Source organism: Zonotrichia leucophrys, chromosome 2 (assembly GCF_028769735.1).
Source record: "Zonotrichia leucophrys gambelii isolate GWCS_2022_RI chromosome 2, RI_Zleu_2.0, whole genome shotgun sequence".
Lineage (NCBI taxonomy): Eukaryota > Metazoa > Chordata > Aves > Passeriformes > Passerellidae > Zonotrichia > Zonotrichia leucophrys.
Genome location: NC_088171.1, coordinates 48,790,300 through 48,862,388, shown reverse-complemented (window position 1 = coordinate 48,862,388; position 72,089 = coordinate 48,790,300). Strand labels below are relative to the sequence as shown.

General features: G+C 41.3%; 2 protein-coding genes across 2 annotated transcripts; one reads left to right on the top strand and one right to left on the bottom strand.

The window, feature by feature from the left end:
• Window positions 1-26,557: 26,557 nt before the first annotated feature.
• Window positions 26,558-56,528, bottom strand: EPDR1 (ependymin related 1). Its single transcript, XM_064704905.1, has 3 exons — window positions 56,199-56,528; window positions 30,662-30,870; window positions 26,558-28,589 (listed from the first exon to the last, which is right to left on the bottom strand). The coding sequence occupies exons 1-3, from the start codon at window positions 56,465-56,467 to the stop codon at window positions 28,399-28,401; spliced, it is 669 nt and encodes a 222-aa protein (XP_064560975.1). The 5' UTR covers window positions 56,468-56,528; the 3' UTR covers window positions 26,558-28,398.
• A 128-nt stretch (window positions 56,529-56,656) lies between these two features.
• On the top strand, window positions 56,657-68,115 carry SFRP4 (secreted frizzled related protein 4). Its single transcript, XM_064704904.1, has 6 exons — window positions 56,657-58,614; window positions 58,774-58,854; window positions 58,945-59,010; window positions 61,571-61,769; window positions 64,473-64,536; window positions 67,010-68,115. Exons 1-6 carry the CDS (start codon window positions 58,173-58,175, stop codon window positions 67,196-67,198), a joined length of 1,041 nt encoding a protein of 346 aa, XP_064560974.1. The 5' UTR covers window positions 56,657-58,172; the 3' UTR covers window positions 67,199-68,115.
• The last annotated feature ends 3,974 nt before the right edge of the window (window positions 68,116-72,089 follow it).

The window sequence follows — 72,089 nt, the reverse complement described above, 5'->3', positions numbered from 1 at the left end:
TGCTACAACAGAGATGAAAGAGATTTCCTGAGTGGTATTAGCTTCATGTCAGCAAAATCATCAAATTACATCCTGCAGGGGAAGGTACTGCTGAAGTGGTCAAGATATTAAAGATCTAACAGATTTACAGAGCTGCATAAGCAGGTTTTTACATAAGATTTCTAGACTGAGATGTGCAAATCCCTGGAATGGTTTCATTGCAACCAGATGGTACACAAGACGGGAAATATCAAGTGTGAAACCATTAAGAGAAAGAGGTCAAATATCAGCCATCGAGATGGTAACATCTGGATGTTCACTAAGCCTATGTGGGAAGAAATTCAGAAGTCTGTTTGAGGCAGTATTTAATTTTCAGTTTAAAGAAGTTCATTGATGATAGAAAAAACCCATTCACTTCTTGCACTAGCAAAATCAAGCAAGTTTTTTGTTTTCTGAACAACAGTTTCTTTAATGAATAGCACCTTCTATATTCCAGTGTTGAAATTTTCCATCTCTTTGATGACTAACAGAATGAGGCTGATAAATCCATCTTTCAGCTCCATAATGCACTCTGTTTCCTAAACCTTAGCATGGTGGCCTCTTTTTCCCTCAGATCTTTCAGAACAGTGAAACCATAAAATAATGCTCACTGTCATGTCAGCACAAAGTTAAAACTGCTAATGGAAAGAAACCTTATTTCACAGGGTTCTGTAAGAAGAAGTTTGAGGTGATGTGAATAATTTTGCTTGGTCATTTATGCCAGTTTACATTGCTGCTAACATTAATAATCCCTTGACTGCCCTCACTCAATGCTTGCAACTTGAGAACATTTTCATGTATTACACGACAATTTCTGTTGACTTTGTTCTCCAAACATCAAGGCATGATGAAAATTGTTTCATCAGCTTGAAGTCTGACAGTCATTAGTCTGAGTTTCAGACCAACAAAAACTGGAAAAGTGATGATCAGAAGTGCACGGTCTTCCAGGCACATCTGGCACACTTCTATTTCATGTAACTTTTTGAACTTGCTGCAAAGCAGTTCCTTTGGGGAGCTCCTTATGTATGAAAGGCTTATTTTCTCTTTCTTTTCTTTTATTTTGGAATAATAACAAAAAAATATTTGCAGGGAGTATTGTCTGGTTTACAAATGGGATGCTAAAACAGCAATCATTCACGTAATCTGCCACTGTAGATTTGGGAAGCCAAAAAAGAGTCTGAGTCAGCCAGGTCTCTGAGGTCCCAAATTGCATTTATTTTCCTAAAGTCTTGCTGAGCTCAAAAGGAGTTTAGCTGCCTAAATATTTTTTCTTAGTTTTATTGGTAAAATCTCCAGACTTTTTAAAACTCCTGTTCTAGATAATAAAAGAACTATAAACCCATATTTTTATATTAGTACATAAACTGATCTGCAGATAACATGCTAGTAATTGTTTCGATAGCGGCAACGCTATCAAACAATAAATCCCTCGTTGCAATTTCAGTTTAAAAAATCCCATTCTCCTAACCAATGCAAATGGAATTTTAAAAATAAATAAAACTCTCTGAGGGAGAGTTTTAATGCCTTGCTTGGATATGCTACGTTTCTCAATAGGAATCGGAAGGTAAAGCCCTTCCCTGTAATGGATGGAAACAGACACAACGAACAGAACGACAGAAAGAGACAAACTTGTCTAAGCAACTGGGAAGAAAAGGGTGCAGGGAGGAAATATTTTGTTGTCTTAAAGTCGGTTTGAAGCAGTTTTTGAAAACGTTTTATGCTTTAATAATATGGCTGGGGGAGTGGGGAGTTTTTGCCTAGAATAAAACTGGAAGAATGATTCACCGCATGTCTGCAACTGTTCCTTGATCCCAGTTAAGTTTGACACCACTAACACCTATGAGTCAGCAGAGGCTCTTTGGGATGTGCTTTGCCTGCCCTGTTTTGAGACTGTTGCAGTAGGATCTTTACCCAAGGCTGGAAACTGGCTCCCAGCATTGCCTGTGTCAGTTTTTCCTACCCACTATCAAATACCACCAGCCTCCACCAAGAGAAGGGATCTATTACTACATCCCATGATCTCTGCACTGCAGCTGTACTAGTCTATACTTTACTGTCTATGTCCAGGACCTCAATATTGTTTATCATCTCTCTGTAGTCAAGATAACACATGTTCCCATAGGGCCTTCGGGCACAATGTTGAAGATGAACATCTGGAGTGGTCAACATAGCCTAAAAAAGGACAGCTGGCATAACCAGCAGTCATGCCATGGGAAGGTTTTGTGTGTCATGCTTGGAGGCTCCTTTACTCTCCTTGAGTATTCTTATGCTGTGTGCTTAAGTTTAAAAAACTGTTCTGCTTCTAAAATTATATTATGTAATTTGGGGATTTGAGAAAGTAGAAAATAAAGGAGCTCTTCCATGTGTGATGCCATGTTACAACCACATCTTATATATCTTTGTCTTGTTTGGTTCCAAGATTGCTCAATCTCTGAACTGCTTCAGCTTTCTATCTGGACTTGGCCTACAACTCCTTAGACAACTGATACCACATTTAAATTTTTGGCTAATGGTCAGGCATCTATTTTCTGGAGCCATTTTCCAAAAAAATGTCATGAACAAATGGTAATGGCAATACTTGGAAGCACATTGGATTGTTGTGCTGGCTACATTTATGCAGAATTATAATATTTTACAGTAGTTCTTGTGACTTCCTTCAACTGTATACCTACACCTAGTTGCTTGTTGATTTTGGTTTTTTTTGGAGGGTGAGACAGAGAATGTACTAGTGGCTGCTCAAAAAAAAAAAATCTCAGAGCCACCTACACTCAAAAATATTTTTTACATATGGCACATGATCTTCTTCTTGGAAGAGAGATGTTAGAGAATATTACCAAATAATTCGATATATGTAGAAGCACGATTTACCAACAGGAACAGCAAGTCAGCAACAGATCTGGAACAGAGGGCATGGTTTTTATGAGAAAGTAAGTATGGATTAATCTTCCAGATTTTCTCTTCAAAGTACTAATTTCAATGTGAACTGATGGACAGTGTTAATGAGTAGTCCAGATAGGAAAGTTTTCAAATAAATCCTCATGTCTGTAGTGCTTGCTGTGTAGGTATTGATTGTAAGAAGTTGACACTTAAAGTAAGATCAGCTGTGGAAAATACAGAGTAAGCTGTTTAGGAGACATTTGGCAGATGCTTAAAGAACTCACCAAAACTCTTCAAAGGAAAGATTATCTCCTAAAATTTTCACTTTGCAAAACCTTGTGAGTAGTTTTTCCATGCCAGTTGGTCTGAGTAAGCAATATCTGGCAGTGATATCACCTGGAAAAGCAATAATTGAGGGGTTAGTTAACATCCATGTCAATCACATAAAACCATTGCTGTTGGTGATCACAAGTTTCTAGTGCAGAGGAATGGTTTTGTTTCTCTGCTGTTTACTTTGGACTGATTTTCTGTGATGCACCTCATCCACACCTGATGCTTTTCCTAAGTGGGAGATAGCACAGGATTCAGGTCCTAGCTGGGTACAGAAGGCAAGATCTTTCCATGGTACATCACATGCATCTGCTGGGAACCAAAACACTCATCTGATGAAAGTTCTGTACAGTTTTTCCCCATTGGGCTTTGTTTGTGAAGCCTGCAGCAGGGCTGTAATTATTTATCTTGGTCCCTGGCTCTTCCTGTGGCTCTTCATTTTACAGTCATGGTCAGAACTGCGTTCCTGTTCACTGATAGAGGATACAGTTTTCTTGTGGAGACGGGAAAAATCCACTGGCATTTGGCTTTCTGGCTTTCCTGAAGGTACAGAGTAATTGTTGCATCTGACTTCAGGCTATCCTGAAATGCTTTAGCTGGTGTTTCTTTGAGTTATTATTGACTGAACAAAAACAATATCTCTAGAACAGATTATTTATTTTTAAAAAATCAGCACAAAACACCCATGTTTTTGAAAAGCTTATGTAAAGGATTTTTATTTTTCTTTTTTGTTTTAATTGACTACAAAATTTACAATCCTGAAGGCTGACATTGAGCACATCCTGCCCTGCCTGAGTTTACACTGCCCTTGAAATTCCATCCTGTCTTAAAAAATGAGGGAAAGGTACATCAGTTCCTATAGTCATGCTCTCTTTCAGTCACCAACTCAAAAAAAATTCTAAAAATGACAAATGCATTGTTATTTAAAAAACAGGTATAAGAATGAATTCCATTTTGTCTGCTCACCACTTGCAGATTTAACACTCTTAACTTAAATTCTCTCCTGGAATTCTTACTTTAAAAGGTTAAATCTTTACAAAAGCATGGTCTTACAAGAAAAATTGAGGTAAAAAAAAAAAAAAAAAAATTGTTCCTGTACTGCAGTCTGGGATTCTTGTACTTCTTCAAGCCCACCCTCCCATTTCTCTACTCTTCTAGAGCTTTGAGAGAAAAAGATTGGAGCACACTAACTAGAACTTTGGGAAAAGTTATTTTAACCTTTAAGGTAGCTTTGTCAGTGTTGTAATTGATGTTCTCTCAGGTTTTACTATGTGATAATTAATTTGCAGGAAATTTTGGATGTGTCAGTATTAAAATATTGGTTTTGTTAAAGCAGGAGATCTCATATGATTGCTAAATTTGCAGAACAAAAAGATTCAACAAACTGGTTTCTTTTCAAAGAGTATGTAAAAACAAAGTTTAAATATTATCAAAAGGTTATTTGAGAGGAATTTAAAAATACTCCTGCCAAAAAAATACATTTAGAAGTGATGGCAAGGTCAATATTTAAAGTTCTTATTCATTAACTTTCTTAACAGAGTCTTTTCAGTACTACAAACAAAGATACCCTATAATTAGCCAATCGCTTGGACTGTCCTGTTGGATTTTCCCTCTTGTAATTCTTAAGAACGATCATAAGCCTTCAAAAAGGAGGGCAATATTTTAATATGCCAAAACTTTTATAAGAATGATGAAGGTGAAACACTTATTCCATTAGAGGGTCTTATATTATAAAAATAAATGGCCTTTTAAATGACGCACAAGAATTTCCTTTCAGACTGGTCTTGTGAAATGTAGTGGCTTTGTCTCTGTCGTGGTTTGGGTTGGAGGCCTTTTGGTAAATACGTTTTTTTAGTTCTTGTCCAATTATTCCTTCAGATGCAATCTAATCTAGGGATCCTTCTGGGGCAACAATAATATTGCAGTAAATGCTCCGTCTTCAGCGCAGAAGGAAATGGATTTTAGGAAAAGACATTCAGCTACACCTAACTTTTGCTGTCAGCTGACCTGCAGCTATTTTTCCATCCAAGTGGGCCATTAAAAGAACTTCTAATTCAGTATTTTATCAGTCCATAAATCTCGTTATAATCCTGCTGACAGGTGCAGTGCTTGGAGGCATCCCCAGCCATGGGGATACGCATGTCATCGCCAGCCCTTTGTGGCCAGGTTACAGACCATCAGAGGAGAAGAAAAAGCAGCCATTCACAGGGTCATCAGAAAGTGCATGTTGTCAGGGATGCTCAGCACTTAGCTTTTATTTTAAAGGTGTATTAGTGGTGGTGCTGACACAGGAGACACTTCCTGCAAGGACCTGTATCATTCTTCCCATCTGGTACAGACTTTCTGAATCTGGGATGATAAACACCCAAAGGCTTCATTGCAATTCTTTTAATGCTGTCTGCACCCCTAGCCCAAAGCTGCAAAAATATTGTTGCTGCACTGAAGAGTTGAAAAACAAAATGTTAGAAATGTGTGTTAGAAAATGTATCTGTTTTGTACACAGGAACAAGAATTTACAGACATGAGACTAAAGTTTCTCTTGGTTTCTTGCCTGCCTGGGGATGACTGATCTACCCTGGCCAGAAAAGTTAGGGCTAGAGTTTATTGCCTTGTATTGCACAGTATGGCAACTTGCACATGGAAACTTCTTAGGTTGTTGGAGGAAATGTAAATTAAATCTGAAGAGAATTCTTGATTTACCTAATTATATATACAGGTGCTTTATTTAGTTCAGAGGTAGGTGAACGCTTTACTTCAGGGAGAGGAAAATATTTCCATTGTAATTATTAGTGATGAATTCAGAATGGGAATTCACATCAGCCACTGAGGTTATGTTTGGAAAAGCCAAAACTAAGGTTTAAAACTTTAAGTTTAAAATTAGCCAAACCTAAAGTTAAAACTTTAAGTTTAGGTTTAAAACTTTAGGTTTAAAATTAAAATTTGCCTGACTTTTCTGCGCTTCTGTTCTCCATACTCCCAAGATTTATATCACTTTTTTTTCTTTTTAAAGTTATCCATCAATTTTGAGTATTTTAATAAAAAACTAATTGCAGCTTTTACAGCTTTGACTTAGCCAGCACTCTCAGGTGATTGAGGAAAATCTGTAGAGACATTGAGAAGTGATGCAGTTCACACCTGTATACCAACCTTGGTGTTGTGTTTCTGTGTCTGTCACTTTAGAAGTAAAAGCCTAAACCATAAACTTTTCTGCCTTACTGCATCCAAAATTGGAGTATTTCCTGCAGAAAGTTGAAAATTCAGTTCCAGAGGATGTTGCTCAGTCTAAATGACAGTGAAAACAAGTAAATTGAAATTATTTCCTCTGTTTTCTGAAGGTGATCAACTCTGATGACTGCATTTGTGTTTTGTGATATTTTGAAAATGTCATTTGAATTTAAAAGACCTGACTTTTTACCAAGGTTTCTAAAAATGTAGCTGGTGCTGTTTAAGTTGTTTCCAGGATAGAATTATTCATAAAGATCCTCCAATAAGAGACCATAAATTACTCCTCATTTCACAAACTCTGTCTATTGGTTTACCACACTATGTCTGGGGACTTCATCTATTGCAGATGCCTCTTCATTCTTTTATGTGACAAAATAAGGTTCCCTTCTGTAATAGGTCAACATTTCATTCCCAAATTCGCTTGAAAATTAGACAGCTTTGTTTCAAAGGGAAATGTCAAATATTGTAAAATTCTGATGAAAATATAAAAAAGTCTTCAAACCTTCAGGTTATTTGGTAATTAATTTACCATATTCTCCATTCTTTCTACTACTTCTTTGAACATATTTGAGGGACACTTAGAAAGGGACTAAGGTGTAGGAGTCAATAGCCCAGACTTTGTAAACATCTGCAGGTGAGACAGCAAGGATGGCAGAGATACTTTGATATCCAGATACAGAGACACTTTGATATCCAAATACCCTTGGAGTCAGGAAGAGGAAGGTGCTTCCCAGGATTTTGAGCTGTAGGAGCTTTTGGTGCACACCAGAACCAGGAGTCTCCCTGAGTGTCTGTCTGAGACTGAGGGCAACTGGCATCACTGACCCACCAAGTGGTGATATCCTGTCTGAGCTGGCACATACACAGGCAAAGAAGGATGGTGGCTGTCCTTCCCTCCATGAGATTTGGTTATAGATCACATTTCAGCCAGGATCTCCAAAGCACTCAGGGAAAAGTCAGAAAGCAACAGCTGAGATTTGCAGCAAGGCAGATGCTAGCTGGACATAAGGGGGAAAAAATCCACTGGGTGAGTGGTGCAGCCCTGAGAGAGAGAAAACTTCATCCTTGGAGATGCTTTCTTTGGAGAAGCTCAAGACACAGCTGGACATGGCCCTGTGCACCTTGAATTCCTTTTGGAGTTAGCCCTGAGCTGAGCAAAGCTTGACTTGGGGGGTACCAGCAGTCACTTCTAGCCTCAGCTATCCCGTGGGAAAATGACTTTCTGTAAGACACCCAGGGAGGGCAAAGACTGAAAAAACATTCTAACACTTCAGAGAGATAAGGTGAAAGAAGAGAAATGGCTTCAGAAGAAGGGTTTAGAGTAGAAATCTTGTTCAGATACTCTGGTTATAGAAAACAGTCTGTAAAGTTCCCTCAAGGATGCACTTTTTGCAACATACAATGAAAAATCAGTTGTCTTCTGAAAGGATTTAGTTCAAATCCTTAAGTCAGCAGCTAACTGACAACAGTTAGTACTGAGCAGCTGAAAACTGTTGGCTATTTTGGAAGGTTATCCTCTTCCAGTTCATTATTATTTTGTGGGTTTCATTTTCATTTAAGAGAAAAGTTCTTGTTAGAAAACATTCACTGTGTCTGTAACAATGATACTGTAATAAGTTCAAATGAGTGCCATTTCTTTTAAATCCTCAAAAATGTACTACCTTTTTTTCTCTGAATTTTTTTTCCAAAAGTAGGTTTGCTGTTACTTGTACTTTGGATGTTGTCTCACAGAGAAAAAAAAAAAAGTCATTGTAGTTAAATAGGAAGACATAAATTTATTTTTAACTCCAGTGATTAACATTTTAAGGCTGAAAATATTTTGAAAAGACAGGCAATCCTCTACCAAACTATAGTATAAACAAGGCTGCCACAGTCTTCAAATCTAACACAAGGCTAGGCTTTATGAACATCAGTGGAAGTTTTCTAGTCCTCTACTAGATCTGGAAACATAAATTATCAGTTTTATCAGTTTTCTGAATTTAAAGTCCCTCCTAGAAAGAAAGAAAATGTTTGGTAAAATCATGGCTTAAATGCAAACTAAAAACTTGACTCTATGGAAGTGTCCATGAGTAATGATTTTTTATACTGCTTAGGTTTAAAATTCCTCAGAAACAGTGGTTAAAATGTTTTAAGTGCTAAATTACAAGTTAGCTTTCCAAACTAAATCAACTGGATGGTACAGGAGATTGCAAATCAAAGTTTGCATCTTTTCCTTGAGACACTGATCCAAAGTTGAAGTTAACTGGAATCTTTCAAGTGAATTCACTTTGGGCCTTGGAAGAGAAACATTATGTAAACACTTTTGCCTTTGTAATCACCTTCTACTCCCATGCAGGACTGGCAAACAAAGGGGAAACTAAGAATTGGATAAAAGCTTCTGAGTGCTGTGTCTGAGAGGCAGTGGTAAATATTCCATTTCAAGGCTCTGGCAAACAAAGTTCACAAAATCAGCAGACAAGCTTATGGCCAGCCACCTCTGCTGCTGTATGCACAGTCCACCCTTTCAGGCTGGAGATCTTACAGGGCCATTGGGTCATCCTTGCAAGGGCAAAGGCCTTCCTTGGGTCTGCCCCAACCCTCCTGCAGCCCCCTCACTCCACAATTATCATACCTGTAGGAGATACCTGTGATGTGGCCAGGACTGACTTTCTCTTACTGACACCTCTAGGTATCTGTGTGCTGAGTTTCACCCCTTTGCTTGGCATATTTGCACTGCTAAGCCTGATCCAAACATTTCCAAGTCATTGAAGTATAGTCCTACATCTTACCATGGAGCATAACAGTCTTAGCTCCACCTCATTCAGCCATCTGCAATGTGCTTTGAAGAAAAAAGGCTACCTGAAATTAAGAATTTTGGCGCTCACCGGTCTTGTAGGTGCTCGTGTCATATGACTATGAGCCAGATTTCCAATTATTTTCTTTTTGGATCAACACAGATCAGTTTTACTTAGGCAAAATCCCAAAGCATAAAGCCAGATGCTGCTGCTGGGAGCAGGAAAGACAGGCAGTTATAGGGTTTATTCCTCTTGAGAGATGTCCTCTCCATCCACAGCCCAGGCACTGCAATCCTCCCCTCTTGGTCAGCACTTTGCCTTTCCATAGCATTTCACATCAGGGTGGAGTAGGATTGAGTGTACTTTGGGTGGCAGGGTCAGAATTTGGTGAAGGATTTGCATCAAGTCCTGCCAAAACTTCTGGATTTTCTGATCACTACAACTTCATAGTGTTGAAAAGTGCATTAAATAGTTAAATAATTTTGCAGGACTGGAGGGTACCAGACCCCATGCCAGGCATGTGAATCCTTTAATAGCAAAATTGAAAGTTTAAGACTGTGCTCCTGTCTGCTCCTGGAACAATGACAGTTTCCCTATAGATTTCCCTATGGATTTCCGGGGATTGTGATCAAATTTGATGGCAGCTTTGGTAAGAGATGCTCTAATGTAGTTCAATGATTTTTGAAAACCTCTGCTGTGAAACGACTAGCTAAGGCACTGAAACACACTCCTGATCTGCTTCTTTCATAAGAAATGCTCGTGCAGCAAGGCCTGAGCCCTCCCTGCCACCTGCTGCTGAGCTACCTGCTTCTTGGCCCCTCTGAAAAACCTCTCCCCTCTTTCTTAATACAAAATTGATGGTTTGGCTCCTTTTGTCCACTTTACTCTGAAGTTTAAACCAAGGGTTGTGTAATGGCACAAGGGTCCCTCAGAGAAAAATTTTGGTATGGTGCCATTTGATTGTTATGATGATCTCTAAATATTGAATACAATTCTTAGCTCAATCTAAGGCTTATTGTTTTGTTTTGGCAGTTAACATTTTACTGTAGGAAACCTGAGCTTGGTACCTCAGCTGCAATGAAAGGATGTTTATGGCAAACTTCCCTTCCCCAGTTTCCTAATTTACCCACTCCTAAAAAGCCCAGACCTCTACAGACTAATGCTTTTGTGCAGACCTGGACAAAAACTATCAGTGTAAAGCAACCCATACAATGAAAAATACGTAATTTACAGCCTGAAACTAAATTTATGTTGCTTAAAACAACTATTTTCTGTTGGAGAGGTGGAGGTGCTAAAACTAATTACAGCCTAGTTTTGCCCCTTGTAAGAGGTCAAGACATGAGACAGACACAAGACTAATGTGGAAAAGTGGGGCTGTAACTTTACTGGAACTAGAAAGCTGGCCATAGTCAAGATGCTCCCTTGGCTATACCTCATATGAGTTTCCTATCCTTGGATAAAACACCAAATCTAGATAAAAGCTCCCCCTTGCTTCAGGAAGACAGCCAGAGAGATTAGGCTGGGTGTCAGGACCTACGTCCAGCTGCTCACTTTGCTCGAGGGAGCCACGTGGCAAAGGCTCTTCTGCTGCAGGGCAGGATCCAGACCTCTATGTGTACAGATCAGCCCTTGGCACTGAGTCCTGGATTAAATATTAGCTTCAATTTTAGCTACTTGCCAGTCATACTCTTAGAAGCTGGCTTTTCAGGAAGATAAAAGCACCCAAAGCACCGAAGAATAATCTACAGTCATTGACAGCGGGCACATGGTCAGAGGAATGCTGTCTGGGCAAAATACAAAAGGCAGCAATAAAATGTCGTGCTGCTGTGAAGCTTTCCCATCCAGCCTCATGGAAACCAGCCTAAAGCCAGAGAACCCTGTCTGTGAGGGAGGTGGAAAATTTCACAAAGTGAGAAAAACCTGAACCTGTGTGAAGAATCTGGGTTCACCCTCCCAAGTTCTGCAGTAGGTGATAGCCCTGAGCATGGCATGAGACCTCGTCTCGTCCCACTGGTGTGACCATGGGGTGTCTTGCAGCACCTTCATCACCCCACTTCCCTAGGCAAGCCTAAAGAAAGGAAAATCCCTTTGGGAAACTTGTCCTCTTTGGCATGCAGGAGTGTCTGACCATGAGTTGCAAAGAAACAACTGTACATCTACTGACGATCTAACACACTAATTTTAGGGCTTTAACCCATTCTAATTATATTTGGGAGCATTTTTTCTTGACATTTGGATGCTTGGGGCTGGCGAACCAGCCTCAGTGGATGATATCTGGCGCTTCCTGGATTTTCCACACAAGGTAAGCCAACAAGCCTGAAGCAGCTGGGGCTGGCCAACTCCTCTTCCCTGTTGTACAGATTCATGATGAGCCAAGGAACCTCCACAAGCGGAGGCTCAAAGGTGAGAAGACAGTGGGGGGAGACGCAACTTTGGCTACCAATTATTTCACATCACTTCAAATGACTCTGAACATCCAGAGGAGAAAATACAGTGAAAATCTCTCCCTGAATGTGCAGGACAGTAAACATGAGACCTTCCTACTGAAGCCCCAACACATGGTGGTCCTTTATTTGGATGAAACTTGTCTCCCACACCCTCACCGCTGGTGATGAATACCCCCAAATTTGTCCCAGAAGTGTTGTACCTGGCCATGTGGAAAAGGACAACTGTCTGCTGTGGAAAGAGCAGTAGATTGGGTTGTGGTTACTGATCCTGTCTGCGGCTGAGGGCTCGCTGATGGAGGAGCCTACATCCAGCCCTTAGCGATGCTCCTGCCTTCCAGAGGCGGCTGGCAGAAGTTGCTGATGTCTTTGGCTGCCCTGAGTGCCCCTCGTTCAAGGTCCTGCATGGAATTCCTTTCTCTGCCAAGTGGTTAAAAAAAAAAAAAAAGGGAAAAAAGAAGGAAAAAAAATAATTAGACTTACACTTAAAAAAACAGTTTGGAAAATATGTTGCTTAAAATCAACCCCCATTTAAAAAAATTAGTTCAAGATGTTGTCACTTCCCGAGCCAGGAGACATTGGGAGCACAATGCAGGAAGCCTGTCCAGCCCCTGCACTGCTGTCCGACAGGGACAAGTTATTATAGTGTGGGTGAGATTAAAAAAAGGTTCTGAGCACCCAGACAAAATTTTCCTTTGTCTCTGTGCAGTGTGCATGTAACCCAGTCTGTGACCTGCACTGACCAGGGGATGGAAAAGAGGTTCAAGAGTTTTACCTCTATGAAGTCATTTGTTTCAGACAAATTGCAAACAGCAACACAGATCCATCTGTGGTAAAGACTATTTCTGCCATGTTGTCAGTGGGATGTTGCTAAACAGGGCTGCCACAGACTCTCTTCACCCCACAGGCCGCCCTCAGGACACCAAACTGTCAGGGAGAGATGCAGTAGGATGCTGGTGCCAAGCAATCACAGAATCGCAGAATGGCTTTAGGTTGAAGGGGACATAAAAGATCATCTCATTCCAACTCCCCTACCTTGGGCAGGGACACCTTCCATTAGACCAGGTTGCTCAAAGTCCCATCCAACCTGGCCTTGAGCACTTCGAGCGTCCACAGGTTCTCTGGCAACAGGTTCCAGTGTCCCACCACCCTCACAGTAAAGAATTTCTTCCAAATATCTGCTCTAAATCTATCCTTACCCTAATGCAGGAGGACAATGAGTCAGCTATGAGAGACATAGGAATAATGAAATCATTTAAGTGAGCAAGAACTGTGCTCTGTGTGTCTGTTTGTTAGGGTATGATACACACACCAAAGGCACTGAGGCATAAAGATGCCTTCTATCTGTTATTCTGTTATCACAATATCTGTGTTCCAGCATGACCATGCAATCACATTCACAATTTATTTTAGAATTGGGAAAGGAGAGGAGGAATAGCTTTCTTTTTTCTTTAGCACTTCAGGACCAGATCCAAATCTCTTCAAAATCAATGGGCACATTTCCAGTGCTTTCATTAGGTTTCAGCACATACCCTAGCTGCAGTAGAACAAATGGGGATCATTATTTAGGCAGATAAACCTTCCATCACCTTTGACTACCAATAAGTTTCAGTGTGACAAAGACATAACTCATATTTGGGAGTCAAAACTTCGCTTGCTAACTCTAACAACACTGGGAGATAACGTGGTTTTGGAACATTTCAAGGAGATACGAACTGAAATCTGCAGTGCATAAGCTGTTGCTTTTAGGAGCCCCTACATTTTCTTTCTTTTTTTGTTGCTCATTTCCTTAGCTTCAGCTTCCCCTTTCTTTGATTTATCCTACAGTCTTCACTTCAGTGCCTACAGTCTTCACTTCAGTGAGGCAATACTCAGTGTACAGAACATGAACTCCAAGTTGAGTTTCTTCATTTTAAGGCAACTCTGATTTGAGCTTTCTCCATTTTCTTAGCTTTGTAGCTCTTTTCAGCATCTTGTAAGTTAAAATATTGTAGTGTGAAATGAAGGTTTATAAGACACAATAAAAAATTGAAAATTTCATTTTCAAGGTGTACTAAAGTAGACAAAACCAGTGACGGTGGTATGCTAATGGCTGGATGCAATAATCTAAAAGGTTTTTCCAGACTAAACAATTCTCTGAGTCTATTAATAAGTTTAGTAAGTGTATCCTTTAACATGATTTTATAATTGTTTCTATCTGCAATTACAACTTAGAGATTTTTTTCTCAGTATCATCTGTATACATTTCTGAAGAGTAACAAAAATGAAGTTTAAAGGGTCCAAAACATACTCTAAAGTAACTTTCACATATAGAAAGCATATATACCATTGGATCTGGATCTCCCCAGATTGTCTGTAGAAAGCAATTTATTTCCTTTAATTAATGTTATCAAAGTCTTGACTCTAATTATTGAAAGTGAATGTCAGAAGTTATGTTTCAAGATAATTTACAGGCGATTGAAATATTAATTTTTTTTCCCAGAGGTTGAACGAGTTGAATAAACCAGTCTTTGATAATATCTTTAAAGTGCTTGAATGTGAATTTAAGAAACTGAATTGTGAAAGCTGAGTTGCTTTCATTTATCAATTTTTAAAAAAGATTGTTTCCTGTACATTGACAAGGTTCAATTTCATGAAGTGGTTTGAACAAAGAGAAGCGTGTTATTTGTTTCCTCAGATTTTGGAAGTAGAGAAAATATTTGTTCTCTCATCAAAGTAATAGATGTCCCATTTTATCATCTGCTGTGGGAGCATTCGATCCATATTTAAGTAAATGAAAAGCATGGCTACAGACTTACAGGTCTGAATTTCAGATCAGTTGATAACAATAATATTACTCCAAGAAATCAGTTATGTGATAAAGGAGGATAAATAAAATCTAGGAAATTAATCACTTCATGATATTTCTATCTACAGGAAAATTCATAGCAACTTTTGTTAAAATTTGCAATAATACTTGCAACAACAACAACAAAACTTTACAAACCTGAGTCTATGACTTTTGGGGGTTTTTTTTGTTTTACAGATACTGAGCTTAAAAATTCCTGATAAACTGAAATATTTTGTTTATTTCCATTAGAGAGATATGAAATGAGTCACTAATTCTTTGACCTAAATGCCTGCTTGCTTGCGTATGTTATCTCCAAAAGACAGAAAAAAATGTTATTGGGCTACAGGTTATTTTTCAATCTGTGAGTTACTTTCAAAATTAAATTTAAAAAATATTATATTTAAAAAATATTATATATGTTCATTACCTAGTGCCACTTTGCCCTCTTTCATATGTCCATTTTTCACATCAAAATAAGATTCACACCTGTCCAAAGTTTCTTCCTAAATTCAAAATATAAGAAAAGAAGGTCAGAAAATAAGAGGTTAACCATAACTTCTAACTCTATAAATCCACCCAAGCATAAATAGCAAGGTGAATTGGTCTCTGAATGTTTACTGTGACTTAAAAAGGAGTAGTAAGGAATCTCCAGTGCTGGAAAATTGAAGATTATTAAGGGTAATGAGTATCAAACAGAAGTTAGAAATTGGGGCATAAAGCAGGCCAAAGCTGTGCTGGCTCTGAAGAAGTAAGGGTTAACGGTCAAGACTCATTGAGTTTATGCCAGAGAAATTCTCATTTGAACAAAACATTCCACGAAATCCACTGTACCTTGTCTGTATTCCAGCAGCTTTCACAAAGGCCAGGCATCACAGTGGGACATTTTCCTGCTCACTCATGCAGTCTGGTGCGGAGCATTTCAGACTGAGATGTTGGGTGTTGGGTGCCACAATGGCAAAAAAAATGGACAGTCATTGCCTGGGAAGGTAAAGCTTGATAAGGAGTTACCTTGATGCCTTGGGTTAACCTTTGGGCTTGACTTTGAGAATGCTCATTTGCAGTCCTCTAGTGAGGGTTTGGGTCTTGTTTTGAGTTCATTTGCCTTGAATAGATGAGGAACTTGGTGTCATAATGTCCTAGAGGTCGTACAGCATTAAATCCCAGAATTTCAAGTAGATTATCTCAGTTTTGCCCAGCTGTGCTCACATCTCCTCTTGTAATCCTTGCAAAACTCTGTGTGGCCTAAATTTGAGTCCTCTCAAAGAATTTCATCCAAATGGAACTGGCTAGCAGAGGGTGCCACCATCTACACTGTATGGAAACCTCAAGCAACAGGGACCTTTTGGAGTTTCACACATGCCTCTATATGCATTACAGCTTGGGAGGCCAAAGCTTTTCTGTTCATCGTGTCAGGATGACCTTTTGTGGTGCTCCAGGTGCACTGAGGTTTGACCCACAGGCCCTGTGCACCAAACAGGACACCCAGGCAACATCACAGAGCCCGTGAGCAATGCTGACAAACACTGAGCAGAGCAGGAGTAAAGAAAATCCAATTTGTGCTGAGCACCAACACTGAGCCTTGGCCTTACGAAATGCACTTACTGGCAGAAGGCTGCCGTTTGCTTCCGCTTTCTTTTTCGCTGGGGCCAAGTCTTTAATCTCAGCCAGTGCCAGCCCTGAGCAGTCTGGCCTGTGCTCTTTGGGGGCTGCTGAGATCCCAGCAGCCTCCTGCCAGGAGTTCATTAATTACAAGAGCAGGAGCGCTGCCTGTGCGCCGTGCCAGCGTGTGACTTCCAGGCCTTTGACGGTATGTGTTTATGCAAGTGCAGACCGCGCTGGCTGGCGTCCGCTGCGCCTTGCAGGGTGACAGAGAAATGACAGTCAATTCAGGGGTGTGCTCGTGCATCGCTGACGTGAAAATATCCTGCCGTCATCATGCCAGAGAGGAGCCAGTGTCACACTCAGAACCGTGAGGTCACTTCCCTCATATCATGTCACATGTCTCCTGGGGGACTTGCATGGACAGAGCAGCAAAGCTGACGGATTCATATTTTGTTTCACAGGTAGTTCACCATCACTCTGCTGCTGAGGTCAGTGGAAATGGAAACAAGACTGAGCCAGGCTGAGCCATGGAGCTCTCTGATATGGCCCTTGGAGCTGCCCAGCTCTAGGAGGGTTGCTTTCCTGGATTTCACATACAGAAAGTAGCATGCAAGAGTCACTGACTTGCTTGATGCCAGCCAGAGTAGCTCCAGGCTACTGCAGGACGCTGCAGGCTGACACAGTTTTGCACTGCACAAAGATCTGGAGCAAGGTCTTTTGAACCTCCTGATTGCTATGAGCCACCCAGATTCCAATTCAAGCGTAAACCTATTCTAAGACAGTTTAAAAATATAAAATTAGTACTTAGTTTCTTGACTGCTAGCATCAAATCTGGCCAGGACAGCTATCTGTAATTTTAGAATATATCAAGTAGATTTATAGACCTCATGAAAACACTCTTTTCCATCTCCCTGGAGATTTAGCCTTCCACTTGCTTTTTAACTTCAGCCCATCTTTAGATCCTGTGGAAATAACACTAAAGCTAAACGCAGAACAAAAATGAGCTCACACCATCTGGAAAAGCTTCTTTCTTGGAGAGGCCATGTTTAACTTAGGAAGGCCCCTACCAGGATAGCAGGAGTTCAAATGAAAAGCCTTTTGTAATAAATGTATTTTAAGGGTTTATACAGTGGTAAAGAGCATCACACTTTCAGATAACCCTGTCAGGATTTGCCACAAAGGAACATCAAAATATCAATGAGCTTCATGAGTAGATATCAACCCTTTTTAATGTTAGACTGAAACAAAGGGTTTGAAGTATAGGAACAGAAGAAGATTAACAAGACTGAAAAAGCTTAATATAATGATTATAGAAGTGATGGAAAGTTCCAAAGATGGTTTTATAACCATTGCATGTAAAATGAAGAGTAAATAACCACAGCAATAGTAACCAGTGCTTTTATGACTTGGCAATTTTATATGTTATCCTTCTATTATACATAAATGCATGACATACAACTTTATATAATATGCCATTAAGAGTGAGGGCTGAAGTGTTCTCAATTTCCACCTGAAAAGAGATCAAGCATCTTAGTACCAAAGAGGAAATATTTATAATATATCAGTAAGTTCAAAAAATGGAAGAATCAGGATGGAATAACTGGAAAAACAAAGTGGTATGAGAAAACTTGGAGCAGAGGCCAGCCATAGGGTGGATAGAGGAGGAAAGACTTTTGGCAGAAAAGTACAAGCTTAAACTTCAGTGAGTGGCAGCTGAGCCCTGCAGCTAGTGCAGATAACTTGAAATAAAGTACTAGGAGCAATAGAGCGAACCGGCCTCTGCTCTTCCGAGAGCTGAATAAATTACAGACACTAATTTTCCTTCATCAAGTTTTCCAATCTTTCATTAAGAAATTTCACAAGACGGATTAAAAAATTGCAATGAACGATGAACAAATATGGAGTCCAAATCATTGTCATACCAGACTGGAACCAAAGATATTTGATAAACTCTGTCATGATGCTCCCTCATGCCCAGCTGCAGATTACAGAGCTGTTGATATCCATGCTACAGAACATTGCAATATCAATCTTGAACTGTGCACGGGGATGTCTGCTTTTCTGTCATGCTTGCCAGAATAATGTGGCTGAAAATCTGATCTGAAGCTGAATGTTTTATTTCTGTTATGTGACACTGCGCAAAGGGTGAGACTAATCTTTCATTGTCTGTCAGCAAACTAAGAAGCGGGCTCTCTGAGTTTATCTCCCACTGACCTTCACTCCATACTTGCATAAACTCACAGAAAGTTTAGGCTTTCAGCTTTCCAAAAGATTAGATGATGCAGTGTCCTTCAGAAGAAGGCTGTAGGTCAGTCACCAGCATTGTTCCCCAGGGTTCAGTTCTAGGGACAGTTCTGTTCAATATTTTTACCAATGATCTGGAGACTGGAGTTGGAAATTTGCTGATGGTGCTAAACTGGAATGTGCCGTTGACTCTCTTAAGGGACAAGAGGCCTTGCACAGGGATCTGGATAGATTGGAGCACTGAGCAATCATCAGTGGCATGAAGCAACAAGAACAAATGATGGCATGAAGAAACACTTTCCACAAGTATGAATTGGGAGTGGCATGGCTGGAGAGCAGCCCCACAGGAAAGGATCTGGGGCTGCAGGCTGACAGCAGGCTCAATACAAGTCAGCAGTGGCAAACCCATCTTGGGATGCACCAAATACACCACAACCAGCTGGTCAAAAGGGATGATTGCCCTGCTGTATTTAGCACTGGTGCAGAGTCATCTTGACTATTGCGAGTCCCAAAATTTAACAAGGATGTGAAGGTCATGAGTGGGAATGGCTAAAAAGCTGCTTCCAACAGAAAGGATATAAAGAATTTTAAGTTAAGTTTCTGACTCTCTTTCAGGGCAGATGTTCACAAGCATTATCACAATGTGCAGGTGTAGCCAGGAGCAGGTTCATGCAATCTTCAGTTTACCTTGAAAAAATATCACTTGAAGTCTGGCAAAGGAAAGCTACAGAACATTGCAAATCCCCTCCATCTTGTGGGAAGCCATTTGATGGTGGGACTGTGTGGGGAGAAGAGATTTCTGTCTCACTCTCTTGTCTCTTATGGCAAGGAGTTAATGGCACAGTTTGTGTCCAACACAGTTGCTATGATCTCCACCTCTCCAGGCAAGTTTGCCCATAGAGTTTCTTGGGATATTCTGAATTATGGGCTGTTTATCTTCCTGGTGAGTGCCCTTCACCCAGGCTCTCTGTGGAGAGAGTGAACAAGATGGTCTATAAACATCATTCCGTCACAGGATGTATTTTGTTTGACCACAGATCCTTCCTGAACCCTGCCATATAGACTTACCCAAGCAATGGAACTGCCTGGAGCCAAAAGAAGTGGTGCCAGGTGAACCCAGTTTCCTTCAAATCAGAGACCCAGACACTGGGTCAAGCCACAGAAAATAGAACAGTTTTAAAACTATGTAATTGATATTGAAAAAAATGCTGAAAATTATCTAAAAAGTATTAACCTTTACCAGAAACAGGAAAGTAGATAACTGACTGATGCACAAAGAAGACTCTTTCTAGGAAAAAAAACCCCCAAAAAACCTCGGAAGTTTTAAGAATGTGATTTTCTCTGTTTGGTAATGTGTTTTTTATGTATGCATTTGTGTCGTGTGTTTTGGCATTTGAAAAATCCACCCCCCAAACATTCCCACTTTATTTTTTTCTCTGTTTTAAAATTATTTTGATTTTTAGCCTTTGAGGAGGAAGAACAATAACAACGTCATGTATTACTTTGGGACTAAAAGTTGAAACAATTTAGGTTTTTGAATACAGGTCAAGCAGTCCCTGTTTCCTGAAAAGAGAGAATAAGGACTGGTTACAGTCGCAGAGAAAAGTGTGATATTGGTAATTTCCAAATGATGACACACCTTGATAAGACACAAACCTCACTGTTTGCCTTTCAAAACTTTCTCTGCTGTGGTTGTTGAGTAGTGATGCATGAAAAGCACTCCTGTGCCTGCCTGGTGCTTGTGTTGCCCACAAGGAGTGCTGAAAAGAGGCAGCTCCTCATGGGGCTGCAAGCCTGGAACCCTTCCAAGCACAGGCTGTTTTGCACAAGCAAGAATCCCTGGAGAAATGGAGCCAAGGGAAGAGCAGGGCTCACTCCCACTCCAAGTTTACAGTGGGCTAAAGAGAGCCAGGGCATGTGTGGCTCCTTGGAAGCACAAGTGCAGCAGGCAGGAACAGAGTTGGAAAGGCCCAGAGGAGCCCTGGCAAGGGGCTTTGCTCAATTACACACAGGACAAGAAGCAACCCCTGGGGGCCACCCTCAGAGCCTAGAAAATTTGTTTTCCCGAGATGTGGGGCATGAGGGTCACCTTCATGGGGCATGAGCAGCAGGCAGCAATGTGGCCAAGAGGGACTCTAGAAGCCCTGACCAATGGTCATGCTTGATGCTGCAGAGGAAGGCCAAAAAGGCATGGAAAAGTGTGCCAATCTGTCCCACAGGAAAATTCCTTCCTGATCTCAGCACCAGTACAGGCTGTTCTCTAGGCATGTAGGTATATGTCCAAGATCTGTATTGTTAACTCACAGGTTGGTCAACAACTCCCGGATGTCTAAAACCTGTTATCCCTCAGCCTGGAGCTGTCTCAGGGTGTTGTGAAAGAGGCCACACTCAAATGGATGCTGAACTAGCACATCCTGACCCAATAAGCTCTGGATGTACTATTTGCATTGCCATCCTGTGCTGTATCTAGCAATAATGCAGACTGGAAGTAACAACTTCCTATATAATTGGCACTGAGTTCCACATCAAAATACAAAAATATTCACATCTTTTGGCTGCCATAGGTGGAATTTTTTTCAGAAGTGCAAGTGAGACTTGGCTTTTTTCTTTTACTTTATTTGTTAACTATGGCCATTGATGGCCTGATGTGAGGTTTGTGTCTCATCCCAAACATTTTCCTATGGGCTGCTGTTACATAGCAGGGCACTTTAGTGTGAGGGTTTTCAGTACAAAGCAAGTGCTGTTTACAGCATTGGAGTGCTGTGATCCTGCTCACACCCTCGGGTTCAGGTGCCCAAAGCTCAGTGCAGTGCTCAAGGCACCTGACCAAACACACACCACTTATGTCTCCCTCCCCTACAGCCCTTTGCCAGCCATGTTTCAGGCAGCTGCTCTAGAAATAAAGGAGGAAGTTTAAATGCTGTATTGTGCTTGGCCGCCCTTGCCTGGTGCTTTTGGCTGGCAGGGACATGTTTCCCCATTGAGGCAATATCCAATATTTTATTCTGCTGTTTTAAAAGATCTTCTGGAGGAACAGATTTTGATAGTGAGCAACACATCTGACATCATGCTAGAGCTGCTCTAATATAGGCAACATTGAGCCCCATTCTTTGAAGCACAATAATGCTTTGCTTCCTGTGGCTTAGCTTTTGCCATTGCCTGTTTCATGAGTCCAGCTCAGGTGGCTCAGTGACAGGAGAGGCAGCAGGTGTATGGGAACTTGTCTTACATCACTTCATCCTGGACTTCACCCTCTGATTATTACTCCTAATGTTTCCCAGGGGGACCATCAGACCTTTTCATCTACATCTGTAAGAGTGAGACTGTTGGAACAAATAAGGGCAATATCATCTTGGCAGTGTGAACTAGCACAAGGTGGAAATTAAATGGGAGTTGGGCACTTTCAATGTCCAAATTCAGCAGCTCTGTTAAGAAAACTTTTCTTGGAATTGAAAGAACAGAATCATAAGCGCCGACTGTTTATTTCCACCAGCTAGAGATTATTTCATGCCTAATCTATTCACTTCAGTAGGAGGTGCAAATGTTTGGTACTTCCCTGAGGCAAGTGTGAAAGGTCCAATCCATCCAAGGACTCCTTCCTTTTTCAGGGCACCCAAAAGGCATGCCCTGGACCCTACAGGGCCATCAGGCCCTGAGTGAACAGCATCTGTGTGAGCAAACCCATGAGTGCTCTGTCAGATTGGTGAGGTCTATCAGGGATTTGTATTGCCCAAAGAGAAATGCTGATGTTTAGGAACCTTTGAATATGGATTTGGCCCCCCGTAATTAATATCCTTTCTGTAAATTCATAAAACAGGCTGAAAAGGGGCAGGCAAACATGATTCTCCATCTTCCTTTCTTCTCTGTCTCCCCCATTTTTCTTTGGAGTGTGGTTGACTGGTTTTTTTGGGGTCCCACTCTCTTAGTATACTTTAATTTTCATAAGTTCTTTTTTCACCTTGCTCTATTATTGCTGTTTTTCTACCTGCTCATCTACATGAAACATGAACTTTAGAGTTTTCTGAATGAGATTCCCCATCTAGGATGTCCCAGCAGGCTGGAAACAGGGAAAAACGTCTTCAGTTTGGGTGAGTTTCTCCCATGGTAAGAGACACTACCTTTTGCTCATAGCCTCCTCTGTGTTCAAGCAAGCGCATTTGACAAAACAAAAGATGCAGAACAGGTCCTGTGCTGGCATAAAACATCATATTTCTTTGCAAATCTCCAGAGTACTGAGTCAACACACAAGAAAAGAAACCCGATTCCTTTGACAGGACTGGGTCTGCAGGAAGAGACAATGTCTTTAATTAGCTGAATTTGTATGGTTGCAAAAGTAGCCAGCTTTAGGCAAGAGCTCCTCTTCAAGTCTACAACAGAAGCAGCTTCTTTCAAAGCTGAATGCCAGCTGAGAGGGATTATTCAGAGTTTAGTCCTTCTGACAAGCTGTGTCATTTATTTACTTTAAGCAGAAGTTCTAAGGCTAAACAATTTCTATTAAAACTATATATTGCTTTATAGATACAGTGTTTTTCCATGACAAATCTTTGGAGCTTTCTAAATAAAATTTCTTTAATTCAAAAGTCAACATTTTCTGAAAATAAATTTTACATCATTTCTGTAGAATGCTAGGAGAAGACATCTTGTTTTCTGTCTCTCTATCAAGCAACTTCTCAAGAATGAATTATGGTCATGCATACAGGATTTAGTACCGCATCTCACTTTAATAAAGCAAAAGCAATGTGGGCTGCCCAGGACAGTTGCCCATCTCCTTTGGAGAGATGTGGTCTGTTTCCTAGGGTTAAGTGTCTACAGACTCTGCAGAGCCCAGAGTTTTAACAGTCATCATAGTTGGTAGTCTTTTGGGCCACCAGTAAGGGTATCCCTGCTGTCACTTTGTCATTACTCTCAGCATTTCCACCTCCTGTGCTCTTGCCAGTGCAAACTGCTGCCAACATCAAGAATGTCCTTCTTTATACAAGTCACTGATTATGAGGTATTGCAGCAATAAACAAGGGTTGCTACATGGCACCAAGTCTGTGGTAAAAAAAACCAAAACCCAACATTCTTATGGAAAATCATCCCATCAAATTCACAAAAGCAGCTCACATACAAAAAAAGGAGAGGAACAAACCACATAAATAATTTCAAAATGGCACGGCAATGGAAAGATAGGAATGACTTTTCCCACAACTTCAAAAGCCCTGTAGGAAATCAGAGAAGACCTGCCTGGCCCATGTGTGGGGACAGTGAGGTCCCTGATAGATCTGAAGAATGAGAATGGGACAGTGGGGGCAGGCTGAAGGGCACTGTCTGGCCACACTGGGGCTGTCACAGACTGCTGGACTGGGGCAGGAGGCAAACCCTGCCAGACAGGCCAGGACGGCAGTGGCAGAGGTGATGGGAGCAGGCATGCATTCTCCATGGAAAACAAAACTGAGTCACTGGCCTGGCCTGAAGGATAATTTTAGTGCAGAGAGTGAAACCCAACCCTCTCCTTCAGTGTGACATGGGCTGTGACGTAGAGCTGGCAACTCAGCTGCTGCTGTTTCAGGAACGTCAAAGCTGTTTATCAGCTCTGGGCAAGCGTGGGAAAAACCTTGGCGGGGAGCAGGGTGAGCCCAGCAGGTTTTCCTTTCATTTCCTCTCCTTCCCTTTTGCTCATGAGCCCCTTAGCCTGGCGTCATGGAGGGCTGAGCTGAGCCCAATTAATGGTGACAGCCGGGTGCTGATGGCCTGAGCAACACCCCCGTGCACGGAGCGAGTGCGCAGGGCACAAAGGTGAGCCCAGCCGGGTAACACACACACGTAATTTTATTCCACGTTGTAAGGCAGGGGCTGGGAACCCTCCATGACATTGGTGCTACTGCTCCACTGCCTCCAGGCCTCTGAGGGCCCCAGTGGTGGAGGCAGTGATGTCGGCCCAGAGTTATCACCATCAGGAAGGCAAGAGCAGGCAGAAAGCAGAATTACTGTTCCCCCCTTGCAGGGTGGGAAAGAAAGGAGTCTGAAGTAGATTCCTATGGATGTAGTGGTGAGAAGATTAATTCTTCAGTCTTCAAAGACAGCAGGCAGCTCTCTTTTAAAGGCACACACATTTTTGTAGACAGACATGCAGGTCATCAGTCATGCCTTCACACTTGCAATGGGAGCTATTTGTCTTTGTTTCAAACAAAATATCATACTGCAGCTATGTGCATCATCACTTCATTCAGGATAGTTTCAGGCTCTGTGCTGAAATAGCCATACCCAAACCACACGGGTCTTTACCCTGGGGCATGGTGAATCAAAGCAGTGTTTGGAAATTTCCACTACCATCTTCAGAGCAGCATCTTGTCCTACATTTCTGACAGTTTTCCAGGCCTACTAATTGGATCATAAGTTTTTTGCCTCTCTCCTTATAAAGCAGTAAGTGCTCAGAATTGTTTAAAAAGTTTTCCAAGCTTGCTCCATTTGTTCCTATGCCTAAGTGCAGATGTGATAACTAAATCTGTAAGTGTCTGAGTCCATGCCATACATGCAGACTCCTGGAAAGACTCTGATCTCCAGATCTTTATAGTCAGGTACCTCTGTCTATTTGCATTGTGTGCTCTTTTGAAAACTTTATTCCTTATAATTAGGGAGTAAGCTACTGATGATCCTGTGATGTGCCTTTCTGTCATGTGGGAACATCCTGCAGTTTGCCTCCAGCATCAGTTTGTGGCCAAGGATGCAGAAGATGCAGGATGTGATACAACAGACAGATACAAAGACCTCTCATCTACTGGTACTTTGTGACAGCAGCAATTGCACATGAGCCAACCCTGGTCTCTCTGTTGGACACCCTCATGTAGTTCAGTGTATGTTGCTCACATATGGCTGGAACTGCCCTTGCCCCTGAGATAGAACTGCTGGCAAAATAAATAGGCCAAGTCCAGCTCAGATCCATCAGGTATGTAGATGCTCAATTCCTACTGAAATAAATGCAAGTGAAGGTTGCAAACAGTGTTTGGAAGTGGACTTCACTGATGTTAGGAAGTAAAGGGTGGTGGGAAAAGAGATGTGAGTTTGCAAGGAGTAACTGTAAGTACTAAAACGTAATTAACTTCAAGGTGAGAAATACATTGATTTTGTTAATGTCCCAAAATAAGAATGTCATACTGTTTAGAGATTTCTTGACCAAAATTGACTTTGACAATGGATTATTGTATTTCTTCCTATGTTCTTCATGAAAGTTGGCATTCCCTGGTAAATGGCATCACTTCCATGGCATGCAGCATGGCTTGAGGCAGCAAAATCTGTCCCTAATACTAGAGTTAAGCAAACTGTTAAAATTGGAACTGAACCAAATGCTCAGATCTCCTCCCCAAACTCAAACTAAACCTTTCTTTGAGGTTCAGGAATGTTTGGTTAACTTTAAATTAAACAATGTTGTGCTTCTACACATCCTGCTTTCAGAGAAGCCTCCAAGCAGAAACACAAAAATATGGCAGGCACATCTATGTTTGCACTATTTCTGGCCCAGCTGAAACCAGGAAACACTGGAAATCTCACAAAATCAGCTTTGCCTCACACACTATCCAGCTACCAGGTTCTGTTGCTGTAAGCCCAGAGAATACAATAGAACTCATGTACATACCATTTTATTATTAATTTTTCACCAAATTACTGTGATAAATAAGTTTCCCAGACTATCAGATATATGAACCCCCCATTTTTATTCAATTGTGGCAGCATACTATACAGCTACCTTATATTCCTTTTATGCTCCTTCTCATTGAGTCACTGGCATAGTTGTTAGAAGACAAGATGTCTCTTGTGGTACATGACAAGAAACCAAAGCACATCATAACAAAGATAACAAACTAGGCATACGCATGTTGTGCTTCATATTTGGTTTTGTGGCTAATTCAAAATACACAATCCTAAATTTTGCTGCTTGATATCTCTTTGACAACTCTCTGCATTGGATTTGTAGAGCATAAACATGAAGACAACAGCATTGTTTTAGAGGAACATATTTAGCCATATGAAATTGCCCTGCAAGTCAGGGCAAAAATTTTAAAGCACTTTTGTGTACCAGAGTTTTGCAAATTCGCAAATTCATATTTAAAGGAACACTTAATGCTATTGCTAGAAACTGTATCTCTGTCAGCAAAACATAATACAGACACCCTGATTACCCAGCTATCTGCTCGACCGCAACAAAGCCATCCCAAACGATTCAGTACCACAGCTTCATGCTTGCTAGCCAGATTTATTATATTTTCCAGATTCTAACAGGACACATATTAAGAAATGCATGCTAATCATTGTCCTAATGAGAACAATATGCAGTTAGCATTTAGAGTGTCACACAAAAAATACAGAAGGCGAGTGCAGAATGAATGCACTCTAAATTCAAGGAAACCCAATCCTTCTCTCCACTAGCGTGTTTCAGTGAAATGGCTTGCTCCAAGAGAAATTTTTAATGAACTAGCTAAATTTTAACCAGTATATATATGTGCTTTCATTAGGCATGGGGCAAAGTAAAATGCCATTCTGACCACAACTGTGAAAGAAAAACAACCACTGTCCCACTTGCTTACGTACAAAAAGCTATGAGTATATAAAGCACTAAAAGCCTGCCCAACATCTCTCCTCTGGAGACACCAAACTTCCCAGTGTTTACATCCATTTACAGCCAGATGACTTCTGGAGCAAACTACCCAATATGTGTAAGAGTACAAGAATCTGTCTTTAAATTTTTTTGCAAGTAGTAAATAAAATGCCCACCTTACAGAATGAAACAGTTAATATCATTTGGTAAATAACTATCACGCCTCTGAGAGATGCAAAGGTTCATGAGGGTTTGGTTTGAATTTTCTAATGCAAAATATGTGTACTCCCTGCACTTTTTTGTTTATGTGGAGATAATAAGATCGAGATGCGGATGAAAGAGCAAATAAACCAGGCATCAATGGATCTGCTCAGATTGTAGTGCCTTGCTGGAGCAAGAGGACATCTGAAATCTGTGCCTCCCATTCCTCCCTCCCACCTCTCCACACAGGTCACAGGCTCTGTCTTTCTCTCCATCCTGACCACCAGGCACTGTGTGAATGCTGATTCAGCCTTCACTAACTTTGCACAAAGAACAGCTTTTCTTTTTTCAAACCTCCCTGGAATTATGAAGGTGTTTCCACACCCTGACTGAAGACTGCTGAAAGTAGCTACCCGTTTAGAGTGCAGAACCGTTTAATCCCTTTCCATAGGTTAAAACTAGTGCTGCCTTGAAAAGTGAGTGCTGAAGTAAAATTTGACTGAAAATTGTCCCACCACACCCTACTGGAAGCCTCCTCCAAAAGGCAGATGCACAAAAAACATTGGCGTACTTCTTTTTGAAGGTGTACCTCTCCCTCCTTCTCTTCCATTCACACCATTCTCCCAAGAAACAGAAAAGTATTTTTTTTATGTCAGCAAATGAAGGTACTCCAGTTTCTTTTCAGAAAGAACAAAACTTAGTTCAAAAATTGACTACCAGCTTCCTGAAGAGCAGAAAAAACCCCAAAAAACAACCAAAACAGAACACAAAGCAAAATAAAACCAAAAGAACAAATTTACACAATTTTGATGTGTATAATTTAAAATTATATTTTTTACTTAGGGATGAGGTTTTACACAGGTGATCTTTCCCTTCAAGTCTCTAGAAGTAACAAGAAGAATGACAGCAAAATTTAGCTTTTTCTTCTAGACAGTACCATTTCTGCTGTCTGCCTATGCTTTGTCTTCTTGAAAAAATAAAGAATGAAATCTTTGCAAAAGGAAAATCAACATTAAATACATAGTATCTAGAAATATTATCTTAATGGTAACTATATAATACTGCAAGTGCATCACTGAGAAGCTTAATGTGATCGAAAGACATCTTTTGTTTTATACATTTTACTCAGTTATGTGCTCATGTTCTCTCTCAAGCGAAAACTTACAAATTCCACAGAGAGCAGTTAGGTTGAAAAATCAGCTTAGATGTCAACAACTGACTACCAATAGCCATCCTCTTGGCTAACACGTGTTTGCCCAGGGCAGCCAGTGTTCATACTCAGCACTCCTCTCTCATCCTCGTCAGCTGGGCTGTCTGGCAGGTGCTGGGTGGGGTGAACACGGAGGGGTCTGCGATGCCCGGGTGGATGTCGAAGAAGCGAGTGGAGGTTGTCACGCTGTAGTTCTTGGTGTAGGTTTCCTGTACTGGGTAACAGTCCTTGACGGTGTAAACGCCGACCCAGGATTCCACTGCAAACAACCAGAAATGTGACTGCTTTAGGTGACAACACAAGATGAATGGGTCATGATGATGTCTGTCTCTTTTAACTCATTGCTTCTGTTTAACATTGTGTATTCAGATTCCCATTATAATTTAATTTTTTTTTTTTAAATTCCTATTATTTTCAAACACTTCTAGCGGTTCATTATCTCGAGACTACACTCAATGCTGATCTCTTCCAGAATGTGATGCAGCAAATCTGTGTACCTTTTTTAACTTCAGTTTAATTCCACAGTGTGCTAACCTCAGAAGTGTTCCCTTGCTCTATTTCCCTTCTGTTGTCCGTCATCACCTCTACCTTTTCCACTATGCTGTTTAGGCAGTGGCAGTAATACCATTGAAGTGGTGTCCTTTGAATGCCCTTTGCTTTTATCTCTCTTTTATTATTTATCTCCCTTTTCATTATTTTATTTCTGTTATCATTCATTACCCCTTCAATCATACTCCATCCCATTGTTTTAGACATCTTAGATCTCTTGATAGCAGAAACTCATAACGTAAAAATTACCTACTGATCATAAATCAGTTCCTCTGAGGAATGTCTGTAACAAATTTTTCTAGTCCCAAGAACACTTATTTTCTCCCACATAGTAGCAATCACACACACTTATTTTCAGTACTTTCAGTTTTGTGTCATATGCTGTAGCACAACCACATTACCAGAAATAAATAAATGGTGACATGAAACACACTTATACTGCATTCAAAGAAAGGATGCCAAGCTAAGCAATATTTGAATATACCTCTTTTGAGCATGCTAATATACCAAAACCATTCTGACCTTAATTAATATGGTTTTGAGTACACAGAAATGGAGGCAACTTTTTACTAAACAAGCCTTCTTTCAGAATTTAGAATAAAAACAGTCATGGTTAAGTATGATGCTACCAAAGTAGCCTGTATCTCTCCTAAAACTTTTATAATTGCAAAAGAAATATAATTTTTACAATTCAAACCAATACTAGCTGAAAGGTAGATAAGTAACTTTCAGACATTATGTTTATGAATGATCATACAGAAAAGCACTGGAGATATAAAGTAATACTAGATAAAAATCACACATCATTAATTGAATGTATCTGCATATAAAATTCCACAAAAATTCCACAAAAATTCAAAATATCAGATCTGAAATAAAGAGGTTATTGGAGTGAGTGATAATTTGCCTCTTGCAGAATACCAGAGGATCTATCAACCTAGTTATAGAGGTCTAATGATCTTATCCTTCATTCTCTACTTCATTTCTTCTACTTTTATTCAAGAAAGAAATATTTTCCTCCAGATAAATGCTCAAGTTCGTAACCAGCCTATATATTAGATGTCCATAACCATAAGTATTGCACTAGCTGAATACTCTCATAAATTTCATGGAGGTTTTAAAATTATTTTTATAGTTGTCTGGGTCATCAATAAACCACAGATTAAACTGAAGCCAAAGTGCTAATAAATCTCTGTGCATTCAAAATCTAGCATACTATACCTTGGAAAATTCAGCCTCCTTTCTTTTACGATGCAAGTGCTCAGCTGCCAAATGCAGAACTAAGCCTTGCAAGAAGACATTTCTTACCAGTACACAGGACAACAAAATTTAGTCATTTATGAAGGATTTCAATGGCTGCAGAACCATGTGTAGACAAACACTGACACCTCCTCTGTTTCTGTTACATAGACTCTAGTTTGAGTGTGCCCCTAATTATAGTACCAATTATTCTCTAGGTAAATTTTGGATATGGGCTGCCAGATTCAGACACAAAAAGATGCTGTTCCATGCCAAACATTTGTATGGCATTTTATCTGTATGATAATAAATATAACACAATCGAGTCCTCTGAACATATTTAATCGTGCTGAAATATGAAATTTTCCTAAAAAAACCACATTGTTATTAAAATGATATTCTGTGCACAGGGCATTTTCATTACTTCTTCCAGAGAACTCCGCGGAAATATGGAAACCTGGGATGAAGCATGAATAATTTTATTTTCCCCTGTGCAGCAGAGACATTGATTATTATTAAAATAAAACAAAAGCATGCACATACACTTCCTGGCTGGTTTTCTGTCAGACCATTCCTGTACCATAACTTCATCTCCAGGTCCCCCAATGTAGTATTGATCTTCATAAGTTGAATTGGCAGGAATATCATATGGATCCCAGGGCTCTGTCAGAGCAATCTTCGAGCAAAGCTTTGTAACTTGTTCAATCTGAAACATCACTGCATCTTTGTAGAGCAATATATACTCAAAGAACCTGAAACATTAAGAAAAAGCAATAATAAATACATATAGTCTTTTTCTATCCCAAGCAAGGAACATTGCTGATATGTAAGCTTGCCTTTGACTTCTCAGCATAAGAACATTTCCACTTGCATTTAACCTTGCCAAACTTTGAGAAATGCTAACCAGTTGGGCTGAAATTTCCCATGCTAAAAGTTTGTCTCAGCTGATTCTTTCCAAAATAAATAAATCAGGCTGAACTGGTTCAGCCATTTCTGAGAACAACAGAACAACTTTTCTGAGAACAACTGAGAGAAAAACATGTTATTATTCCTAGTTTTGTTTTTTTTTTTTTTTTAATAACTGTTTCATTAAAAAGCTCCAGTGCCTCCATGTTTTGGAGAAAGGACTTAAAACCTTGGCAGGGGAAACGTTTTTATTAAAAGTTGCCCAGATTTGGCTAAGTTATAAGCCTTTTAAAAAAATCTGTTTGCATAGGCTGGATAGATTCACTTCTGCATGAATATGGTAGAGCCTTCCTGTGTACTGGTTAGATGTAGTATCTGCCATCCTCACAGATGTTTCTCCATGGCACACACAGCTTAAGTGGGACATGGGGATGAAGGGGGAAGTACATGCTCCCAAGTACAGAACTGAGAGGGTCACCCTCCATAAGGCACAGTTTCTCCCACAACATAGTGAAAAGAAAAAGCAGAGGAGCAAAATAGCAAGGCAGAGATAAGGAGAGGTGTGGAGCTCAATGAGCTTGAGAGGCGAGAAGGTGAAGTCACCAGCATAGATAGATAATAAGGATTTAAAACCAATCTTCTAATGTGACCAAGCCAAGCTCTGAGGAGAGATGATAAACATTTATACAGACACTTTCATCTAGTTACTTTTTAAAGTGGTCTTGTCTACCACCAATACTGTGACATTGCTTCCACACCCTCAAAAAAGAGGTGGTATGGTCCTTACCTTTTAACTGTGCACTAAGAAAGACAGAAGCAGAAAATCAAAATTATGAGAAGTATCAGCTGATCTTGAACACTCAGCTGGAAAGAGCGGAAATTTAACTTCTTCAGGGTACTTTGCACTACCAATCAGTTGAGAAGTTGTTCAAAGCATGTCTCAAATCATCGTCATGCGTGCTCTGCATCTTTTGCAAAAGAACTTAATGGGGTCACTTTCTAAACCCTCCAAAACTCTGCATTCATTATTAGAGGCTTCCCTTGAATATCTCAGCTCAAATACTTGGCTAAAGGCAACTGTAATGCAGTGAGTCTAGAGAAAAGGAAGGGAACACCTTCATCTTTCCATCTGTAATTCCTTTTATCATTCATGATGCTGCCTCCATTTCCTGCAAAAAAAAAGGCTTAGGTGTCTTTGGACACAGATATCTTCTGCTTCAAAAATCTGATTCTAGTTCCTAACACTGCTCATCCTGTGCCATCACAAAGATGGGAAGCTAGTAGAAAACAGCGCATAATTAATGCAATTGAAGAGATGCACAAAAGCAAGACCAGACCCTTCTCTATTTCCCAACTCCTGCATGTTTCTCTTTGCAGTCTTCACATTCTTTTGGGGAGGATGCAAAGTTTACATAAAATAGGGTCAAAACCAAAACAATTTACAATTTTAATTTTTGCACTACACAATTGCACTAGACAGCAATAACTTTACCCACCACTGACACTGTGGCATTTAAAGGTTGCATAATAAGAAATGTCTCAGCATGGTTAAAAGCATCTGAGTAACATTTCTACCACTTCTTGTTAGCATCATTTATTCTGCATGCACGGAAACACAGTAAGGCTAAATGGCCTTAGCCAAATTGAACAGTGAAGGAGAATATAAAATGGGACAAGGAAGCTGACATGATGTAAATTGGGGCCCACCTCTCACTCAAAACTCTGCAAAACATGGAAGGTAGCTTGTCCTGAAACTGGGAACTTCCCCCACACTGCCAAGACTCATGTAAAGAAGCTGACAAACTGCAAGGCTACATATGACCTTCCCCATGTGTCATGGTTTGAGCCTGGCACAGAGCCAGTGCCCCCCATGAAAATGCTCTCACCCTGGTGTCTGCTGTGAGATGTGACCAGGAATAAGCAAAACAGGCTTTAGCTTAAACATAAAGAACACTTTATTACCTAAACTACAGGGAAATAGGGAAAAACTATAAGGAAAAGAAAAAAAATTGAAAACCTTACAAAAACCACTTTCCTCCTCCCCACTACCTGACTTTCCCAATCCGATACATTCTCCCAAATCACCAACTGCCCAGCCTGGCACCACACTTTAGTATACTCAAACTTCAGTTCATGAAGAGGAAAGGAGTCCTTCTTGTTCCATAGGCTTCCCCTGGAAACACACTGAAACCTCGTGTGCTTCCCTGTCACTTCGGCACCGCCCGGAAAAAAGTCCTTTTGCCGCTTGTGACATCTTCCTTCCATGCCCAGTGCTCTCACCACTGCGCATGGCCAGAGCTGCTTTTAGGGTTGTCTTTCAAGGATGCCTTGTCTCACTCCAAAAAGGCACAGTCTCTGCTTTGGGACATCTGTCCCCCCCATATTTTTCCAACCCCCTGGGGCCGGGGGGTCCTCACGATGAACCCTCCTGGTTCTGAGCCACTGCTTCCCCCTAAGTGCAGTCTCTGTGTCACAGGAACAACTGAGTCCATGGCCACAAGAAAAGTCCAGCCAAAAGGCCACTCCAAATCATCTCTCCCCATTCAATCATCTCCACGTTCTTCGGGCCAGGTCCTTGTCTCATCTCATCTCTTATCTCCCTTCTTATTCAGCTTCGAGGAGGATTAGCATTTTTGCAAGGCCCCAATCATGAAAGAAAGGGGTTAAAACTTTCAGTCTCTGTCCCGGAGCTGCGGCACTCCCACACACGCTGCCGCTCCGGCCGGGCACTCTTCCCCCCCCACCTTCTCCTCCTGGGCCAGCTGCTATCACATTCGGTGTCGCCGGCTCTCTCTCTCCCTCCTGGGGGGGAGATGGCTGCCCGAGGGCTGACTCCCTGGGATCTTCCACCCTTCCATCCTCGAGGGGCCTCCTCACCTCCCATCTCTGTCCAGGCCCAGGGCCTACCACGTGGCTGCCCCTCCCCCGCCCAGCAGCAGCGGCTGGACGGGGGGGGGAGATCTGACCTCTTTGCCTCGACGTCCCAAGAGAGCCTGCCAGGGGCAGAGCTCTGCTTTTTAACCCCTGTGTATTCTCGGAGGTGTGTCCAAACCCCACTGGCTACACCAGGTGCCAGTATCAAACTCTCGAACATCCATTGGTTTGACCACAGCTTCCCAGAATTCCCACTTCTTCCTGGTCAAACCACCACACCATGGTAAATAATTCTCCTGCCCATATCTTAAAATATTCCTGCTTTTGCCATGACTTTCACCAAACTTGCCTGTCATTTTCTTAGTCAAAGGCAAGGTTTGCACAGTCATGATGTGCTAATGAAGAATTCAGTATCTTTTTAAACTCTTTTCTTACATAAACCAAACCTGAGATCACATATGGACATACACAACTTTTAGATCACATTTGGTCCAGAGAACATACAAGAACACTAAAATACATTTATTTATGTGTTTTCAATGAGAGCCTACTGACCCAACTACTCTTCAGCTGGCTGCCCAGCAGCTCCCATAAAAGTGGGATGGGAAATGCCTTACAGAAGAATCTATCACCATGTTTGAGGCATCTGAGTGATAAAACAGTGATTTTGTAAAAGAACACAAAACACCAATGTATTAGAAAAGCATTACAAACTACTAAGAATAAAAATAAAACTTATATTTCTTTTTTATTTTAAATCCTCACTTAAAACTTAATTCACACAGAAATTTTGCTTGCATATTTAACAATCCTGCAGATGGCAAGATGGGCATTATGAAACACCGAAGTAAATAAAAATGAGGAAAATGAAAACAAATCAAACTTAGCACTAATCATCCCTCTGGCAGCCATTCTTCAGAGTAAAAGGCTCCACCACAGAGATTTTTGTTCTGGGAGAGGTGGACTGAACATATATGTAGGAGACACCAGTTCTACACATTGATGTGCTGCTGGGATGAACTCTGCCTCTGCAGAAAAACTTGTTCTGCTCACTGTGCATGACAGCCCTGGGTAAGCGGGGGTAAGATTTACATTGTCCTTGTTCAACCCAGATGTGCCTCACATCCCAGCTTTATAGAGAATTGCTCTGTGTACTGGAAATAGCCAGCACAGAAACCTAAGATTACACAGGATCTCAGTTTAACAGCACATGAAAATTGAATGGTTAAGTTGTTATTTTATAAAGAGAAGTACTTACCAGCCAAAATTATTAGCAAAATGTACACAAATATAAAAATGATAATTAAAAAAAATTAAAATAAGAAATATTTTTCTCTTCTTGTTTTTAACCAGCCAAGTCCTTAGTGTACTGCCTCTATTTGTTTTAGGTGCCTGATATTTTATTGGCTTCTTGAGGGGAAGCACAGAGTCCTGAAAATAGGTCTTGGCAAAGAAACAGGAGAGGAAATTATTTTTAATTAGTTTGTTTTTTCAGAAAAATGTAATGTATTTGCAGCCTGCACTCACTTCTAATATTATTTTTATAATAATTGAATTAAATTGTAATTTCAAAAAAGCCCCAACCTAAAAGGAAGTGCCTCAACTAGGCCTCAAATAGGCACCTTGAAACAGATTTGAAGAAGTCACTTGGACAATTATCCTACTTGTCTGACTGAGATTGTTTCTCTTCCTTTCCTATCCTATTCCTGTCTACCCTGCCCTATGCCTCAACCCCATTGTACACTATGGGACTCTCATGATCCTTAATACTCCCTTTGTCTGTGTCTGAAAATGGATGAATTCCAGCATATAAAGACACACATGTTTTTGCTCCCATGCTTTGAAGAATTTCTTAACTCTGGACCATATCCTGCACAAATAACTCCATTGATTTTGCTGGAAGCAATCATGTCAGATAGGTGGGATACAAGCTGGGTTCAGTACTTTCTTCTCCCAAGCTAAGGAAAGCATTTTTCTGAATAAGAGACCAAGTGAGTTAAATACAAAGCTAGAAACCCACAGAATCACACAACCACAAGGTGTTAAGGATGTACTGCAAGGGGTGGCTGTGCATCCACATACTGTCCCAGCTCTGAGACTCCTCATGAAATCTGGGGAGATAGGCAGAGGTCCCTCTCAGGACATAGCCCAGGTAACATAAAGACACACTCCTGGACCCTCACAAAGGCCTGAACTAATAAACTTGTCTTCTGAATAGATGATTTTTTGCATGTTAATGATGTAATTCATAACAGTGAACTATTTTTCAACATTTCTCAGAAAAAAAAGTCGTTAATGTTAAGATCATGCTACCAGCTCCTTTTCAGGGGCTCAGTCTGCATCCTATGCTGGGTCCTTCCCAGCCCTGAAGCCTGCTAGCCTGCCCATCACCTAACCCATCTGCCTGACTCCCAGGGTTTACTTCTGCACTTCCAAGGGCTTCCCTGTGAGAGCCAAACCAAGAAGAAAGGAGCTGCTTGCTGCCCAACTGCCTTTGTAGTGACTCAGAAGAGCAGAGGTGCTGTTAGTGGCCTGGCCAGACCCATGTGATGTATTGAAGAATATCAGACAAGGTCATTTGCTAGAGAGAAGCAAAATAATGGTCTGAGATTGAGACTGGGTAATAAAAACTCTTTCTGTGCTAAATCTGCCTCTGCATAATTTGGCTCTGTGGCTTTGGACAATCAACTTACAGTACCAGAGCCTTAAAATGCTGTTTATTATTCTCCTTTGATTGCTGTAGTACTGGAGAGACACAAATCTGTGATCCCAAACTAGTTGTGTGAGGCATTGTATTAACAAAGAACCAAACCACTAATCCTACCCCAAAAAACCGCTGAAAAAATGGTAAAACAAACCTTACTGAAAAGGTGTAGTGGGGTTTCATGAACCTAGGGCTTTAACCTGTTGATTCCGATTTCCCATCTGTGGCTATTGTAACCTTAAAACTCTCATTCATGTAAGCCAGGACTTATATTACCTAGTAGTATAAAGCTACTGAAAAATGGAAGCAAAATTTTATGCATTATTTGTATCTGAGATTCTGTATTACTCAGCAAGAAACAGTGTTTGCTATTTGATATCTCAAACTGAGGTCACTGCAATTATTTGCAAGTTAACTTTACTTTGGTGATTAAATGAACACTTGAAGCATGTGTATGCCTTTGTGGTACTACTTAATTCTTTGCCAGTTCTCTTTGTAAAAAGACACTTTTAAACATTTCAAAAGGAGCTAACCCCACATCTGACTAGAAGAAATTGCCCTACAGATATCCCAAATTGTCTGTTCTAGTGTGCACAGATAGGTACATCCATATATTTAATTCTTGAGGCATCTTGTATCCTCTTGATAAAGTACCTCACAATGATACCACTCTTTATTACAATTTTTTTTTCTGAAAATAGAGTGGGAGAATGGGAACCTTTACTAGAAGTGTGACTACATAACCCCATCTTCTCAGGTCCTCAGATCAAGAATAGTTCAAAGGAACAAAGCTGCCAAGCAGACATGCAGACAGTTGATAAACACCCATCAGGTCAAGAACATTCATCTGCTTTTGGAAGGATCTGGCAAGCTCATTTCAAAAGGGAGAAGCATTCGTTTTTTAGTATATTTCTGGGAACTCCTTTCCTCTTTCCCATTAAGTTTTCGGTAATTTCAGACTTGTGTTTTTCTTCTGGTATATCAGACCTCAAGAACAACAGTCATTTACCATATTTGATCTCACATGTTTGGCAGTGGTGCAGGACTATGGTATATTGTACAAATACAGGACTGTGCAAATACATGTGACAGTAAATGTAATGTGATATTGTGTAAAAGCAGTATCTTTTAGTCTGACTTAAATCACTCACAGATTGTAAAGGCTCATTTTTTTAAAAAAATTTTCAAGGAGATCAAGCTCCCTGTACCAGGTATCTAATTAACAAGGTATATGAAGAACTTTGACCACACTGCTAGTTTCTGAAGCACAGAAAATTAGCCAATTTAAGTCCTGTTAATAATGCAGTTTGTGTAGAAAGAGAACCTTAAATACAGGAATCAAGAGCTGCAAAGTCAAAGCTACACCAGCTAAAGAATGAGATACTTTTGTGACTTTAATTATGAAACTCAATAAAAAATTATGCAATTTCTTATTATTTTGTTTTCCCATAAATTAGATTAGTTATTTTGGCAAACACTAAGGGAAAATCAACTCTTCAGCAAGAAGCCTGTTTCCTTTGCTGTCCTTTTTTGGCTATTTGACACTTCTAAATAATCCACAAAGTCAAAGCCCTGAGAACAATGCACTGCAATTGAAGTTGAAATTCAGAAAAACAATAAAGCAAGAGGATACAAGATGCATTGCCCTTAATAGACAGCATCTGTCTGTTTCCATAAGTAACAATATATTCGTAACTGGAGCCCTCAGTAGGCAACAATGCAGCTCAAAAGGAAAGGAATGGAAGATGTGGCCAGCATACCATAATGCTTTCCAATGAATCAATGGAATCTCCTCCTAGGGAATATGGTATATAATAGCAGAACCACACAATATCAAAATATACTTGAGGTCAGAGATTATTTTCCTGTTATGGGTTTGTAAAAAAGTCTAGTACAATGACTCTTCCATGAGTAAGTTAATAAAGGTTACTGGAAAATCACATCAGGGCTTAGAGGAGACCAAAAAGAGGGAGGAAGGCCAGGACTCACCTCTCAGTATATACAAACAACCTTAGGAAAGATGAAATAATAAAGAGGGAAATGACAGAGGTACATTAGAATTTATTTATTACATTTTTCACCCTCTTTGTGCTATATGAAGAAGGGAAGTAAATAACTCAATTGGAAGAGCTGATGCTCAAAACGGAGACTTGGAAACGCTCTTTTGAGAGTGCAATTATTTTAAGGCTTTCTGTGAGGTTGTAAAGATGTGAGAAATAGGAAACAGAAATTTAGCATGTAGAGAGCCAGAAAAAGCATGGCTACAATGACTGAGAGTGTATCAAAAAAGGAAAAAAACATACTCAAACATAAAAGACGTACCTGTCTTCCTGTTTTTAATTTTACATCGGGAGGCCAGCCAGGAGCCTGCAGCTTATGCCACAAGGGCTGGCAGAACCTGGGCAAGGCCAGGAGCAATGGTGGCCAAGCGCCCCTAGCATGTATAAATGCTCCACGGGGAGCAGTAGAGGCCAGGGCAGGGCAACAGGGTGTGCTGGATGGGATCCATCTGAGTATAGAGGGAGCGCACACAATTGCTCACCGAGACACTTTCCATCATTTCCCAGCAGTCCTGGCTCACTCAGGAGGTCACAGTTGAGTGGAAGTTAGCAAATATGATGTTCATCTGCAAGAAGGGCAAGGAGGAGGACACAGGGAACTACAGGCCTGTCAGCCTGATGTCAGTGACATGAAAGGTCATGGAGCCGATCACCTTGAGGGGCATTATGCAGTATGTGCAGAATTGGGTCCAGCCGTCAGGGGTTTATGAAAGGCAGATCTTCCTTGGCCAACCCAAACTCCTAGGATAAGGTGATCCGTTCAGGAGATGAGGGAAAGGATATTGATGCATTTAGTAAAGTGTTTGACACCATTATCCACAGCATTACCCTGAAGGAACTGGCTGCCTGTAGTTTGTATGGGTGCACTGTTCGCTGGGTTCAACACTATCCGAAACGCTGGGACCAAAGAGTGGTGGTGAACGGAGTTAAATCCAGCTGGTGGCCAGTGATGAGTGGTGTTCCCAAGGGCTCATAACTGAGGCTAGTCCTGTTTAGTATCTTTATCCATGAACTCGATCAAGTGCACCCTCAATAAATCTGTAAATGACATCAAGCTGGGCAGGACTGCTGTTGATCTGTTGGAGGGTACAATCACTCTACAGAGGGATCTGGACAGGCTGGATCAATGGGCTGAAGCTAATTGTATAAGGGCAACAAGGGCAAGAGCTGGCTCCTGCACTTGGGTCACAACAACCATAGGGAGCACTTCAGGCTGGGGGAGGTGTGGCTGGAAATCTGCCAAGGGTGTGCTGGTTGTCAGCAAACTGAACATGAGCCAGGAGTGTGCCCAAGGGCCCAAGAAGGCCAGTGGCATCCTGGTTTGGATCAGCAAGGGTGATCAAGGCAGTGACTGCCCCGTTGCACCCAGCCTGGGTGAGGCTGCACTTAAAACAGTGTTCAGTTCTGGGTCCCCCACTACAAGGACATTGAGGGGCTGGAGGGTGTCCAGAGAAGGGAAATGGAGCTGCTGAAAGGTCTGGAGCACAAAGCTGATGAGGGGCAGCTTAGGCATCTGGAGAAAAGAAGGCTCAGGGGGGACCTTATTGCTCTTTACACTTCCAGAAATGGGGTTGTAGCCAGGTAGGTGCCAGTGTCTTCTCGCAAGGAAGAAGCGAGAAGACAAGAGAAATTGGCTTGAAGTTGTGCCAGGGGAGGTTTAGATTGGATATTTGGAAAAATTTCTTCCAGCATCATAACAAGCTCAGCAGGGTGGCTGAATCACCGTCCCAGAGGGTATTTAAAAGACCTGAGGATGTGGTGCTTAGGGACATGGTTTAGTGGTGGCTTTGTTGTTGTTAAATTAACTCTTGGACTCAATGATCCTAAAAGTAATTTACAACATAAATAACTTAATGATTCTATTTGTCAGATTTATTTGGAGTTTTCACATCTTTCTCTTAACCAGGGTGTGAGACAGAATATTAAATTGGATGTTAGCTCTGCCCCCTATGAAAGTATCTATTTTACACATCAGAAAGGCATAGAAGAATGAAGTTCCTTAACTAAATTAAAATACTCTCCCTTTTCCACATACATATTTAACAATAAAATAATAATAAAAAATAAAAAATATTTTTTCAACTAGAACTGGGTACTGCAGCTTCTTACATGTCAATTTCTGTTTAAAAACAGAGAAGGATCTTCATATACCAGAAACAGGGATTACATGTATTTCAGGAGCCCTATAATGATCTTCATCGAGATTGTAAATACTATCATGCATACACTTGACCAGTTAGTTGCTTTTCAGTATGCATTCCTGCAGAAAAAGTAATCATGAAGCAGTCTGAGGAACAGATTGCCCTTTGGAACAGATGGGGATGAGGTCCTTATTCTGATAGATCAAACTTTTATTTCATAATGGAATATTCTCTGGAAAAATTTGTGAGGATATGTACTTGTACCAGATTGCTATCCCAAGACGTAATGATTTCCACCTTCCATCTGCAATGCTTTCCTTAAGAGGGATGATTCAGGTCTTTCTGATATCTATCCAATATAAAAAAATAAAAAGACTGTGACTGTTTTCAAGGGAGTTTGGAAGTCAGGCCAGATAATCAGATGCAACAGTTCGAAAGCTAAGTACTTTTCAACTTTCCAACCTCCATCCAAAGATATGAGTATAGCTTATTGTTAAATAAACTTTGTGAAAGATGGAGATTCATTTCACTGGAAATACACGCAACATGAAATCATAGCACGGAACTACACTCATCCTCCCCACCACCAATGTAAAAATAACTTCATTTCAACCAGAAGTCTTTGCGCAGGTCTTTTTCTTCCTTCAGCAGCTATCAATCAAAAGTCATACTGTTAGGTGAGTGCACAAATTAATGACTGGATTCAAATACAGTGTGTCAGTGTGTTAAAATTCCAGGTGGAACTGACTGAAAGTGTGCAAAACAGAAGAAAAAGAAGGGAATGTCTGTGTGAAAGAAAACATATAGTTAGGGAAGATGTTAATTGCTATATGGTTGTAAAGGAAATGGCATATTCCCATCCTTCCATACATACCCACTGCGAAGTGGTGCAGTGCTAATTTAGAAAGGGAAGTTTACAGTTCTGGGTCCATTAGGAGGTCATTTATTCTGCTCTGCTTAGTCCTGATGAGACCAGAATGCTGATGTTGCTCCTGGTTTTGGATGCCTCACTTAAGGGAACAGATAAACAGATAGGACAGAGTTCAGAGAACAGCAAGGGCAGTGGGATGTTTAACAAACAGGACCTATGAAGAAATTGAGCATGTCTGGTCTGCAACAGCAAGACTGAGGTATGATGATAAGATGGTCAGTATATCAAAGCTAAAAATTAATATCAACTTTTTTCCATGTCACCTGAAGCAAGGAGGACTTACTTAGGAAATACTCTGAAAATGTCTGTCTTCTTATACTCCAGCTTTTACAAGAGCTGGTAAAAATATCAGGGATCAGGGACAACCGATGTAAAGCTTTTCTTCTCCAGGATGGAGGAACAGGTTATATGGCAACTTGGGGACCTTCCCAGCCTTACATGTAAGTGATTGGAGAATACTGATGGCTGCTGGTCTTTTTTTTTGTAACAGACCAGCTCAATCAATAAATCCTGATATTATAAGACCTGAATTCTTGACACTGCTACCTTCATAAAGATGGTGAACAACCTTTGGGGATGACTTCCTGAGACCTCTCAAATGCAATAGTGGCACTCTCTGAGGAGTCTCAGCAGAGGGCTCCATCTTATTTCACACAGGAATTTCAGAGATGGTGCCATCTTCTGTACATTGGTGACCTTCAGCTCTGTCTTCCTGCACAATTATCTCTAATTACACCATCACACTGTTTTCACTGCCTGAATGAATTAAAGACAAATAGTGCCTAAAATCAGGACTGGTAAGATAGGTGTCAAATGAAACACGTCCAGCATTCACGGGAATAATTAGAAGGTTGAACTATCTGTTAAACTTGCTCTTCACAGAACTGTTTTTCTTTGGTCCTCTATTGAGTTATTGTGCTTTTTGTTATGGCAACAACTTTTCCACCTTAGTGGGGGGTGGGGAGTGGCTTTCAGCAGTCACCACAAGCCTACTGCCTGTAGAAACCTCCGTAAACAATAGCCATGATGCAGCACAAGAAACTGGCATGTCCTTAAAAATCAGCTGAGCTGAAAATACCCAAGTAATTAGAAGATGAAAATTCATTTCAAAACCTTTCTCTTCAAGTTATTAGGACCACATCAGTGTGTTTGATACAGAACTGTTTCCCAGGTTATCTGTTAGTCCATCACAGAAACAACAGTTGCTGAAGACACTGCAATCAGCTAAAGGAAGCATGGTTAAGCACACATTTCTATTTTTAAGAATGTTTATAGCTATTTCAATTTTATTAAACCCCTGACACGTTTATTTTTCATTCAAGGACAGTTCTAAGAAGCAGTAGCAAGGAGGGCAAGACCTGTAAATAATATTGGTATAAATATACTACATTGGCACAGCTGAAAGTTTTCCATTACTCGGGAAAAGGTCACTAGACCTATTGAACATGTTTAGACTACCCATGCTGCTTAAAACATGACAAAAATAGCTTTACCATTTAGAATCTGACACAAATACAAACTGAAGTCTTTAGCAGGCTGGTATGTTTACCTAATTTTGGGGTGTTTTCCTGACATGGAGCCCAGTGTCCTACATGCACACAACACAGGGAGCCACAGTTTTCTTTGAGCTTTGCCTAATCATATGAATTTAGAACTTTTGTGCATGCTCAAAGTCTTTTCCTTTACCATTCCTATAATCATAGCAGACATTAACATAACTCGTTTTAAAAAGAGAAAATGACTTTAAAATTATTTCAAAATTACACACTTTCATATTTGCATATTACAGTTTTTTGCTGTTCTAATTGCATTATTTTATATACTTAATGGGCAGAATTTTCAAAACTGACCAAAGTTTTGAAAATTCTATTTTGGGCATTCAACATGAAGATACTTAAAAAGGGAAAATTTTCAGAGGGATAGCATTTATTATTTTCTAAAATTCAGTCTGTCAGAGTAAACATTGCAAAATGGAGGTGACCAATTTTACTAGACACTTTTTTTTTTTTATTCAAAGACTGCATAAGAAACTCTTGAATTCTCTCTCCAGAGAAGCATATGAGCAGAAATCACTTTCTGCCCATCAGATTTTCTCCCTCATCCCTCATGTTTCCAACTGTCAAGAGACAATTGCTCTTTCCACATCATAGGAGCAGATCCTCATGTAACTGCTGCTGTTTGCAATTTCCATGCATCAGCTATGTAATTAGAGAAAAATACAGCTCAATAACTCCTTCTCCAAAATTATACATGAATCTGACCCAAAGTCTTGTGAAATCAGCCAGAAAAGTTTCATTGATTTTTACAGATGCTACACCAGGTGTTCCATTTACAAGAAAAAATAAGTTGAAAAAAGTTTAAAACCCAGCATGGCTATCAACTTATCTCAAATGGGCAACAAAAGGAGATGCTGAAAGGTAAACATAACATTTTATGCAATCTCACCTACACAAAAATATATTTCCACAAGTTTTACACAACTTTTTCATATTCTGTGCTTTGTGATATTTCTTTTTCTTCTCCCTTATAGTGTTCTGGGCCTTGTTTTTAGGCAAAGTAATGAATATCTTTATATCCTTAACTGGAAATACCTAAATTATATGAAACATCTTTTTGTCATAAAAACTCTCCTTTAGGAAGGCTTTTTTTATGTACTATCTTGCTACAGCTAACTGGACAAAAATTCTACAACTCTGAGAGTATGGAGACTTAGAAAAATTAATTTGCTTATGAGAAAACTTTGGAGCATTTTCATTTATCCCTTTGTTTTCTGGTCTGCTGTATTGTGTGGAGTACTTGATCTCCCATATTTCCTGCATTGCATTAACCATGTAGTTGGACTCATCCAGGGAATAGGAAAGTGGTTTCTGAGGGAGGGAGGTGCTACTGAAGCAACCAGGGGAAGAGAGAATGGAAAAATCTTCTGCACCAGCCAAGCCTCATGTTGTTACTGCCTGCCCCAGTGCTCTGCACTGCAGGTGTATCTCAAGGGCATTGTACCTGGAGGCTGCTATGATTAAAACTTGATTTCTACATGTGCTACTTCACTACAGACAGCTTGGGCTAATGATTTGAGCTGACTTCATTGCTTATGCTTGATGCTTGTTCATATACTGTACTAAGATCCTGGTAAACATCATATACATATTGTAATGATGATATGTTCTTTTGCTTTTCATATTTTAAGGGACATTAAAAAAACCTCAAAAACTATCTACAAAAATCATCTATGGAGTTTTGCAGCCTGGAAGTGCATTCCCATATTTGGGGGCATGAATCAAGCTTATAAGGCTGATTTTCTTCCATTCTTTCAGAGGAAGGAAATCCAAAGAACCAAACTGTGTTTCAGACGTGTTAAGACTTCCAAAACACAACAAGACATGGGTCCCACTTGACCCACCATGGATCCCTCTACCTGGCTCCAGCTAAGCAGCTGTGGTACCTACATTTTTGAGGCAGTGCCTGGAATATCATCTGACTGTATGCCACTTTGACTTGGCTTGACTATGCTAGCACAACTTAAGTGACAGACTGGGTACTCTGAACATCTGTAGTGACCAATTGTTTTCTTCTTCAGAGGACTAGATGACTTACTTTAGGAATTTAGGAACTTAGAATAACCTGGCTATGAGGTATATACCTTGTGAAGTCACCTACTCTTAACACTCAGTGAAACTAACAAAAAATGTGTATGTCAATAAACAAAGAATACACATAAATGTATTGAGACTCAATATCTTCATACTTACATTTGGTTTAGAGATAGGCAGAGCAGAAGTTAAAAAAATTAGGAACTTTTTTATCTTCTGCTGTGTTGAAGCAATTAGGTGGTCTCTCACATTTTCCCTCTTCAATAGCAAGGGGATAAACTTAATGCAATAGGGTGTCTCCGATCTCATACCCTTATCTCCTCTCACTCCCCCTAATTCTTTTTTTTCATCTATAAAAAAACCACGGGAAATACCTCACACTTCATCAACATGTTATCTGAGTTTGTGCATTCCTCTATTCTCTGGAAGAGACAGGATAACAAACCAGTCTGGCTTTGTAAATCCTGTGTGGTTTTGTAAGCACAGGTACTTAAAATGATACAAGGAAGTGTCCAGATAATCACAGAATCACAGAATGCTTTGGAGTGGAGGAGACCTTAAAGATCATCTAGTTCCAGCCCCCTGCCATGGGCAAGGACATCTTCCACTAGACCAGATTACTCAAAGTCCCCAGGTACTCTCACAAATAAGAAAAAGAAATTACTTTCTTGTACAGAAGATGTAAGTTAACAAATCTGGATCTAATAAAATAGTGATACATTATTTTGGAAACTAATTCCACTAAGAATTCCTCAATCTGTACAGAATTCTGCTCTACAAGTAAGTATCCTCTGAGAATTACCATAACTGCACAGCATGAGTAAACTTTCCAGTGCTGGCTGCCTACAAGTATGGCAGAATCCTAAGTTTCCTGGCAGGAAAAGTATCTAAATATGATAAAACCACAGTTGAAAATAGTATTAGGAGATACTGAAAGAATGAAAAATGAAATCTTTCTTCATTGTGTTCACTGGGTGGACACTGGTCTCTATGAGTGTTTAAAAACCTTTAGCACTGCCATGCACAAAACTGCCCTTGGAAAATTCTGGGGAAAATCTGGCCATTCCCCCTGAGAAACATTAATTTCTGAAAAGACAGGTATCCATACAAACAGTAGGTCTCCATGCAGACAGACTACTTAAGAAGAAATTTCCAGCTGTTTAGCAGCCATACAGGTCTCATATCAGCTTTCCTGTGTTTGGTTTCACCAGAATAAATGGCAAGCAAGACACATTTTCAGAAGCTCCAGTATCTACTGAGCCATCTCATTTTCAGATGAAATAGCAGCTGTGAATTCCCACAAATAACTGGCAGAAGGACAACAAATTAAGGCTTGCTAAGTGTGAAAGCACCAGAACTGACAGAGTAAGGGATGGGTAACATCAGAGACCAAAACCTCAGTGGAAAGTCTTATTAGTGGTTTATCTTCCTTGCTATCTTTTTTTAAAATTTTTTATTGCAGTTGGTCCCAACCTCCAAATAAGAACAGACCAGAATGAAGACAGAAGTTTTTGTTCTTTATCTTTCTGGTAAGGATTACATTATTTGGAGGTATTTGGAGCCCTTTTCATGTTACTCCATTAAAGCCTTAAGAAAAATGTACATTAGAAAATGGTTTGTTCCAAACAGACAACTTGAAAAATTAGTTACAGACATCAAAAAACTTTTCCTGCTAAGGCAGTTGACCGTGTGTTTTGAACATACAGTCTGAAGTATGAAATAATATTTGGCAACAGCTATAAAGGAACAGATTCTGAAGAGCACATTACTGCAACTAGAAGTCAATCATTAAGGGTCAGTGAAGCCATTTTTGGAATGATTTACTTGTGAACTATTCAACTGACCAAAAGGTAAATATGCAGAGTGTTATTACAATGTTATTTTTTAAATTAAGTGAAGAAGTAAGTAACCTTAAAAAGAGATGTTGCAATACATGTGGTAATATTGGTCTTCTGCATTGTTTGCTATCTATCATATCATCACATTCCATTATGAACCATCCTCAGGAAAAATAATACATATAGAAAATAAGATAACTAGTATGTAGACAATATCACTTTCCATTTGAGAAGGGCAAATGAGTTTAATGAACTTGAGGACAAGCCACTTCTTAGATGTTTCATATTAAAAAATAATTTGAGCAGCAATGAAGAGATTGCTTTTGTTTATGATTTTGGGAGAAGCTAGAGCAAAGAAAGTTAAGCTAGAGCAAAGAAAGTTTCAGTCTTCTGATATCTGAAAGAAGGCAGCAATTGAGATTTTTACTACTCTTTTAGAACTCCATAAATACGATGTGCTGTTATCAGTCTTACATCACTCTTTGGGGACAGTTGGGTTGAATCAGACAGTTATACAGTCCTACATGTATTTCTATTAAGCTTTGAAACATGTTCCTTTTTTAGTTACAAAATAAAACAGAAATTTAAAAAAATGCAGACAGAGCTCCAAAATCAACATTATTTGGTATCTCTCGATGATATTTGACAATCTACATCTTCTTAACTGCTGGAATCTTACATGTTATTTTTTTTCAGAGAAGAAATGAATAATCCCAAGATTGCTGACCCTCATATGCCGAAGAAATAAGCTATACACATGCAGTGTGGCATCTGCATACGTTACCATGAATTTTCAATCACTCCTTCAGTATGGCAGTGTATACCACTGACCCACAGCCACAGGGTTGATTGAGGTGATTTCCAACCTATGCATCCAGTCTCTTCTGTTCCTCCCACATGGACAGAAGGGCAGAAATTCAGAGGGATCCAAATTTCAGACAATCATTAAACCAACAAGGAGCTATTCAGTGGGGAAAGGCAGAAGGCTGGATGGAAGTTCCCTCTGGGCTGGATTAAGCCCACAAAACATAGTCTGGATGATGCCAGAATGGAAGGGTAAATTTCATAAGGAATGAAAGGGATAAAATAAGCTTTCATGAAATGAATAGCAAAGTAGCTCCCCAGACATATGAACTCTTAGTAGCCAAAGACTGAAAAATTGTAGTAACTACAGTGTGAGCACTGTACAAGAAGAAAATGCCTGCCAAATTCACGTTCTGATGCCAGAAATTTTTAAAATTATGAAAACACATAAACACAAATCTGTAAAAGCATAAATATGGTCATTGCTAAGCTATGGGAACAACCCTATTGACTGTAGGAAATGTTGCTAGTAAAATTCTCACAGCAAAAACAAGAACTGCAGAAGTTACCGTACCTTTCTGATTTTTTGTGATACATGGGAAGCATCTTTTAATAATTGAGTGGGACACAAATCCAAATGTCTGCACATAATACTCAAAACAATGACTGAACTGATTCTCAAATAAATGTTAGCCAGGGATCTTTATTAATGAAAGATGAAAAAAAAAGTGTGAGTTCACATGAAAACAAATCATTCCTTCTTTCTTACTACCACCTGTAGTAAGAAAACCATAAATTGGTTTTGGACAAGGACATTTAGGCTGCTGTTGGAAACCCCCAATTTACTCCTGAGTATGAATGTATAAGAGGGACCAGCTCCAGAAATTAATACACTACTTAAAACAAAGAGTGTCTCTCATGTTGAACCTTCAACACTTTCACAAATGGGAAAAAATTCTTGGCAGAAAATCCTGTCCCTGACCCATGACACTCAGGTATGAGAGAGTGACCATGATACAGTCAAGGAAGCATCCTCTGGAGCCTCAGGACAACACAAAATTTCCCTGTGGAATCTCAGATCTCAAGTCAACATACATATCTCTCCCCTGGGGCCATGGAAGTGAGGCAGTGAACAAAAACAACTGAAAGAAGCAGGGCTGCTTGGCAGTGCTGAGGAGAAGTTTCACTGGCCACTGGTACCTTCACGTTATGCAATGCCACGCTGGGCATAATGCTCCTTATTCTAGAAGAGCCAAAATATTGCACAAAGTGGCCCTGTTTTACCCAGACATCATCCCCTCCCCAGCACATCAGACACTGTACCATGCCTTGAAAACACTCCGGAGGAGAAAATAATTTCCCCTTTGAGTAAAGAAGAGCAACAGGTAAAAATACCTCATGAGAGAGAACTCCTCAAGTTGCTAAGCATGCGATTCCTTGCAAATCTATGGGTAAGGCCAAAATGAAAGTCATCTGAAGACAGGGATGAAGCTGATAAAGATGATGTTCAGGAGTTGGATTGTTGCTGCTGCAGCTACACAGATTCACAGCTGGATGGCCTCAAGTCTGAATAGCTCAGTATTATTTATTATGCCATGCCAAGGTTAGCCACCAGTCAGTTTATAGCAAAATAGAGAGCACAGAAGGATACCTGAACCATACCTTTCAATTTTGAATCAACCAATGACTTGGCATACCAAAAAAGGCTTAATAAGGTACATTTCACTGACTTCACTTCTGGGAAAATGTCATCCAGTTAAAAACCTGTCCCATGAAGATAATAAATGGATAAGCCTGTTGATATACAATACAAATCAGATCTGTATCTGGAAAAGAAAATATTTTTTTTACCTCACAGAAGCCCTATATTAGAAAATTCTGGTTCAACCTTCAGAGGAGATACTTTTTCACATGAATGGCCTTTGGTCCTGTGAGAATAGGTGTGATGTTTTCAGTTGTGACATCTGAATTGCGTCAGGCCTGAAGCTAAATGGAGTCCAAATTAAGATCATGAATATAAAGATGTCTTTCATTGTGTCTGTTTAGCTTTACAGTCATGTCACCATCAGTTCTGTGACCACAGAACACTGAATCTCTTTCTATTCACGTCCACTTTAAATCTCTACCAAAAAAGAAAACAAACAAACAAACAAACAAACTCCCCATAAATCAAATTTACAGTGATTTATCTTCTGAAAACATTGGTCCAAATGATAGATATATAGGCATATTGTATTTTCAGTGCAGTCCTTGTCTTGCCTTAAGGTTTTGCTATAATGTCCAACAGTACAAAATGAGCCATAAGTTTCAATGCAAAAACACATTATTTCAAAAATTTCAAATAGACAAGCAAGAGATTATAAGAGGGAAGAAAGAAGTAATTCCCTAAATGTAAAGGGTTTAGATGGATAAAATGCTTAAGCCAATCCACTAGTATCAAGTACAACATTGTGTTAGTGACTACCGTTTAACATCTTTTAGAAAAACAAAACTTTTAATGAGAACCTCTGTTTCTTAACAACATCCAGGAAACAATATCTAGATCTCATGTGGTAGTAATGACCCCAGTGAGTGTCTGACAGTGGTTTTTAAGTACACCAACCAGTGCGCTAGCAAATTATCAATTTGAGGTTACTGGACATTTTATCTACATTTTTTCTCTAGCTTTAAAAGGTTTTGTGGATTCCGCTATTTTGAATTTAAGAGGCAGTTTACTCTGTTCAGTTTGGATATGTACTGTGTTTTGGTATTGTATGAAATGGCTCCAGAGCACTTAGCATAAACAATGGTTTCAAGAACACTACACTAAAAAGAACAGCCATTTCAAAGCAATGGATTTGCTTTATTCATACTCAGGTGTTTTTTTATGTTTTTTTTTTTAACTAATAATGATGTTGTTGTCCAAGGAAGCATAGCACACAAGACAGAAAAAGCTTTGCTAAGCTAACAGTTCCCAACTTCCTCAAACAGAGTCCACTTGTTTGTTACTGATGCAGTTCAACGGCTGAAGAATTTCAACTGCCTCCCCCGAGCAGTGTTTTCAGCTCCCCAGCCAACCCACCTGTAACAACAACAGCAATTAAATCCAGTGCCTTCCTGAGCTGTATAGCCTAGCCGACTTCCAACAAGACCAAGAACTTGGAAAAGGGAATGACTGCTGCTGCCTGGGGGCAGAAACAAACAGAATGAACAGCTGGAGTGAGACGAGATGCGAGATGCTCCCCCTTGCAGCCATAACAGATCACAGTTCACTCCTTGTACAGTGCTCTTCTCCAAGGAACCAGCTGCCTTGGCAGGGAGCATCACTGAGGGACTCAGTAAACTGACTTGTTTATTATTGGCTTTGATGGAAAAGCAAGAGTTAAGGCTTTTACAGCCAGCCCTCCATACCTCACCACATAATTCTCATTAGAACAACTGAGGCTTGCTTCAGGGTATTGCCTGGCATCTGACAGTCAGTGTGCATCCAGCACAACAGCTTTCCAAAGTCACCTTTCCAAACTCACAGTCACTAGCAGCAGCAGACACTTGAAAAAACACCTGACACCTACAGGAGCAAATAAATACAGGAGGTCTAAGCACCTTCCTTCAGTTCTTTTTCTCAGAAGCGAGTTATATACACAGCAGCTTATGAAGAATTTTAGGTCCCAAGAACTCAGGTTACTTTTAGAGAAACTGCTGAAAATTCATTTCTGTTTCACTGCAAATTAAGGTTCTCACAAGTCTGCACTTTCTACATAATCTATAAAAAATGGAACTTGGGTTCCTGGGCAACTTGGCCAATTCTGAAAATTTTACCCGTGACAGTCTTTTATTCCCCAAAACATTAAACTGCAGAAACCACTCCCAAAACCAAGTCTGGGAAACAAATTTGCAGTTGCTCAGCGTAGCTCAATACTTAGCCTATTGAGTCACCACAACGACCACAGAACGGATGGATTATACGATTTTAATAGGTCAGACACCGCTGTTTTTTCCTTTACAATCACACATCCTAAAACAACTAAAAAGTAGTTAAGTCAGACACGTGTGCCCACACTCTGTTTATTTGGAAAAGTCATCACCTCTTCTCCAGATGAATGTTGTTATATTTGCACCTGACCTTATGCTGCCTCTCCTCAGTCAAGGACAGGGATTGACACACACAGGCAAAGAGCCTGCCAGAATAAGAGACTTACTTCTCTAAACATAGCTTTGTCACTCCTCTATCACCCCAGCAGTTTGTGTGGCCAGGTGAGGAGTTTATCATCCCCTTAACTGTGCCTATCTTTTGCAAATATGATAGAACTAAAGGAATTGTTAACAACATGTACTTCTGGTTTATAAATTAACACTGATAGGGTCCCTCCTGATTGTTCTTCTGCTATGCAGTTACAGTTTTTAAGACACCAACCCTGACAGTTGCAAATATACAGGCATCTCAATGTGCTGAGTACTGTACAATAGGCCAAGGAGGTTACTGTTAAAATACATGCATAGAAGAAAAAACAAAAAAGCATTTTCTTCCTCCTACTCACTTTCTTGACCACATGGACATTTTTTTCTTGCCACCATCACATTTCTCATAAGACAATATGTTATTGGGCCTTCCCTGAAAATCACTCCATGGAAAACAGTATGGAAGATAAGTGTGAAACTCTGTGAACACAGCATATGGCAAGTATGCCACACTCCAGCTCTCAAACACCACCTGTACTATTTCTGCTCTGCTCCTCACTTCATGTTTTTCTTTCTTCATAACTGAGCACTAACACCTGTTGAGTGGCTTCAGTAGTGCTGAAGAGCACAACCCTTGCTCTATTTCTCCAAGAAAATCAAAGGTGATGGACGACATGAAGTTCTGGCCACAGTGCAGTCAGTAGGATTTTTTGTCTGGACTTCTTTGTGCCAGGATTTCGCACCAGTTTGCAGAGATGACATACTCAAACCTACAGCATTTGAAGTTACCTGCTGGTAAAAAGAAGGTCCTGCTCCATTTGAAAACCATGCTGGTGACTGCTACCTATTTTGTAAGTGTCCTGGGATAAAGGCCAACAGATGGTTGAACAAGAGTGAGGAAGGTTCAACATCCAGAGAGCACAAGAGGAAGTAACTTCATATAGTAGGCCACAAAGGACTAAAAAAAACATTCTGTGTTTAACAGCAGGAACTCAGCTTTGCCTCAAGAGGTCTAAGGAGCTGCTTCAAGTGCTCCCCTTTCACATTATACCAGGAATGACCTAGTCCAAACAGGAAACAGCACAACATACTCAATGTTTGTTTTCTTTTCTCTTCTGCTATCAGTATCAGCTGAGCACCACACGAAACTTTTAAGATTGTCTCTGCCCACTCTGTCCATCTCAAAAAATTTGATCCTGAAGGGCCAATAAGCAGCAGGGCAAGGCATGCTGGAGAAAACAAAAGAAGCAGAGTGTAGCTAAGGCTGGGTCTGTAAAAGTGAAAAAGAAAGCCCAGAAATGAATCCAACTGGAATAGGTTCTCCTTGAAAAATCTCAGCCTAGGATCACTGCTGGTGGTTTTTACACTCTGAGCCAGAGTGCAGGAGCCAATTGTGTGACCTAGAGAAACACCCACCCAACAAGCTGGTTTTCTGAAACCACAGCTGTGACTTCCCTAATGAGCTGGCTCTGTTGGCTGTCTGGCAAGCGAGGTGTGTGCCCAGGTGGCAGGTGACACAGTGCAGCTGGACAATGGGGAATGGGCAGCCTTTACCAATGTGGTCACTCCATCTCAGGTGATCTCAAAACAACTGATGGACAAAGAAGTGATGTTAATGAAGCAGCAGCTGGGTGTTTACCTTATGGCTACTGGTCTGGAGTTGAGGTAGGTATGTTTTACTGGGCGGATGTAGGTATGAAAATGCCACATGGCAGAACACATGAATTTGAAACATAGATCTACAATAAAACCTGAAAGTTTCATGTTTTCCTGCGGTTATGAGCCTGCAAGCCATTCCACACAGGCAAATCTTTGTGTCCTTGATTAACCTCAGCCAATAACTCAAACAGGGCTGTGTCTGATTAAGGTCCACATTTGCAAGCTTCAGAAAATGCTCTGTAGAAAAATGTGGTTGTTGGCCAACCCTGATCGCTGTACATAAGTTACATCTGATAGGAGCAAAATGTGAAAATTTAGACTGAAATTTCCTTACAGACCAGGGCAGCACTATTTTTCTTGTTGATTTTCTTGTTGATTTTGTACTCACTGCCTCGGCATAATTACCCCTTTCTTGTCAATGTCAAAACAGGGGGGAGGAGAGGTTATTTTTCAGAAGACAGGATAAATCCCTTTGCCTCTAACTTTTGAAAACTTTGGTTACCAAGTCACTGTGTCCACACTGAAATGAAGTTGTGATCACAATTCTAGACCTGATCTGACACATACTGAAACCAATGGGAGACTTTCTGTTGACTTAAATGGAAGCTTGGGTCATGCCCTGAGCAGACACTACTGCCCATATAACAAAATCAGCCCTTCTCCAACTTTGGATGGCAGAAAAATTAAAGACCTCTGAGGTCAGAAATTTGTCTACAACAAAAATCTAATATAGGAGAAATCAACAAGCACACCTGTGTGCACTCTGCCTCTTTCTATTGCTACAAACCCAGACAAAACTGCATCCACAGCAGGTATTTATCAAAAATGTAAAAATATAAGATCTTGGAAAAAGACAAAATCTGGCCCACAGTCTAAACTGAAGAGTAATTATTCAATCTTAAAATAAAGTTTTCAAATAAAGTAAACATAAGCTTGAAGTGTAGTACAACTCAGAATCTAGAAAAAACTTGCATCAGGCTTTGTGGCACAATTTTATGCTTGTCAAATGTTAAAGTTAACCTAGGACTTGCAGAATAAGGCAACATGAGCACCCCATGGCCAGTGTCAGACTCCATGCTGTATGTCAGCAGACCACCAGCAAATACCTCTATGTTGCTTTGAACATTCTTCACGTGGCTCCTATGCAAAAACAGTAATGAAAAAAGCTGACAATGAGGGACAGTTAAGCCTGAAAATGAAACACACAAAACAGTTCTACAAGTGTCAGGGGATTTGGAGAGAAAAGGATCACAGAAGAGCACATGTTTTGGAAAGATTAAAACAATTACTGTGCGATGTTGGTATGAAATTGATTGTCAGGGAAAAAAAAAACAGCAGGAAAAAGGAATATTGATCTTTTAACAGGAGAGACCATTAGTGTGGATGACACAGCATTTGTAGGCTGGTCATTACCTTGCCTCAAACATCCCCAGGATGAATGCACTATTATTTGAACAATTCATAGGTGGGAGAGCAGAGGTATGGACAGACCTGCTACTCTCACACTGGCAGGAATGTTTTGACATGTTGTCTGAAAGTGACTGACACTCAGCAGCCAGAAATGTCTCACTCAGGAAGGCCTCTCTAGGCCCATCAATTCTTCCACCCTGAGCTTGGCAGGCTGAGGAAGGAAAAAGAGGCTCTTCTTTAGTCAGCTTTTTTCTACGTTTGTTTTTCAGCAAATCAAGAAACAGACAATGACACAGGGATTTTTTGGGGATTAGTTATGGGCTTAACAGATACATCCTGTATAAACGAAGAACAGGAAGGTCCTGCAGGGTTGAGCAATGGGAATGAATACACTGTACCACAGGTAATGGATGCATCCTGACACCCTGGCGCTTAGGACCAAGCACTGACAAGAACCAAGAAGGCCTAGAGAACTTGTAACTCAAACTTGTTAGCAAATTATTGAGCCAGAACTTCCTCCCTTACCCCATAATGTTACTCACATGTTTGAGTATAACCTATTCATTATACCTCATGATACCCATTATACCACACATTTTTGGATTCGTTTCAAATTCCATTTGAGTAGCGAAACAGCTGGGAGGGGGAGAGTATTTCTGAAGGTAAAAAGCTGACACCGTTGATCATAAATCTCTCTCTCTCTATATATATATACATACATCTACACGGAGATATATATACAAATATATACACATATATCTACACGGATCCAAGCCACGTTGGTGACAGGTTTCCTAGCGCCAGCTGTGCCTCGCCCCCGCCGGCCCCGACTCACGCAGGGGAGGAGCCGCCGGCACGGCGGGGCCGAGGGAGACCCCCCCTTCCCGGCTTGGCATCACCGCACACCCCCCGGGAGGCGCCTCCGGGCTCCCTGCCGACCCTCACCGCCCCGCCCGGCCCGGCCCGGCCCGGCCCGGCCCCGCCGCAGGTCTCGCCGCCACCTACTTCTTGCAGGGGATGAGTGCCTTCCTCTCCTCCAGGATGCGGAGGCGCTGGTTGGGGCCGTCGTAGGAGACGGCGGCCCGCGTGTTGCGGCCCGAGCCGTGCTCGTAGAACACGGTGCGCCCTTCCCACTGCCGCGGCGCCTGGCACGGCTCGGCCCCCGTCGCCGCCGCCGCTCCGCCGCGTAGCAGGAGGACGCCCAGCAGCAGGAGCAGCCGCAGCGGCGGCCCCGGCCCCGGGCGCAGCTGCTGCCCGGCCGCCGGCCGCCCCATGCTCCGCTCCGCTCCGCGCCGCGCTGCCTCGGCGCACGGCCGCCCCGCACACGGCGCGCAGGCGGGCGGGCAGGCTGTGCCGGGGGGCGGGGGCGGCCCGCCTCCAAACCCGCATCACCTCAGAGGCGAGAGGCGCCCGCCACAGCGCCCGGACGCCGGCGGGGCACGAGGCAGCGCGGTGACAGGCGACAGGGACCCTCGCCCTCTCAGGCCTCGTTCCCCTGAGCCGGCAGGGTCTGGGCGCCCTGGCCGTGCCCACTGCTCCGCCAGGGCTGCCCAGAGAGGCGGCTGCGAGCTCCAAGCGCTGGGCACTCTGCGTGAGCTTGGGGAGGGAGGGGATACGCGAACAGGAGTGACCTGCTGGGGCAAACGGCTGTAATGTTGCCCTCGAGGGGGGCATTTCAGTGCCTCCCCACGGACAGACGGTGTCACCAAGCATTCTTTCGCCACATGCATTCCTTCATCTCCCACTGCCCTCTTAGGTGTATCAGCTGTTGTTTCCTGGATGTGCTTTCCTCACCCACTAAGGGAAGGGGAGGCCCGTGCCCCACAGGTGCAGCGTCCCTGCAGCTCTGCTGCATCTGCCGGGGGCAACATCCGTGGCACCACGGTACCTGGCCGGGGCAGGTACCTCAGAGCCACGCTGCGGCTCTCTCAGGTCAAGGGATAACCTGGCACTGGGTTAATCTTCTTATCTCAGCGGGTCCCTCAAAGACTGGGGAGCGGCATTTCCCACAAGGAAGAACGGGCCCGGAGGTCTTTCCGTGCAAGGGGGAACACAGGTGGGCTGTGAGCGGTGAGGGAGCCCTTTGGCTCCTCTGCACCAGGGGCGCGTGGCCGTGGAACACCAAGGAAAGGAAAATAAAAAAACAGGTTGGGAAAAAGTCTGAAACCCCTTATTCCGCTCGTGTGCAGATGCGATTGGTGGGGAACAGCGGCGGAGTGACTGTTCGCACAGCAGCCCCACAGCGGCCCCGCCGCCCGCTCCCGTCTCGGCCCGGCCGCCGCCGCTTCCCCTGTCCTGAGCAAACCGGGCCATAGCCACCACCCCGTCTGTCCGCCCGTGCGCTTCACGCCTTTCCCCGTCCGTGCCGAGCTCATGGAGGGAATTCTGCAACCCCCTGGAGGCGTCGGGAACAGCCGCCGGAACTCCCTCAAGCCCGCAAAAAGTTTCTTGTTCCTTGAGAAAACGCGGCGTGTAAAGCTCAGCCCCGCGGGAAGAAGCCGCGGTTCCTACCGTCGCCTTCCCTCTCCCCGCGCCGGAGCGCAGAGCCCCGCGGCAGAACCGTGTGGTTTGGGTTTCCTTCCCTCCCCCTCGCCCCCCTTCCACCTGAAGGAATTTATGACACAGATGAAAACTGAAACGGAGCTGGAGCGGCGGCCGAGAGACGCAGTGATGTCGCCGGGGGATTAAACGGGGTGGAGGTGATGTCACCGTGCCTGCACAGCAAAACGCACACATACACGCACACCCCCCACCCCCCGGAGGAGCGGGGCTGCCAAGGGAGCGCGATCGGCCCCACGTCACTCGTGCCACTGGTATAAATGCGGTCCCGCGATGTCCATGGCTGTCGGCGCGGCGGCTCCCGCGACTTGACTGCAGCCGGGCTCCGGGAGGCAGTGCCGCTCCGCGCCCTTCGGCCGCCGGGACCCGCGGGGCGGCGGCGGGCGGCGGCGGACAAGGAGAAGAAGCAGGAGGAAGAGGATGCTGCGCGCCTTGGTGGCGGTGTCCCTGTGGCTGCGGGTGAGCCCGCGGGCGCAGGGCGCGCCGTGCGAGGCGGTGCGCATCCCCATGTGCCGCTCCATGCCCTGGAATATCACCCGCATGCCCAACCACCTCCACCACAGCACCCAGGAAAACGCCGTCCTCGCTATCGAACAGTACGAGGAGCTGGTGGCCACCGGCTGCAGCCCGGTCCTGTCCTTCTTCCTCTGCGCCATGTACGCCCCCATCTGCACCCTGGAGTTCCTCTACGACCCCATCAAGCCGTGCCGCTCCGTCTGCCAGCGCGCCCGCGACGGCTGCGAGCCCATCATGCGCCGCTACAACCACAGCTGGCCCGAGAGCCTGGCTTGCGACGACCTCCCCGTCTACGACCGCGGCGTCTGCATCTCCCCCGAGGCCATCGTCACCGACGTGCCGGAGGGTGAGAACCCTGGGGGCAAGCAGCGAGGGGTGGGAGGGAGGACTTCCTCCACCCCAGCGGGACGCCCCGGGCTGGGACGGGGGGGCTGCGGGACCCCCACGCTCCAGTCCTGGAGCCTCTACCGACAGTGTTCACTCCCTGACGCGGCTCTGTTTGCAGATGTGAAGTGGACGGACTTCACACAGGGCTTTATGGTGCCGGACAGACCTCTGGAGCCTGACTGCAGGAGCCGTGGCCAGGGTGAGCCTAGGACGATCCCCCGCCTCCACCTCCCTGGAGACAGGGTCCCTCTGAAACCCCTCAACCTTTCTCCCTTCTCTTCCTTTGAAGAGCGGTGCAGGTGCAAAAAGACAAAGCCTACGCTGTCAACCTACTTGGCCAAGAACTACAGCTACAGTAAGTGCATGGGGAAATGCTTCACTTTGCCTGCCCCACATCTTCCTTGTGTCCCTGAAAGTTAGGCAGCTCTGTGTGGGTGCTGAACCCACACGAGGCACCATCCAGCAAGTATGGCATGGGAAGACTGCTCCAACACAGCCTTTCCAAGTGGGTGTTTGCCAGGGAATACCTAGCTGTCCTCTTCCAAAATCCAGCTGTAGCACACACCATGTGCTTGCAGTAGTAGTAATGGCACAGATGATGGTGTGTTTCTGACAAATGCAGTAAAATGTCAGTAATGTGCACCCTTCTGCTCCACAGAAGGGGTGGTTCCTGCTGCAAAGGTCACTCTAGTAAATAGTAAAAGCAGTTATGCCTAATGTGAGTGTGATGACTTGGCCAGCTCCTGTTCTCATCCCGCAGGTAGAATAAACAGGGGTTTTCTACTCAAATAAAACTCGTAAATGTGAACCAGCTGCAGCAAAGTAAAAAGTTTTTAGAAATTTGTATATGCTTTAACTTATTAGCCTGAGTTCTGGCTGGTGCAGAATTGTCAGAGATTAACTGAATTCAGTGACAATTTGCACCATCCAGCCACGGAGATAGCTGATAGTTTCATAGTTGGGTGACCTATTGGTAACAAAAATTACCCTCTTTCCCCTTGGCTTCCCCCTGCTTCAGCTTTCTGATGGTGTGAGTCAGGAAGAACTTTAATTAAGATTAGATAAATGCCAAATTAAACCTAGTGTCAATACAAAGCCCCTATTAACTATGAATTTTTTATGCAGTATTGCTTCATTTTGCACTTTGTGGGTATTTTCTCAATGGCAGGTTTTTTCCCAGTCATTTATCTAGTTCTTCTGCAGGAGGTTTATAATATAGTTTCGCTCCTATTTGTTTGATATCAAATTAAAGCAAGTTTGTAGCTATTTGCTACTTTGTTAGCATGTTTGGTGTGAATAATCAAGCTGAACCTCTGCTTAGGTACTTGTACAATTTTTGTTCATTATAGCATTTTGGTGCATTTACATGACTTACTCTTTTTATATAATTCTTTGATCTGTGTCAGTACAACATACAGATATGTTTAGGTGGAACAATGATTTTCTGTAGTTTCCTGAAACATATGAAAAGTAGTGATATCAAATGTCTGTTCAGAAATGAAATACAGTTGTTAGCTGTGTAAATTCTGATTCCACTGGTTTCAGTAGGAGTATTCCTTGAGTAGAACCTGTATGTCAGAGTCCAAAATTTAATTCCATTGAATTTGTGAAATCAAGATTTTGTTTTTGAGATGTAAGTTTTTATTCAGCACCCTGTGAGATAGAATATTTATATGGAAAGTGAATTGAGGGACAAGATTTAATGAGTTGAAAATCAATCTTTTTTTTTGAAAATCAATCCTTTTTTTTTCTGAAAACCTTTAAAATAAGACATACAGCCAAATTGTACTTTCAGTTGTACCAAACAGGCTTGAAAATGGATTGTGAGTCTCTGAAACTGAAATTCCTCACGTTTTGTGTCCTGATAAAGGTAGCACATAAACCCCAGACTGCATTAACAGTGCTGGTCTCCAGTTTTCCTTGAATGAAGTTTATTCCAAATGTTATGAGGTTTATGTCGAGGCTTTTGAACCTGGCAGGGGCAGACTGATCACCCTGTGGTCTATACACTTCTCACCCTTCTTTCACTGAGGAATTTTTGGACAGTAGAACACTTTCTGTTTTGACGTTTCCTAGAGACAAAATCCTTTATGTAAAAATCATACTTAATTTATTAAATCTGGTATTTCTCACAAGAGAGAAGAGATGAAATGCTGGAGTGGTAGGTGATGCCAGAGTTTTGTAGGTACAAAGCTAGCCCAGGGATCATTTCAGAGCAATCTACAGTGCTTCACCTTCTTGCTTCTGTGCAGACATGCAGTTTTCCTCAATGAAAGGTAAAAATACAAATGATTGTGCATTCACACTCAGAACAGCCTTTTTCAGTGTCTCGTTTATATAAGGATCTCACTATTGGTAGAGAATCCAAAGGCAAAAGATGAAAAAAGGTATTGCTCAAGTAAATAATGGAAATCCTAAGCCTCTTAGTTTTTTGACTATTGTTTCTAGCCTTCCCTTGTTTCTTATATTATAGAAAAGACTATATTTCGTGGTTACAATCTACAGGAAGTGATTTTGTTATTGGAAAGACAACTGTCTGTGAGGTAAATTATTCATTACTTAATTGGAAATAGGCAGATGTGTCTGGAGAATGGCTTAGATTTATGCAAAGGGTTCTTCAAGTCTGAGTTGAAGGAGCTGTTTGTGTGTGTGATTCCAGGCAAGATCGGTTGGCCTGATCTGGCAAAGATTTAAGCACATGTTTAATTTTACAGTTGTCAACAGTCCTACTGAAAACCAAATTGAGATCAGGCCTCTGTTATTCTAAGCCACTGTTCATGCCCACACAGGCAGAAGTAGTTCTAGTTTCACAACAAAAACAACAGCTTCCAATGCAATCTATTTTATTTAATTTTGAGATGCTTAAATTTCCAAGACTGTTTATTGTTCTCACTCCTCTGTTTTTCTATTTGCAGTCATTCACGCTAAAGTAAAAAGCGTAGAAAGAGGGAACTGCAATGAGATAACCACTGTGGTTGAAGTCAAAGACATACTCAAGTCTTCAACGCCAATTCCTCTGTCCCAAGTGCCTCTTCTTACAAATTCCTCCTGCCAGTGCCCACCTCTTCAACCAAAGCAGGATGTTCTCATCATGTGCTATGAGTGGCGCTCAAGGTGAGCCGTGATGTGTTGCAGAAAGGTGTTAGAGCTGGCTGTGAGGGATGGGAAGGAGTACCAGTAAATCTCTCTTCCTCATCACGGGCTTGTTTTAGAATAACTCATACATACATGTACATGTTTCCATTACCTTCACAGCTGACTTTCTCCATTTCATCAGCCTCAGCTCTGTGCCATGATGTGTTTACAAAATTTGACTCACACAAAGAATATAAAATCTGGTGGCATTAGGTGCTGACAGCATACTGATAAAGCATCATGCAGCAGTTCAGTCACCTCCAGCTTGGAAGTGTTTTTCCAGGACCACTTTCCATGGGGATGAGCAGTTTAGTGTGCAACAAGCCCAGTGGTGGCTGTAGATGATGGTCTGTGTTGGCAGGACCACATGGAAGGCATCGTTCTTCCTTACCAGGGGAGTGGGCAGAAGGTGGTACACATCCTCTGTCAGCAGAGCTGCTGGAGTCAGGGCCAGGCCTTCTCCACTGGCCTGTCCATACTTTGGACCAGTGCCATCAATGAGATGTTTCTGATCTCACAGCCGTACCGGGACCAGCCAAAGCTGCAGCCATTGGAGCTCCAGCTCCCGGATGGCAGATGAAAAGTAAATACTCTCAGAGCAGCTTGCCAGTCCTGCTGTATGATTAAAATTAAAAACAAAACAAAACTAACTTTACCAGACCTTTCATCTGGCAGTCAGCCTAGCCCCAGGCATGGAAGGAAATCCAGCATGCTGGCTTGGATGGGAAGGAGTGATGAATCACAGATCCCTTTTCTCCCTGGTTCCTTGAGGCAGAAGGGGACATCCCATCCACATTAGCACCCCAAGCACACCAGTAGATGCCAGAAGAGCAGGTTGTGGTGTTATGGGTTTTGTGTAGGCCTGTGTGTTGTAGTTGGGAGGCAAGGCTCTCTGTAAAATGTGCAGGCTGGTTTTGCATACTGTGATGTTACTGCTAATTGGCCACACACACTTGTAAGGACCACGGAACATCCACATGTGGGATGTGGTGGTCCATGCCCATATTTTTAATGAGCTTTATGTTGATATTTTGGGAGCATTTTTTAGGTGTCTCTAAAATTTGCCACCTGATATCTTACTACTTTGTCTTGTTTTTGTCTTGTGAGCTAGCAGACACAATCTGGAAGTATTTCACAAATATTAATGTAGAGCCCTGTCTTTGTGTTAGTGATTTTAGGGACACAAGCTCTGACTCATGTAGAAGGACTATGACCAGAATGGCGGTGGAGGAGTTCTGGGTTGCAGAGGATCCTCTGGAGGCTGTTAGGAAAGGGAGATTTCATAAGTCAGAGATCACAATCAGCATCTCCATTATTATGGAAAAAACACGTGATTCACTAAATGTCCTGTGATGGTTTTTAAAGGTCATTGAGGTTTTTAATTTCATATAGTGTACTAAAGTGGATTTGAAAAAGAAACATAAACTATTATATGTGCTTCCTGTTGAACTCAGTGGCAGGAAAACAGAAGGTTTTGAGTTACAGCAGTTTTTTAAAATGACAGAGGCAGAATGAGTGGAAGCTGTACCTCCTCTGTAGTCAATGGCAAAATACCTATTGCCTATTGTTTGGGTTAGAGCCTCGCTGGATAATTTGACCTGAACAAAGCTGTACCAGATGTACCCCATGTTGTGGTTTCATCCATGGCAGTATGGCCTTGGCATCAATCCTGTTACGTTAGTCGTCTAATTTATCTTTGGAAAGAAATTTACAGCATATTGGTTGATTCTGATTGGTTGATTCTCCAAGGTTTGCACTCACGTTGGGCCTTTTATGTGTGGTCAAACTGGGTGCACAGAGGCTAATGACTACAAGAGGCAGCGTTTTGTTCTGTGTTTGAGCTGCCAAGAGCAGTGATGCTGTTCATAGAACCTGGAGGTCAGGTCCTGCTACACTATTTAACTTTCACCAGCCACAAGGTGTGGCTGTGTGATGTTGTATGCATTTTTAACTATGTCTTGATGTTTCCAGCCAGCACTGGTGTCTAAATACAACCAGAATTTTAGTGGAATTTATATTAGGGCATGTTGAGGCCTGGTATCTCAACCAACCAACCAACCAACCAACCAACCAACCAACCAACTAAAAAAACCCCAGAAGTTCTCACTGGGCTGGAATGTGGAAGGTGTGACATAAGACTGCTTTAGAATAAGTTGCTTTAGGAGCTGTTTAAGGCATATATATTTAATAGTCACATTTTTGGTTTGTTCATTTCATAACAACTAGACTTAGTGTTTTCATGCAGGAGCTAGCCAGATTTCACTGGTAGGCAAGTATGGCAAGTATCACTAATCATACATCTTCCAAATTCACCTTAAAGGACTCATTAAAGAGTTAGATGTAGGAAACACATACTGCCGTCCTCATGTATTTATAGGTAGAAAGGGATGCAATTGTAAGTGATCATATAATTATATTACTGTTTTTCAGCTATGCTGTATTAGCTGGTGCGTGTGAAACAGCTTCTTTTTTAAAGTCAGAAGTAAAATGCATCAGTTGAATCTACTCTTCACACAAACACACAGAGAAACATACGGTATCCCATCATCCTATCCATAAAACCTGTCAGTACCAGTACCTGTGGGTGCATTTCAACCCCAATCTGTATCAAATCATCTGGAATGACATCTCAGGAATTATAATTAGAAACACCTATAATTTGTGTGTATTTCTTAATTTCAGGTTGATGCTTCTTGATGGGTGTCTAGTTGAAAAATGGAAGGACCAACTAAACAGAAGATTTAAGGTAAATACAAAAAGCAAAGAATGCTGAGGTTCTTGATAAAAAGTTAAACATCTTTGTTTCACTTCAGTATTATTCAGATTAACTTTGATGACTTTCAGATATCTGTAACTCCACTGGATGTCATTATTTTCACTTGAACATTTTCAGCCCTCATAGTTACCCAAGTATAAGTGAAAATTTGAATACTTTAATTTTGTGGTTTAGTGTCTCTAAAATTTTATTTCTCTTTAATTTTATCCTGTGGGAGGATCTTTGTATGAACTCTGGTTTCTTACAGTGATGTCTCTAGGAATTTCTTTCATTTCCCTGCTACCACAAGGAGTGAAGATATGAAAGTGAAGGTGATATGCAGATGAGTACATAGCCCACATTAGTTGAGAAAGGAAGTTAAAATCCTCTGCACTGGATTAATGTTTTTTTGCTGCATTAAAGATTACAGGGTGGAGACACAGACTTCTCACCAAGTACTCCCTACTAAGACCCACCCAAGGGATTGAGCATTGTCTCTCTGGATTCAGGAAACACTGGGAGGAAAAGTCTTTAGTATAGAGACATGGGTGGCAGGCACAGCAGATGCCCCTGCTTTTTGTGGCTTCAGGATAGCACTTGATATCACTCTCTGCTTTTAAACTCCTCTTTTTAATGTAAAGGAAGGATGCATTGAGAGAAGGTCTGATTCTTCCTCCCAGTTTTAAACATGGAAGAAAATTATTTTTGGAATTCAGAAAGGTTTTCAGAGCATTAAGGACATACATGTATGTTTAAGGACATACATGTGTGTTTTAATTGTGAGTTGATTGGCAGTTGATAGAGAGGAGGAAAAGAAATGTAGGAATCCATAAGAAAAAGCTTTTAGATTACAAACCAGCTTCTTTCAGGAAATTGCATTCAATGCTTCTCTCCTACCCTCTTCCCTTACTCATCTGAAACCTATGTGTGGAAAAGAAAACATGCTTTAAATCTTTAAAAAATAAATACATGGCAGTTGCAGAGGATGCCATGTGGGATTTAGAAGAATATTGACATATGACTTGGATTCCTGAAATCCTTTAGCTGTCAACTTAATGGCCTGTTGCTGGCACACATAGTGTTTTAGTCACCTCCTCACACTGTTTTGTCATTTCTAATTGTGTCTTGAATCATGTTTGGGCATTAGTTTTCAGATTGTCAAATAGATGCATGACTGCCAAAAAAAATGTCCTTCAAAGCACATGTAATTTCCTCTCATATTAATAGTTTCAGAAACTAAATCCTCATTTAAACATACTTGAGTGGGATACAACTAAATGTCTGCTGATGGTTTTGGTTTTATAAACATGAATAAAATAACTCTGACCACACAGAGCCGGTATGAATCTAGGTATCACAGTGGCTTAATTTTAATGCTCATCATTCATCTCTGAAAATTTGCATCCACATTTTGTGTAGAGTTACCACTTACAATGGATGTTTTGAGCTGTCTGTCAACCACAGAAGACTATTGTTAACATAACCACAACATTGCTGGTCTTTTTCTGTAGCCAGGACAAGAGTCTGAGCTGCAACAAAGTCAGTGCAGAGATATTGAATAGGCAAGCTGGAGAACATTTCTCTTGCTCTGATCACTGGGTAAATCTGCTGCCTTTAGCAATTGCAGAAGGGAAAGATAATAGAGGGGAGAGGTGAGATCCTTTCTGGGTTCTACTGCCTACCTTGTTTTCCTTAAAGTAGGTATTTCTGTTCCTAGAGGTGAAAGTCTGCAGCCTCTGTTGCTGTTTTATGGATCCCTCCATGTTTTGGAGAGTTGACCAGTCAAACTTAACTGTAAAAACCTATTTTGTAACAACTGCATTATTGGATATGAAAATCTGACAGCTGTTATCAGTGCTTTTCAAAATTTCTTGGGGATGCTGCTGAACAAAGCTGCAGGTGCGTTATTCAAACCATGCTATTGCAACTCTCAACACTGTGGTTTCACTGTGATCATTGCTATTGCCTTTCCATAGCATAAGCTTGTTCCTGCCTCCCAGGGAAAAGCAGAAGCAGAAAGTAAATGCTAGCTCCCCTTGTGACTGTGTGCATAAATGCATATTGTGAATGGATGGTTTGATTCCTGTAGACTTTTCTGAGGAAAAGTCAAGTAGCACATCCAGCAGGACAGCAAGGAAGGGCCTTAAGAAGGAGCTCCAATGTGCTGGTCCTGACTTTTTGATGGCATGATGCCAGCTCCCCTCTATTTCTGAGAGGGCACTCACGGGCAGCATGCACATGAGATGGGCAATTGTCATTTCCATCAACTGGTGTCCCTCTAACCTAGAACACACTCCCTGCAGATAGCCATTACATGCTGACATCAATGGCCTTGCAATATAGAGCATGAGGCTGTTAAAGGTAGCACTAGCATCAGTGGTTCTGGATAGCTTTGATTAGGATGTAATTATTTGTGATTATGTCCTTCCCTAACTCATCCTCTTTGTCTTCTGTGTTTCTACAGCGGTGGGAACAGAGACTGCAAGAACAGAAGCGGCGAACTGCGCGCAGTAAGAGCCAGAATTCGGGACGCAGTGGTCAGAGTGGAGCCCTGAAACCGCAAACCAAGAACACCAACCCACTGATCAGTGGCCCCAAAAAGGCCATTAAAACAAGAAATGGCCAGAAAGAAATCAACCCCAAAAAAGTATGAGTGTGAAATTCCTGAAAGGAAGGACTTTCCCTGCACGACAAGGGTCACAATCTGGCTTGGTCAGCATGTTTTATTAATCTGGAACTCATCGACTTAAAGAATTATGTAATTTTCTACATAGACCTCTTTGCTGCACTTTACTGTTACAAGGTTTGCTTATCCTTTTAAGTCACTGCAAGCCATAGAGCATAGGTTTGCACTAATATGAGGTAGGCATATTCCAGCTGACTGAGCTTTATCTTTGGGCTCTGATTTCCCATCTAGACAGAACTAGCCTTGGCTGCCAGAGGTTTTTACTCCTTGTACCAGTGGCCTGGTCTGTTTCCCTGCCAGATGTTGGAGAGCTGCGTGGAGTTTCTCTCTCTCCTCAGCTGGTGTAGTAGCTGGTGAGTTAGTCTGTGAGTTAGTCTGTGAGTCAGCTGAGAGCTCATTAGACCAGGCAGCTGAGGAGCAGCAGAAGGATGGTAACCTCTGGCAGATATCTCAGGCAGCAATGACTGCAGCTGCTGGAGCTGAACATATCTGCTATTTGGAATCACAGCCCTTGTTCAGAGTGTTCAAAAGCATAGTTTACCATTAAGCATCTGGGTATGCATTATGTGATTATTTTTATGAGTGTGCCAAAAATATGCTTATAGTGATATTATTTGATCTTGTGGGTTTGTGTAGTAAAAAATGCATTCAAAGCAGACATTTAATTTTTTAAATTGTACTTCAGGCTGGCTTCTGTTGTTCCAATTTCAAATATATTTAAACATCTAATTGAGAAATCTGTATTTTTTTGAAAGGACCGATTAAAGTGAACAGATCTGTAGAATTTTTAAAAGTAGCACATTTGCTGTAATATTGCTTTGCTATGAAAACTGGAATAGAAACTTTATTCTAAATATAACTGACAGCTACTGTACAGTATTAAGGAGAAGATAGGGCTTCAAGTGGCTCAGTAATCATTTGGATAACTTTTTATCATTTGATACAATATTTCTAACCTTTCTCTGAGATCAAATAAATAAATAAATAAATAAATAAATAAATAAATAAATAAATCAGCTTTGTCCCTATTAATGAGCTTCTCAAAGCAACTGGCTATCTGCATTTTTTCTTATCAGAAAGTAACATTTACTCTGAAAAGAGTGACAGGAAAACAGATTCTTTTATTTATGTGTTAAGTTTACTGGCTTAACATTTTCTGTATGAAGTATTAGAACAACAATGGTGATAGAAATCTAATCAATATAACTCCAAGGTGGCATTTGTGCTATTCCTTCTGAGGTGTACTTCAATGAGGCAGCATAGATAATACATTCTGATTTCATTTTCATGTAACACACAAGAAGATCACCAACATTAAGATCAGAAGAGTTCATGATAGATGCCTGAAAGACCTTCCAGATTTCCTGCAGGAAGACTAAAAACTTGTCAATTCTGGTAAAATGAGGATTTTTAAAACAGAGCAGTTCTACATCAGAAAAAAAAGAGGAGTTCTGTGTTGATTATCATAAGAAATAACAATTGGTCATACCAGTATATTGATCTTTGCCATGACAAAATTTCCAATGAAATTTGCATGTGTGAAATTCACAGCAAAACATGCTGGAGTTATTCTGGTAGCAGAATCATACTTGGTAATTTGCTAACGCGAATCTGGGACATAGATGCCAAGTTACAATGTTTAAGACAGACAGACACAGGTGTTACAAGAAAATGGAATAATAGCACATAGAATAATTTGAAAACAGACTACAAACTTAGGTGCTTAAATACAGCCTATAGGTGGAACCTTAATCATGTTCATTGGAATGGAAAAACTGAAATGGAAATCAAAGGAGACAGAATTTCACTTGCAGGTGACTAATTCAGGTTTGAAAATGCTGACTTAAGTAAGCATGATCTAAAAGGTTGGAAAACTTTTAAAATAGTTTTATGTACTGTGTAGCAGGAATTCTTAAGTTTTGATTACCTATTGATTCCATTTTCAAGTACCCCAATAAATGTGTATATGGTTAGCCATTAAAGAATGAGCGACAGTCACATCAATGTGATGTTGAAATAACAAATACTGAATGATATATCACTTCAAGAAATTTTATTGTGAACATAGTCAAATGTGGTGTTTGTTAAATGAAATTTTTGGAACAGCTACCTAGACTCCACAGCAACATCACATATTATTTTACAACTGTTAGAATCAAACTTATTTTTTCATTTTGTCAGAGGAAAAAATGTACAAATTATTTTCTCCAGAGAATTGTCCCCATTCCCTCTCCGAGTTGCTGTCATTAGATTGACCATTCCAATACGCTGGAATAGACATGGATGCACCAAGCCAGGTGTTTCCAAACTCCTTAACATTTATGTGTATACTTTATGCTGACTAACTTTCAACCTAATATGGTAAAAATATATAAGAATGAAAGGCAATACAACAAAAAGCAGGGGATATCACAATACAAAGAGCACACATACAAGGGATAAATTAATAAGGTAGCGTGTTTTTCCAAAACCATTTTTTCCTATATTTTAAGAAGCTACAGGGGTCAACTCAATTGAGCACTAATGCAAATCAGTTTTGAAAATCCCCTGATTATTAACTCCCTGTGAAGTTTTCAATTGCCAGCTGAATCCAGACCCAGAACATCCGCACCCCCTTCCCTTCCCTTCCCTTCCCTTCCCTTCCCTTCCCTTCCCTTCCCTTCCCTTCCCTTCCCTTCCCTTCCCTTCCCTTCCCCTTCCCTTCCCTTCCTTCCCTTCCCTTCCCTTCCCTTCCCTTCCCTTCCCTTCCCTTCCCTTCCCTTCCCTTCCCTTCCCTTCCCTTCCCTTCCCTTCCCTTCCCTTCCCTTCCCTTCCCTTCCCTTCCCTTCCCTTCCCTTCCCTTCCCTTCCCTTCCCTTCCCTTCCCTTCCCTTCCCTTCCCTTCCCTTCCCTTCCCTTCCCTTCCCTATAGGTGTAGGAGCAGTGAGGGCTGTTTGAACAGGCACATTCCTCCCCAGATGGTGCAGTCCCCACCTCTGCTCCTTCTGGTGTGTGGCTAAAGGTCAGACTCACCTCTTCTCCTGCACATCCATGGCCATGTGGAGCCATTGCTGTGCTGGTGCGCTCCAGCACTGGAGTCATGAAACCTCCATTCAGCAAAGGGAGGCAAATAGTTTGCTGATGGATTAATGTAATTCTAACTATTTAAAGATGAAAGAAACTAAGAGGCCAAATTCTTGAAGTGTTAAATGGATTTTTTCTCAGTGTTGCAGCTAAGCCTTCTTACTGAGAGGCTTGGCATTTTTAAAATATAAAATAAAAATTGCCTGGAACACCAAACATATGCTTCTAGTGAGTTTCTTACTACCTCCCACACACATGTGCCCAGTTTAGTTAGAAGTGCCATTCAGTATTTTCACTGAATGTTCTAACCTCAGTTCCAAAAGAATGAAACCTGAAAAAATATTTACTCTAATTGTGAATGATTGGCACCAATTTAGAAACTCACTGTAAATGCAAATCAAGACTCTTTTATGAAACACATTTTAAAAAAACCAATAAACCTCCCTCCAACAAGACCTGACTGACCCGGTCACTTCAATTCAGTGTTGCAACTTTCGTCCAGTCAGTGCATATGACTGAGAAATAATTCCTAAGCAAATAAAAAGAAGATTTTCCTGTCCAAAATACTCAAACAGGTCTTAAATTCTTTTATCCAGAATTGTAACCTAGATTCCAAATGAATGAAACCTGAAAAAATATTTACTCCAATTATGCAAAACCGACACAGGCTTTTTGGTTGTGCTTAGCAGTTGAATGTAAATGCACATATGAAAACTTTTTCTCAACCAGATTTTTATGGTAAGCTACATCAGCGGCAATTAATTTTGTAAATAAATATAATCCATCAATATGGGTCAACAAACATTCAAAATTATGTTTTCATTTATAAATACCCCCACTCCCCAATGATTTGCAAGTAATTAATTTCTATAGGAGTTCATTACTTCTGATTAGAGCTAGCCAAGGCTTTCTGGAAAAATTGCAGTGAATTTCAACTTCTACCACTGTATTTCATGTAACATCTCTGAAATGAAACAACAGCCTTACTGGAATGTAAACAGCATTTCAAACTTGCTTTTGGATGTGCAGTCAATTTGAGGGCTTCCAGGTAATCTATTAATATTGCATTGGTTCCTGCTGCTGCTAAAAGGCTGGTGGATAAACCACTATGGAAATGAGCATAAAACAAGGGAGGGCAACACCCCTTTTCTCTAGATGGGGATATTAAGATCAAGCCCCAAAAGCGCCTTAAATATATCAGGCAGTCTACACCCAGATAGAAGGTTAATGGTTGTATCAGAGTAACCAAGAAATGCCCTAAAGAGAACACCATAAGTATTTTGATTGCTTGTGGTTACAGTGTGATGAAAACTTTATGATTTGTACATACTCTGAAAACTTCAGAATGTATTCTCTGAGCAAGGTAACCAGAGAGCTGATAATTTGCTCACAAAGAGCTGTGGATAAACTGAACAGATATTTGAAATGTCCGACTTGCCAGTGTAGTTCATTCAGCAGTCAGAGCAAAGGGAAAAAAGTGGTACAGAGCCACAAGCTGATTGACTCCATCTTCTTGGCAGGGAAAAAAAAGCTTTTTCTCCACTTGTCTTATTTTTTTATGTAGTAATTCAGTACAAAATCTCAGTACAATCAGACATACTTATTCTTCTAAAACAGTATTTTAAGATTTATAACCCTCTTGTTTATCATTCTAAACTGAAACAGATCTTTAATATAGTCTTTATTGTCAGGTTATGATTTCATTAAAGTTCCTAAACAAGGAAATATGTGGTTTGTGGTACAAATAAACATGCCCTGTGGTTCCATTTCTCTCCTGCTGGGATGAAAATCAGAAG

Excerpts from the sequence above, each read along its gene's own strand:
- EPDR1 (XM_064704905.1), bottom strand. The coding sequence starts at position 56,467 with ATGGGGCGGCCGGCGGCCGGGCAGCAGCTGCGCCCGGGGCCGGGGCCG. Across the intron at positions 30,871-56,198 it reads GCACTCATCCCCTGCAAGAA|GTTCTTTGAGTATATATTGC; the intron begins GTAGGTGGCGGC and ends TTAATGTTTCAG. Across the intron at positions 28,590-30,661 it reads CAGAAAACCAGCCAGGAAGT|TGGAATCCTGGGTCGGCGTT; the intron begins GTATGTGCATGC and ends GGTTGTTTGCAG.
- SFRP4 (XM_064704904.1), top strand. The coding sequence starts at position 58,173 with ATGCTGCGCGCCTTGGTGGCGGTGTCCCTGTGGCTGCGGGTGAGCCCG. Across the intron at positions 59,011-61,570 it reads GGCCAAGAACTACAGCTACA|TCATTCACGCTAAAGTAAAA; the intron begins GTAAGTGCATGG and ends TTCTATTTGCAG. Across the intron at positions 64,537-67,009 it reads AACTAAACAGAAGATTTAAG|CGGTGGGAACAGAGACTGCA; the intron begins GTAAATACAAAA and ends GTGTTTCTACAG.